The following is a 72,089-nucleotide window of genomic DNA, read 5'->3' as shown; positions in this document are numbered from 1 at the left end:
TACTTTTGTTTCTTTCTATTATTTATTTTATCTAATCACTTTATTTTGACTCATTGTCGTTGGCTAGAAGCGAGGTCAACATTTTGGTGCTTTCATTGAGAGCAGAAACACAAGTTTTTGTCTTAAAGTCTTGACAGGTTATAGGATGGTTGTGACTCATGGGAGAATTCAAACTGATCTAGTCGACTGACGGTGGGCCATGGAGTGATTTCCCCTCTAGCCAAGTTTACTCCAAGCACGTAGGAAACTGGGAATACCAGGTTAGCAGCCAAACAGACATATCCTAGCGCTGAAATCCCATCCACCACAAACACTTAAAGATCGATTGGAGATGATATTGAGCTTCAAAACCTGTAAGTTGTGCTAGGATTAATGCAAGGCCACAATAACATGTTGCACCATGATTAGCAAAATCTTCGAACAACTATCAGTTCATAGAGTTGAGGGATCGAGAGATGGAGGTCATGAGAGCTCAGAGCTCAATAGGCAGCCATTGACAACCGTTCCAGGTAGGAACGGAGGGACTTAAGCCATTGTGTAGGCTTAAGCCCTCACTCAATTTAATAATATATAAAAAAAAATTTATATTACATATATGTATCTAAATTTTTGTTTATTATAAATGTGTATTAATCCCTCACTCAATTTGTTCCTACCCAATTTTAAAGGTAATACCACTAAAATTTAACACCAAATTAATTCAAAAAAAAAAAAAACAATCAACACTTTTTTTTTTCTAAGCACATATGTAACACTCTATTTAACATGTTTTTTTTTTTTTATTTCATTTCAATTTTTATTCAAGCCCTTGAAAAAGAAAATATTCAAGCCCTCACTGAACCGAATTTCTGGCTCCGTCACTGGTTCCAGGCAGGCTACTATACTAATGAGAAGGGCCTACCAAGTTACCGGTCAGCAACCAGTGCCTTATTCTAGCATCCCCTTGGGATCTCAAAATGGGTTAGAAGAGTATGTAGCTTATCATACCACAAAGTTAAAATTGTGGGCCAAACGGTAAACAATCAGATCTTACGAAACCACCCCTTACGAGGAGGTACTCAGCTAAACAACCATACTCAGATAGAGGTATCAGGCCAACCTCTCAACCAAGTTGGTCAGACCCAAAGACCTCTTAATGCATCGATCTTTGATCAACTAGATACCGTACATGACTTTAGAAATGATCTGCATAACAAAAGGGGACTGGACGGGCTAAACATTCTACCAACCGTCCAGCCAAATAACTATGTCCCAAATCTAGTTCTAAGAGATCCTAATGTGACACAAGTTGGTAAACAGGCTGGCCAAGTTCATCCACTTCTGCAAGCACAAATAGATCAATTTAAAAGGCTCGTACAAAACCTGACGGACCCAAAACTCACAGACTTGACCAGGTAAGAGGATCACCCTTCTCACCAAAAATCAATGCTTTTGACCTACGTTCCAAATGCCAGTATGGAAGATGTATACAGGAAAAGAGGATCCTTTATCTCACTTAAAATACTTTGAGATGCAAATGAATTTGCAAGGAGTACGAGGTAATGTACGATGCAAAATGTTTCCAGCCACACTAGCAGAGGCCGCCCAACAATGGTATTTCAAGCTGCCTCCAAGAAAGCTCAATTCATGGAATTCTTTCTCATCTGAATTCCATGCACAATTTTTCTCCTCTTGTCAGCTTCCCTTGCATCTAGAAGACCTGGTAGAAGTGAAATAAATGCCAAGAGAACCTCTAAGGGCTTATATTATTAGATTTATGACTGAAGCAACGAAAATTAAGGGGTTGACTTAGAAAGGAAGGTTGGCCGAAATACTGGGATGTATTGAACCTCTAGGAGAACTATAGAATAATATTAAGAGATTAACCATGGGATCAATGGTAGAATTTATAGATTGAGCAGATGGGTTAATTAAACTTGAAGAGGTAGCATGACTTGTTAATACTGAGATGTATTGAACCTCTAGGAGAAATATGAAATGATATTAAGATATTAACCATGGGATCAACGGTAGAATTTCTAGATTGAGCAGGTGGGTTCATTAAACTTGAAGAGGTAGTATGACTTGTAAATACGGTTGGACAGAAGAAAAATCAGCAACACACCACTACAATCCACTCAAAATTCATAGCATCCCAACAGTTGGAATGAAAGTGGAAACAGATCAAACAATGGCAATAGACAAGGCAATGCGAAGAAAAGCAAGTTCAACGGCAACTCCGAACAATATCCTAGGTAGAATGCCTCGAAGTTCATTTCCTTTTCAGTCCTAACGGAAGACATAGAAACGATCTATGCGACTACCTAGTCTATGGTACCATATAAACAACCCTCTCCCATGAAAAAGGACATGAGCAAATGAGACCCAACCAAGTTCTATTGTTTTCATGCAGACTACAACCATGACACAAATGAATACAATAATATGAAGTAGAAAATCAAATTCCTAATCAGAAAAAACAACCTGCACTTACAAAAATATGTCAAGGCAACCAAGAACAAAGGGCCACCCAAGCAGACACTAACTGAAACTAGTTATTGCCTCCACCAGTGGACATGCCTTTTTAGGTTATCATTTGGGGCCCTCACCTTGCTGGAGACTCTGACAAAGCTAGAGAAAAGTATGTCGGAGACTTGCAATATGAACAAAAGGATGCAATCCTGGCCATGAAAGAAAGAAAACCTAAATTACCACGTGTTGGAGAACCAATCATCACATTCATCAAAGCCAACTCTAGCCATGTCATTTTTCCACCCAACGACCCTTTGGTTGTTGAAGTGCAGATTTCAAACAAACTGGTGGCACAGAGTATGGTAAACAATGGAGCTTCCTTAAATATTCTATTCAAAACAACATATGAAAAAATGGGGCTCCAGCTTAAAGATTTGGTTCCTTGCACTCAACTAGTCTAAAAATTCTCCGATCAAAGCGTAGCACCACTTGGACAGATTTGTCTACCGCTTACAGTAGGAAAAGCTCTAATGAGCACTACAGTAATGATACAATTCTTAGTGAGGAAGGCTTGAAGGCTTGATGAAGATGAAATCGTGAGATTTTTCTCTAAATTCTATAGCGTGTGGGATAAGAAGGAAAGTGTAAAGATTTGGTTCTCAGCTCACTTATTTATAGTTGATTTCAATTTCCTAATGAGAGTCTTTTAAATTTGACACATTCAAAGGAAGAGGTAAATAATAAGTAAAATATATAATTATATCTTTTTCCTTCTCCTTTTTAAAGAAATATTTTGATATTCCTATACAACTAGGAATAGGAATACAAAATAAAAAGGTAACAACAATTCCTAATGCTATTAAAATTAAGGAAAAATTAGAGAATATTAAAGGAAAGAGATAAATGATAAGTAAAAGGCCAAAAGTCTTTTCTCTTCTTCCTTTTTCTCTCTAATTTTGAATGGCATAATCAAAGAGGATTAGGATTCCAATCTAATTAATCCTTATGCCATAAGAAAAAATAAGAAATTTTCAAATTGTAAAAGAAATAGATAAAAGATAAGTGAAAAAAATAAGATATTTTCTCTTTTTCTTTGTTAATTAATTTTTGTAATTTCCAAGGACTAAGAAAAAGTTTTTAAAGTCCTAATTCAATTGGGAATGCTTGAAGAATAGATAGAAGTGCCTAAGAATGTAAAAATTAATGCCCATCTGGTAGTTTCAAACGAAACGGGCTCGGTTCACGTCATCAAGTCAACTCTACACAAGTGTAAAGTTGACTTGGAGGGAATATGTTAACCCGGAAACTTTCCCTGATGATGTGAACATCAATGTTTGACACCTGGCATGAAGGATTGCCTCACAGAGTTGACTAGACTCGAGTCATAGCAGTTGACCTAGGAGGGGACCCTAGCCGTGCACCTAGGTTGACTTCAGGATCTCTAGGACGAAAGTTCAGACTTTAATAACTTGAATCCAACCCACTATCTTTTAGTGTTTTGTATTTTGAAGACATAGAGCAACCTAATCCAACCATCAAAATCTAAAATGACATGAACTTGCAACCTAGAAGCGAACCTGAGCACTTAGGGTTTCACCCGGCGCCCATGTTGACATCCTCAACTAGGGATTTAGATTTTGGGACCTTCTAAGTGCAAAAGGGTCAAAAATTGAATTGGGACATCAACTAGACATACCATGGACATATTTGAGGCATCAGAATTAGAATCAAAGGAAGTTGATTTTTGAGCACCCGGGGCCTCGAGCACCCAATGCCAAGGTTTACATTCTATCAATCCGGGCACCTTCCAAGTATCATATCAAAGATTCAACTTTTGAATCATCTTTGTCTTCATCAAAAATGGAGAAATAGGTCCTTTTAGAAGAAAAATAAAAATTCCTAGGTACAAATAATAGGGCCTAGTGCCCATTTCACAACTGGAGCAAGCCATGTGCCCAAGTTGATATTTTGTCAATCTAGGCCATTGAAAATGGAGTTTTTTAGAAATTCTTTCGAGCATCTTTTATGTTTTTAGAATATATTGAGATTCAACTATTTTTGGGGGCAAAATAGAATTTTTGGAGGGGCAAAAGGGGGACCCAATGCAAAGGTTGACACCTGGGGTTTGGCCTAGCGTCCAAGGTGATATATTTTCAACCCTATCAAGTTCAGAAAAAAGCATTCTGGGCATTTTTTTCGTCATCATAAATAACAAAAATTCAAGAAAACTCAAGGAGAAAACCACAATCTTAAGTCCCTAGAAACAAGGCCCAGTGCTCAGGTTGACCTAGGGTTGGACCCAGCACCCATGTTGACAATCAACCTGGGGAGTTGCCTTTAATTACTCAAATGCCAAATCTAATGCAACCATTGAGTCCGGAATGGTCAAAAATGGGGTAGGAGACCTCATCCTCAAGTTCAAAAGCCTTGGATGTATCAAAACAAAATCATAGGAGCTCGGGAGTACCAACCGCTTAAGTTGACAAAAGGCCTGGTGCGCTGGGTTCTGCTTATCCGAATCTGATGTCGTTTTTTCTGTCCATCTAGTTTTTCACAGTTACAATGATATATGAAGTCAAAGAAATCAAATACATAACTTTGCATTTCACATTTCCAGCTCACCCAGAAATGAAGAGTTTTGAGTCTTCCATTTTCCCATAATAGCAACATCTCCAAGAACTGATGACTAGCTTCGCTAGAACACATAAATGGGCTAAGTGATGTCAAAATATTACTTATTAGGCATATTAAAGTACTTCCTTTGGATGTTTTTACACTTACCAGTGTCTTGGTTGACGTCATATGTCAACCTGGTCGCTGGGATGTCAATTTGGTCACTGGATATCAACCTGGGCACTAGGTCATGAACTTCCTTCAATAAAACAGTCATAATTCACTCAATTTTTGATCCAATTGATGCGATTCAACTTACATTTTGAAGATAATTCTTACACTACAGACGTAGTTCTAAAATTATCATCATCAAAATTCACCCGAAGGGAGCTACGACAATAAGCTCTAGGTTACTCACAATAGGACTCGCGGATCTCTAAAAGATGGCCATCATCACCAAGAGCTAATTTTTACCGTTAGATCATCTTCAACTGTCAAAAACATCTTATTTGTATTTATTTTCCTATTTTTGTGGGCATCCTTCACCTATAAAAGGAGAGCTTCATAAGCTCATTTTTCACATTTAGAAAACTACTAAACAGATTTGAGCTTCTCTCTCTAGATTTTCTCTCTCTAGAATTTGGAGGTTCTTACACTTAGTCTATTACTGTAATTACCATCTCATGAGAAATAAAAACTCGAAGTAGACGTAGCTCCATTACTATCGCGATATAGGGAGTGAACTAGCATAAATATGCTGTGTCTCTCTTAATTACTTAAGTTCTTTTTTATTCTCGCCAATCTAGCAAGCGGGTGTGGCTTAGAAATTTAGTCTAGATTTTTGAGTCAATATTTTATGCCGGTAATGGAAGATCTAAACTTGTCAAAAATAACCATTTTTATTTCAAAATATCAAGTATTATATGTCAAATTAATAGGAACACCTGTTAAAGATCCTACTAAAAAACAAAATTAAAGTATTGAACAAAGTTCATTTTTTGAACCAAAACAATACAAAAGTAATGACAATACAGATGACATTATTTCTACAAAAAGGCACTTCTACGATTTTCATGGCAGCTTGAACACTTAGAAACTCAAACACTAGGAGTGGTATCATAGAAGCTCTCACTTTTGGGCAACTTTGTAAGGTAAGGCTGCTCATTTACTTCTCATATTTCTAACCTAGAAATTATTAATATTTCTTGTTCCAATTGATGAATTTTTCTCAACATGTCAGGAATCATAACATTGGCACAATCACACATAGGAGGATCGATCCTTTCCTAAAACTCACACCCACCGCTGTCAGCCAAGAAACATTCGCAAAGTACAATGAAGAAAAAACCAGGAAAGAAAAAGGAAAAAAGAAAGAGAAGAAGAGGACTCACGTGACCTAAAGGGCACTTTGCAAATCTTTTTCCTGGGTTCAAACTTGTCCATGAGGTGAAATTTTTTAGAATTTTAGGCTCCTCACAATCGTAACTCCTCCTTCGAACCATCACCATTTTCTTCTTCTTCGCACAATAATGGCACCTGATTTCTTTTTCTCTCTTCGACCCTATTTTCTCTTTGTTTTTGTTTATTTATTTCAATTTTTTTATTTTTATTTATTTATTTTTCTTAATTTTCATCTTAATCATAATGAGTAATGAAAATTAATTAGTCCCAGATCGGACATGGAGGGTGGCATATGACATGACAATGTTAACTTGGTGTCATGGAGGAGCCATCTGGCAAATAACAGAGCCAGACCAATGAAAGGTGTACAGAGCAAAATAATTTTGTAAATTGCAGAGTTCAACCCTAATCATTTCAGTCTAGGGGGTTGATTGTCCCAAACTCCAAAGTTCAAGGAGGTTGAGCGTTAATAACTCTAAAATAAATAGATACTCGAATAATTGAGATTTAAATTTTATATAATTTATATTTGCTCTATAAGCCACATAATTAAAATAAAACTGTAATGAATATGTTAAAAAAAAGGATAGTAGCGGCTAAACCACATGAACTTTACGGTTTGTAACAGTTAACCACAAAAATCGAAATTTTGGCGGCAAAACTACCTAAACTCCCATTCTATTTTGCTCTGTACACCTCCGTCCAAAAATTACAGTTAAGTGCCATGGTGGATTGTCCACATGTACACCCTTGTACACATGGCAAATGTTTAGTGGTCCACGTAATATTAGTTTTAAAAATAATTATAAATATTTAAAAAAAATTAAAAAATCAGAAAAAAAAATTTAATTTTTTTTCTTTTTACTTTTTTTAATTTACAAAAATAAAAAAAAAAATTTAACATTTTTTTTTCTTTTTCTGCAGAAACAGCCCGAGCCCTCTTTCTCTCTCTCTCGTCTCATCCCTTTACCCCACTCTCGGCCTAGTAAGAATCAAGGAACCAAGCAAATTTTTCAAAGAAATCTGTAGTAATTTAGAAAGGGTTTCAGCTTGATTTTTAGGAAAGATTGGAAGGAAGACTAAGGTAAAGCCCTAGACTCTTTTACGTTTTAGTTTTAGGAAGAAAAGCTTTGTTTTGACTTGTGTTTTGGGAATTTGTTTCTGTATGAGTTTGGGATTGTAGAGATTAATTTTAAAGCTTGATTATGATTGTTTAAGGTTGATTTTGGAGGCTTGTATCAGCTATTTTAGTTGGAACCAAGTTTTGAATTTTGGAAACTCAAAGTTTGGTCTCCAATGGTGATTTTGTTTCAGGAGGTTTATTGGTGCATTTAAGCTTTGAATAATGTTTAGAGCTTGTTTATATGGAGTTCTAGATAGTTTGAGCAAGTTTAGAACTTGTTTATAGGGAGATGAGGGAGAGAAAGAGGGCTGTTTTTGCAGAAAAAGAAGAAGAAAGAAGAAAGAAAAAGAAAAAAAAATAAAAATAAAAAAAATAAAAAAGAAAAAAATAATTTTTTTTGATCTTTTAATTTTTTTTAAATATTTATAATTATTTTTTAAAACTAATATTACGCGAACCACTAAAAATTTGGCACATGTACAAGGGTGTACACGTGGACAGTCCACCGTGGCACTTAACTGTAATTTTTGGACGGAGACGTACAGAGCAAAACGGAATGGGAGTTTAGGTAGTTTTGCCGCCAAAATTTCGGTTTTTGTGGTTAACTGTTACAAACCGTAAAGTTCAAGTGGTTTAGCTGCCAATATCCCTTAAAAAAATTACAAGACATTGGTTATGAGTTTTTATTAGTCAGTAATTATTTTAAAAGTATATATTTTTTAAGGGCATTACTATTGGAAAAAAATCACCTGTCCCCAATATGCTGTCTCCACCCTGTCCCACCAATTAATTACAGCCACCTCATTAATTTAATTTAATTATTTAATAAAAAATTATGTTAACCTTAACAGCTAAATTAACAGAGTTGATATTCTCTCTCCACATTAATGGCTAACTTTTCTCTTTCCATGAATATAAAAAGTTTTTTTTTAAAAAAACAAAGTCTTTTATTAATTAACTTTTCCTAAATTAACATTATGTATAGTTATATGAGTATATATAATTATTTATATTTACACTATTAAATTTTTTTAAGGATATTAATTAATTTTAAATAGACTTATATACATACATACTAATATTACGAATTTAATATACTTATATGTTTATATAAATTTCATCTTTAGTTTTTTTTCAAAAAAATCATAAAATATATTCATTTTTACAAATTACTAAGACTTTTTATATGATGTATTCATTTATGAAAAAAAACAAAATAATTATAATTTATAAAAACTAATTAATTAAATCCACACCACAATGATATAAAAAATATAATATGTTCTAAATAAACATTTCACATAATTATAATTATGAATTACATTTCAAACATATTAACTAATTTTAGTATTCTTGAAAAATTGTTTGTTTTCAAATAAATCTAGTAGATGCCTTCTCAGCCTGTACACATGAACAATTAAAATTTTATAAGAAATAAAATAAAATATATCATACATAATTAATTAAAATCAATACTTTCAAAAAAAGAAATCAATATACCTGTAAAAGTAATTCAGTCATGCTTGCTCTTACGTTTGAAATTTCAGGTGTATCATTAATCTGTAAAAAAAGATCATTATATATATAATATCATCTATATAAACATCACTCTTGATGAAAATAATATTTTAAAAAAATATATAAAATCTGTTACATGATTATGATTAAATGATGGTGCGGAGAATGACAAGTCTGATTGAGAGAGTGGTATATAACTATTGACTTGATCATTGTTGTTAAAGTCTTGTGAAACCTACAAGATAAAATATGTAATTTTTAATATTGTTTACATGATCAAAAATATAAACTGGTAAAAAGAAACCAAGAATAAGTACCTGTTTTGTAGATGAATTTTTTTTGGAAACTTTGGTCTTCTTCCGCATTTTTTCAAGAGCACTCTTTGGACGTGAAGAACTACCACGAACTCTCTTGTTATTTGATTTTATACCTTTTATTGTTGCATTAATTTCATTGGCTGTATGATTCTCCTCTTTGCTTTGAACTGTTTCTTCTTTCAAACATGCATCAACATCTTCTGAAAGTCTTTTAAAAACATCTCTTGCAAGTTTATAGGTTTTTTCAGTTGTTGATGCCCTTGTTACAATATGATTGTAAGACCTGGATAAATCTTGATAACGTAATGCCAAAGATACTTTAGGATCATCTCCTTGTCTTATCTCAGGTGTACTACTTGTAACTCCCATCTTTGCATACTTTGTCCACCTCTTTAAAATGTATTGAGATGGTATTTTCACAACATTATGAAATGAGAAAACCTTAAGGATATGTGAGCACAATATTCCTGCAAACTCAAACTTCTTGCAACTACATATCACCGTATTAACAGATGAGTCATATTTAACTATGTGGTGAAAATACTTACCATTTGGAGTAAGCTTATATTATGTAACCGCTCCTTGCTCAGTACGAAGTTCCATCGCACAGTTATAAGCCTTTGAAAACTCAACTTCAAACATTCTCAACACTGCAGGGGTGTATTCAGTTGCTGCATGATTCAAAATTTCAATTGGAAGTGATGGTGCTAAATTACGTTGGCTAACTTTAAAGTCTGCTTTTAACTCTTCATAACGACGATCATCGATCAACCTCTCAAAATGTTGAAAAAACTGCAACATAGTGTGTTGATAGCTAACATACTTTTTAAGTACATTATTCATGCTTTCACTTCGTTGAGTAGTAGTCATATTTGCACAAAAAGCCTCTCTTCCATATACCAAAGCCCATTTCTCCTTCAGTTTGAACTGTTGTGCCAACCATTCATTATTTTCAAGATTATATTTCCCAAGCATGTTCCCCCAAGCCTCAATGAATTCACATTCTTCATCATATTCATAAATGCAATTTCCAAAATCAGTTGCAAACTCACGAAATCTTTCAAAAACACTACTCAAGTGTTTTGCTGCATTTTGATACATATGCCAAATACATAAGCGATGACAAGTTTCTGGCCATTGGGATCTTAATGCTTTTGCCATTGCTGCTTCTTGACCGGTAAGAATAGTTTTTGGTTTTTTTTCCAGACATTGCTTCTATTATCAAATAACCACATAAACGTCTCAGCAATTTCATCATATAACAATGCAGCCCCAAATACAGTCGTTTGTTTATGATTATTTACCCCAACAAACATAGCAAAAGGTCGACAATCATGATTTTTTCGGTAGGTTGTGTCAAAACTAACAACATCACCAAAATTATGATATGATTCCTTCATTCGTGCATCTACCCAAAATATATTTGTTAATAAATCATCTGTGTCTGCTTGCATTGCCTAAAAGAAATTAGAATCTTTTGACTTCATCTTTTGAAGATATTCAAGAACACCACCTGTATCTCCTACGCGCATTTGAATTGTTCTTTTGGTGCGTATGTAATTCCGACAATCTTCCAAAATAAATCCAAGATTTTCATGTCCACCGGCTCGCCTCATCATTAGTTCCATACTGGCTTTAGGAGCAATTCCTGAATTCTCTGCCAATTCAATTTCAGATGCTTGAGCAGGAGTTATTCTTCTTTGAGACCTATGTAAGTGGCTCTTACTAGGGCTTGAAGTCACATGTGTATGCTCTGCATTGAATTCAACAACGTGATATTTTCCGAATTGATGAAGTTTTATCTTCATCCTCGCCAAACAACCAAACCTTGTTGCAGCACGATGACATTTTACATTATCATATCGTCTATCTTTCTCGCGAAAGCCTTCACATGAGCAACAAAATGTTCTATTTTTTATTTTTCCATCTTCATTATCCTTATGACTTTTACTTCTTCGAATGCTAAAACCAACTTTATAAGCATAAACATTATAAAAATTGTAAGCTTGTTCTTCGGTTTCAAATTCCATACTAACCTTTGGTATCTCTTCATCAGGAATGTTAGAATGAATCTGTTTAATTTTTATGGCATGGTCGATTGTAGCTTCTTGATCTTTATTCTCTTGATTTTTAATATTTTCTTCCACTTCGTTTGCATCAATATTCATTATCTCTAAATTAGAAAGAAAAAAAAAATCATATGTTAAATATATATATATATATCATTAATAGAAGATAATGTATATAAACATAGAATATATTTTACTAACTCTATATCAAATAAAGAAAACATACGTATTTTGTTTGTAGAATATATATTTATATATATACTTATCTATATGCTTCAAAGATGCTATGGATGAAATATAAAAAAAAAAATCAGAGTTTGAACTCTTGCTAAAAGAAAAACAAAATTTAAACAACATTCCCACAATATATAGTGCAAATCAAGTAGTTCAAGAGCTTTAAAAATTCTAACAAAAACAAAAATGTCTTAAAAAGAAACTAAACTTCTAATACATATTAAATACAACCCCATTTCCAACTCCATTCCGTTCATCTATCCAATCTCATTTCATTTATTTTTATAAGTAAAAAGATAAAAGTGAAAGTTATATTGTGGGTTTACCGAGTATAGTTTAATTGTGACTAATGCTAGGAACCAAAAAAAATTAAAATAGTTTAGTGGCTTAGTTTTTTAATAAATGAGAAAATAAAATATAGAATTTTTATTACACTTTTTAATTCTTATATTACTTTTAAACATTTGTTTAGTTAAGTAATTTATCTTTTCATTAAAATAAGAATTGATTTGACACTTTCTTTTAATATAATATTATATTATATTTATAGAAGTTGCAATAGAAAAGTTAAATTAAAAAGTCAAAATAAATTTGATAATATATATATATATAAACGAGGGAGCTATAACATATTGTATATATGTATATATTTCATAGAAAGATGAGGGAGTCATGGCCCCTGTACAGCAGAACATCCCTCCTCCTTGCCCTTAATTATGTCTAATCCAACTATATTACTCAGTGCATAAAAAAACAAATGAAGAAGATAAATCTTATTGTTATTATACAGTAAAAACAATAAAAAAATATTTTGATAGAATATTTTATTTTATTAGTAGAAATTAATAAATATCAATACAATTTATAATATCTATAGCATATTATACTTACCTTTTTTATTCTCTCCAAAGATCGCAGAAGAAAATGAAAGAATGTTTTGAAGAAGAAATCAAAAAAAGATATTTGATTATGAAAGATATTTAATAAATTAATATTATAAAATGTAGGATTATATATATACTTAAATTTTTATAATGTTGGAGGTTAATTAATAAAAGACTTTTTATATTCTTGGAAAGAGAAAAGTTAGCAATTAATGTGGGAGAGAATGCTAATTCTGTTAATTTAGCTGTTAAGGTTAACATAATTTATATTGAATAATTAAATTAAATTAATGAGGTGGCTGTAATTAATTGGTGGGACAGGGTGGAGATAGCATATTGGGGACAGGTGATTTTTTTCCATTACTATTATATATTTTAAGGAGTCAAATAACATGATATGGTATATTATGATTGATTAGTGCTTTTTTATATATTATTTATTAAATTAAGATGTATAACACTCCATATTAAATTATCTCAATAGTAGTCAGGGCCGGCCCTAGGCATAGGCGGGCTAGGCCCGTGCCTAGGGCCCACACTTTCCGGGGGCCCAAAATAAAAAAATAAAAAAAAAATTATTAAGCTTTTATTTAAGTAAAATTTAAGTGTAATATAAACAACAAATATTTATAGTTTAGTTGGTTGAGGTGGAGGACATAATGTCCTAGGTCATGGGTTCAAATCCCATGACACTCTTTTTTTGATATATTTTTGAGGGCCCCAAAATTTAATTCGTCTTGGGCCCATAAATTTTCAGGGCCGACCCTGCTGAGAGTGAAACGCCTCCGCTCCGATGTCCGATCAGCGATCAAGTTGTTGATAATATTTCTAGGGTTTAGTGAGAAAGCGATCGAGTTAGACTGGGAGAGAGAACCAAGAAGAAACGGTATCATCATAATAGGCTTTGGGGTTGTATAAATATCCTTTCTGTTATCACATTTGGGATGGGCTTTACATAAATATCACTTTTGTTCTTGAAAAATTATAATAGAAATGTTAATATTAAAAATAATAATATAACCAAAATCATAAAATTTATTATTAGATATAAGGAATTTTTATTAAATAAAACATATACTTTAAAGAATAATTACTCAACATAAATACAGATTACATTCTATAACTTTGATTACAAAATTAATATTTCTAAATTAATACAAAAAAATATGTTGAAGAGTATATAATTAGGAATGTAGGGGACGGAAAATTTGCCGGGAGTTCCCATCTAGGAATCCCTAATGGGGCTAAGAATCTCCTAATGTAAAAATAAAATGTAAATTAATTTAAATATTTTGTATATAAATATATTTTTTAATATAGTGTAAAAAAATATTTTTTTAATTAAGTAGCTAATTCAAACATTTTCTTTTATTATACATCTTTAATCAAAATTTAATAATTTAATATTTTTAAAATTAATATTTATAATTAAATTTATTTAATAATCATCCATAGTTAATATTGTTCAAATTATATCATAATACATAAGTTTTTAAAAAATACTTAAAATTATTTTTGTAAGAACATTGTCAATTTGGTCATGGGCAAATTGCCAAACAAAAAATGAACAATTTAATCATATGAAATACACATATTTTACAATTCTCTCCGTTTAAGGATGTTAATATTCTTAAACTTCAGCAAGAATAATAAGGTCCCTTTTAGTCTGGAAATTTTCTTTACTAAAGGGACCTAATTATACTTATCAATCTCACCAGATTTACAACTTTTCTTTCCTCCCTAATCAAAATATGTAATCACTTATTTAGACAGATTCTCTTAATGGTTCAATTCCTATGAAAATAGGCCAAAATTGAAAGACCTTCAATATCTCAGGTTCAAAACCTCCTCACTTCTTAATGGTTCAATTCAGTATTTTTGAAACTGCTGTGTGTGTGTGTGAGAGAGAAATTGGTACAATTGCATGTAATCAATATTAGATTTAAAAGAAATGAAATACAAAGTCAATATTAATTTAAATCCATGTCTTATATTTTTCAAGTACTAAAATAAAGAACACTATACAGTTGAAGGAAAATTAGTACTAGAGAAACATTAACACTTTAAAAAAAGAAAAACAAAACCGATCCTCTAAATAAACTTCATCTTCATCTCAAACTCAATATTAAACAAATTCTTAGGATGATGATGAAATGATGTTTGATGAGTTAAGATCAAAATATAAATGACAAAACATATCCAATCAAAAATTTCCTGTGAAAGCGATAAACTAAGCCTTGCTAGCATCTCATGGGTGAATGTCTTTAACGACTGGTACACTGCGTGATGGTCTTGCGGTCTCTCAAGGGTGTGTAGTTCACACTATCTTTTAATTTGTTCATTTCAGACGTAACTATTTTCACTGCAATACGTGCCCTCTCATTGTGTGAATGAAACTGAAACAAGTTTGAAAAATGTGCACTCATTAACAGATCTATTAACAAATCTTCATGATTAAATTCTGACGAAATTTTCATGCTGCAAACACAATGAGCCTTGCAAGAATGGAGTGTAAGAAAATACCTTTGGCAAGTACTTTGATCAATCTTCCTCCATAGGAACCTCTGGAATATCAAACCTATCTTCTTCAATGGTCTTATTGATCACAGAAATAGGGGAAGGTAATTTCAAGTTAAGGAAACAATAAATTGTATCATCATTGAATCTATAGGGACACTTGAATTATTTAGTCATGCTCGACGAAAATAAAAAATTAAGAAAAAAAAAAGTAGTTGTAACAAGACAAAGGATATCAATTAGCATAAGATCATCCTCCTTCTCACCCCGATTGCGGCTATTATTTAGTCATATAAACCCTAAAACTTTAAATTTAAAATTCTCTTAATATACACAATGATTTCATGCATATAATATATCAATAGAACGAGAATTTAATAATAAACAAAACCCCTAAAGTTTTAAGATTTAAAAACAAAAAATTCAACATAAAATAATAACGAAATTAATATGAAATTATGGATAATTAACATATACAAATTAATTATACTAATTATAGGTTCTAAATCATATACAATAGGCAATCTGATACCACATGTTAGATAAATTAACAATTAACCCAAGATCTATTTGTATATAACATAGAACACAATAATAAGATATAATAATTCGGTATGTGTACCTGATTGATCCATAGCAATTATCTCTGATTGATCCACAGCAGTTACTCCAATTCGATAGTGCAATACTATCAACTAAGTCTTCCTCCCTAGATCTCTAAATCAGAAGCAGTTTATTTTCTCTGATTATCAAAAGGTATACAATTGTGATGAGACAATATGTATTTATAGAGTTAGGGAGGGGACTTAGCTACAAAACCCTAGTTGGGCTGGGCCTGCTCATCAAAGGCTTCGATCCAACTAGAAAAGCCCACACTTCTGCTTCACCTAGACTTTACACACAAATGCTAAGCCCATTAACAATTGATCACCAACAACATGGGCTAATACAGCAAAGAACTATCCAATCAACCCAAGTTTTAATAAAACCAATAAAATATAATGTAAGCCCAAATAAAAGTCTAACAGACAAAGGATATCAATTAGCATAAGATCATCCTCCTTCTCTCCCCGATTGCGGCTATTATTTAGCTCCCTGCTAATCTCAGGAGTAACCTACATTCAACCAGAGAATAAAGATTACATATTGATCTTAGTTATGTTAAGAAAAGAATTGAATATAGAAAAAATGAAACTCCTTTCTCACTAGTTTATGCTTTTGCTTTTCAAGAAGAGCTCTCAGGTTAACTTTATCTTCCTTCTGTAGTTCATTCTTGTACCTGTAAGTAACGCCAACAAATTGTAAGAGAAACAATAACTTTGCCAGTCTCAAACTCTTACTCGGAACACGTTAAACAGTAAGAGGAATTCCTAGAATGCTTGAATACCTTTGCACAAATGCAAGCAGCGATTGGTGCCATATTAGAGGCATAATTCTTGTGTCATCCGAAAACTCACGAAATGTGCAACAAGAGCATCAAGTGCCCGATATGGAAGAGCATACTTTTTCTCCAAAAGGAGCTTTATAAAGTAACTGCAAGTATTTTAGACCCAACAATGTCAAGACGTTTTTCAAACAACATATGAAATGTCAAATATGGAACACATTTCAGATCAACAAACAATCATTGATGGCTATCACATCTTATAGAATATACAACAATGCTTTAGTTCTAAAATGTAATATGTAAAATGTATTGGAATACCTTGTCGTACCACAATATTCCATATCAGCAAGCTTCAACAATGCAACACTGCAAAAGCATATAAAAGGCTTGTTTAAAATATCCAATGAAAAGTAATTTTCTATGTAAAGGGGAGGGGACAACTTTGAAAACACAACAAAATATATAAAAACCTTGAATGAAGAAGAGGAATTGAAACTTTTTGTATTATGCTCCCAATAATAACAGCTTCCCTTAGATTGCACGTTCTTGACTGCCAATGAAGAAAATAATTTTGTCAAAAACAAAAAAGGAACTAGGAAAAAATAATTGCTTAGGAGCCCAGCCACTTGGTAAGTTGAAGAATAGTCTGTTTACCTCACACAGAGGAAATAGTATTCCTTTAAAGAATGCACCAGGTTTGTAAACACATTTTTTCAGAGACTGATACAAAGCAAAATGCAAACGCTTATTCTTTTTAATATCTTCCCTGACTCGTGGCAACAAGACAAGCTTGTAAAAGCGCTCTGCCCTCTTCACACCCAAATTGGACGCGAAAATTCTTGTAGCTTGATACATTGCATTGGGGGACCACTTCTCGGGCTCGGTCAAATACAGAATATCCTCCCAGTTTATCGTTAAATGTATGTGTTTAAACGCCTTAGGTATCTTACCAGCTGTATAGTTGCTAAGAAACTTGCCAAGTCTGCATAAAACAGGTTCAGACTCACCTTCAATAACACTTATGGCATAACTATATATGACATTAGCCATGAGTACATGAAGCTGAACATAAATAATTTTATTTTAAAAATAAAATAATAATAAAAAAAGTAATTAGTAAGCATACCCCTTGTACAAATCAATTATAGAGGTATCCAACTGAGGCATAGGCCTTACTTCTGCAATTTGGAAAGAAAAAAAAATGCAAATGAGTTAACATAAATTTCTAGAAAATGTAGATTAAGGGGAAAAACCATATTAAATCCATTGAGTTTCTTCTTTAAAGTTGAGTAGTGATGATCCAACCTGAAGACACATTAGCATCTTTCTCTTTAATCTTTGCAATAATAATGTCAGCAAGAGTACGTTGTGGAACTGCATCTTTTGACATAAATAACTCGAGTAGTTTCTCATCCTCTTCATCAATTTCCTGCAACAATACATATAATTATAATAAACATACATATATATAATTTTGGAAACAAAGAAACCCTACTCAAACATGGGTCTGAAAGAGGAAAAAAAAACTCACCTCGTAATCGCCATAGCGGCTCTGAGTTTCATCGAACCCAGAAAAATTATCAATATCATCTTCCACTTCATCATCATCATCCTTGGCCGGCTCTTCGACGACAGTCAGTAGGGAATTGTTAGGGTTTTGGGCAAGGACCTCTTTGTCCTCAACCTCTCTCTGTTGAGCCAGAGCCGCTTTGAGTATCTTGGAGCTCATACCGGAAGAGATAAGCTTCTCTTCTATCTGATGCTGCTTCCGGCTCTCATTAGATTTGGAACGCTTCTTCGAAGGCAATGACTCTTTATTGTCATCGGCAAGGAAGGGCTGCGGATTCTGGATCCTCTCTTTCTTCTTTCCCCCCATTGAAGAAACTGAAAGAAAATTCACACACACTGGTGGAATGCCACTTCAAGATGTGTATGGAGTATATCATATCAGCTGCAACTGAGCCTTTGGTTCTGGTTAATTGAGCTGTACATTAGTATATTTAATGCAAAGTATAACATATGATGATCACCTTGAAATCATTTCCAAATATATGTTCAAAAAAAAAAAAAAAAAAAAGAAATCATTTCCAAATATTACTTAAATTAACTTTAGTTTACATCTCCAATTGAAAATAATTCTTTGATTTCCTTGATTATGTATGTTTGTATTAGGATGTTTTTGTAAAGTAATCCGATTATTGTTTAGAGGTATATTTTTTTATATAATTATATCTATTCTATACATGCATGTTAATTATTTCATAATACAAAAGTTTTTAAAAAAAATACCTAAAATTGTTTTTGTAGGAACATTGTCAATTTACTTAATAATTATTATTATGCTTTCATTTTATTTTCGTTATAAAATACTCATACTCAGGTTTTTAGTATCTTTTTATAATAATAATGTTGTTTATTAACAATTACAAAATTAAAACGAAAATTAAAAATGAAAAGAATTTTGAGAAGCTATATTTAAAATTAAAATTATTCTTAATTTATTCACAAACAAATATTTTCTTAATAATTCCTAATCTAAGAATAATATTCAATGTATAGAATTTGATAGATAATGGCTAAATCATATCCAACAACAAAACAGAGAGAGAGAGAGAGAGAGAGAGAGAGAGAGAGAGAGAGAGAGAGAGAGAGAGAGAGAGAGAGAGAGAGAGAGAGAGAGAGAGAGAGAGAGAGAGAGAGAGAGAGAGAGAGAGAGAGAGAGAGAGAGAGAGAATCGATTTCAAAACTCAAAAACGGTACCTGAGAGTAAAACGCCTCCGCTCCGATCTCCGATGTCCGATCAGCGATCAGGTTGTTGATAAAATTTCTAGGGTTTAGTGAGAAAGCGATCGAGTGAGACTGGGAGAGAGAACCAGGAAGAAACGGTATCATCATAATACGCTTTGGGGTTGTATAAATATCCTTTTGGTTATCACATTTGGGATGGGCTTTACATAAATATCACTTTTATTTTTGAAAAATTGTAATAGAAATGTTAATATTAAAAATAATAATATAACCAAAATCATAAAATTTATTATTAGATATAACAAGAATTTTTCTAGAGGTGTCCTAGAGCCCATGAAAGTTGATAATATAACCATCTCTCAACTTTATTTAAAAAAAAAAAAATTGTCAAAACCACTTGGAAGAATAAATTAGTTAGAGCAATTCCAATAAGTATTTTATGAGGATTTCTTAGACTAATGCAGGGTCAGGGTCACTCAATATAGTCTTTAGTTGATGTCGCAAGCAACAAAAGACCCTCCCATTGTTAGATTGATCATTATTATGAACACACCTTTCATTAACCCTCCCATTGTTTTCAGACTCTGATTTATCTACTCTTAATAAGTCTTTATATTTTCACTAGTTTGAGAATAGTAACCTTGTTCCAAATAAGAAATAAACCATCTAAAATCCAAACCTGATAAAACTCACTGTGTTTGAACTTTGAAATCTCTCTTTACCAACGTTCAAGGTTAAAAATAATATGTGCTTGGCATGTAAGTGAACAAAATTTCTGTAGTGTTAGACATTTAATGAAGAAATATTACATATTACGCCAGCAAAAAAAGCTTATTGTAAAGAAAGAGTATCGAGAAAAATCTTATTTCCGTTTTAGACAACAAACGGAGTACAATTAAACATGTTATTAAGCTTTAGATGGCAAATTTGGTTCAACCTCTTTCTTGTTCTTCTGATCCTCAAACTTATCTATGGCCACTTGCAGCTCATCTGTACCTCCCACAGCCCTCATTGTGTAGAAATATACCCCAAAGACGAATGATGTCAATCCACCGGCAACTACAAAGTTCTTGGTCTTAGGTCCAAGGCTCGCGAATCCTGAAATTCTAGCCATCAAGCTTCTTGTGATTAAGTAAACTATAGAGTAGCCTCAGCCCCTGCCTTCTTCGATAGTCTTGTGGCCAAAGTAACTGCAGCTCTCACGATTTGACAGACTGTAAGCCTAGAGCGAGCAATGAAATGAATTAATAAGTCGTTGTGTGTGAGTCTAAAATTTTCACTCGTTTGAATTAATAAGTCGTTTTTATTTTTACTAATTAGTCGTTGTGTTGTTTATTAACAATTACAAAATTAAAACTAAAATTAATTATAAAAAGAATTTTGAGAAGCTATATTTAAAATTAAAAGAATTCTTAGTTTATTCACAAACAAATATTTTCTTAATAATTCCTAATCTAAAAATAATAGTCAATAAATAGAATTTGATAGATAATGGCTAAATCATATCCAACAACAAAATAGAGAGAGAGAGAGAGAGAGAGAGAGAGAGAGAGAGAATCGATTTCAAAACTCAAAATCGGTACCTGAGAGTGAAACACCTCCGCTCCGATGTCCGATCAGCGATCAGGTTGTTGATAATATTTCTAGGGTTTAGTGAGAAAGCGATCGAGTTAGACTGGGAAAGAGAACCAAGAAGAAACGGTATCATCATAATAGGCTTTGGGGTTGTATAAATATCCTTTCTGTTATCACATTTGGGATGGGCTTTACATAAATATCACTTTTGTTTTTGAAAAAGACTAATTAGTAATTTTTCTCCTGAACTTTGAGATGTAGTAAATTGTGCGTATATATACTAAATCATGCTCCCCAGACTTTGATATCTACCAAATCATGTCCCTCAAACTTTGATATGTACTAAATCATGCCTCTTGAACATTCATCCATGTTAGAATTTTTTTACTAAAATTAGACAAAAGTCCTTAAATTTAACAATCTCAATAGTTCGGGAGAATTTTTAACGGCCAAAAAAGTTCAGGGGGCACGATTTAGTACATGTCAAAATTTAGGGAGAAAAATTACTAATTAGCCTTTGAAAAATTATAATAGAAATGTTAATATTAAAAATAATAATATAACCAAAATCATAAAATTTATTATTAGATATAACAGGAATTTTTATTAAATAAAACATATACTTTAAAGAATAATTTATTATTAGATGTTGGATTTCAAGGAATTGAACATTTTAGTAGAATTCATTCTTAAATTTGCAGGAGAAAATACACTCAACTTCTCATGAACTAACTAATATACTCAAATACTAATAGCAAGAACAGAATTACTTATGATTAATAATGTGTTGTGTTGTACAGTTTGTTAGTTATGAGTTGAGTGGTTCTCTGATGACCCAGGTTTAGTTGAGTGAGCCTAGTGATTAAGGGTGGTTGATTATTCCTCTATTTGGGAAGAGATGAACTCTCTTTTGGGAGATCTTCAAGTATCTCTAAAAGACTAAAAATTGGAACTTTGTAACTATAATGTCTTTAATATTAATGAAGATTTAGTCTCTAGATTTCATATCTATCAACTTATCCAACAAACTCAGTAGAAATGAACAAAGACATAATAAGGCTATCTAAAACAGATTTCTGTGCTTTCAACACACATTTTCCCACAGAAAAAAAGATAAAATACATACTGAGTGAACAATTGCATACTCATACATAAAGATGCTTACACAGTTTGCAACAATTTCATGTAAATGTCAATCTAAGAAGCTCTCGAATAGAATCTGAAATAAATTTCAGATAAACAACCCTTACATATTTAAAGAATCAAATCAGTGTATTATTAGCACATTTCAAAACCAAACTAATGCTTATTTTTCACTGATCAGAACAAAACACAGGCATTGATTCATAAACAAGATTACACCATAGGAAAAAAAATACAGAAAGGCGAGAAATCAAAAGATTATGAAAATGGAAAAATGAAATCTTTGAAGAAATAGATGAAAGCTACAAGAAACCATTGTTTCTCAAACTCATACCTGTGAGTGAAGCTGAGATGATAATGAAGCCGATTTGGACCACTGAACGGCCTATTAGCAAACGGAATCCCTCATCTCCGATCGGTGCCGATGGAGAGTAACGGAGAGCGAAGTATGGAGAGAGAAGCTCTGTACTGAACCCTAATAATATCACGTTATGGGTCTACTATTCTAATTGGGCCCAATTGGGCTAACTCAAATACCTAAAGAGAAAATTGCATTGTATACCCACTTTACTTTATTTGTTTTAATTTTTACCTTTATTTTCATATTCTTTTAAGATATACCCACTTTTATAGATGATGTGTCTATTATACCCTTTACATAAATATAAATTATGTATTACACTTAAGTGAAAGGTAAGGATATATTAGACAATTCACTCATAAAAGTGGGTAGATTTTAATTGTATAAAATATGAAGGTATTTTTGATTAATTGATACAAAAAAGAGGTATTCCTCAACTTATCCCAATACTAAAGGCGCACTGGGATAAGTTGAGAAATACTTTTTTTTTTAATCCAATACTCAAAACTATCCTAATTATATTTTATTAAAATATACTTAATTTTATGAGTGGATTGCCTAATATACTTTTATTTTTCACTTAAGTTTAACATATAAATTAGATTAACTTAAGGAATATAATGGGTATGCTTAAAAATATTAAATTGAATAAGATTTAACAATTAATATATAATTAGATTGATTCTTGATATGGATATGTTTAAAAATATTAAATATAATAAACTCTTAATTGGTTGCATGTTGATGTACGTTTACATTATTGTTTTTGCATTGTTTTTAGTAAAAATGTAAATAAATAAATGATTTGTGTTTTCAACTAAAGAAAAAAAAAAGTGTCGTTTTAAGTATTTTATGGCACGTAAACTATACAGTACGTAATCAGAATTGGAATAAATTAATAGAGAAATGTAACGGAATAAATAAAAAATAATCGGAATCAATATTTGTAATATGTTGTTTACTAAACTTATTTTGATGGCATGGTTGGTCAAGCTTTGTTTGGAGATGGAGCTTCTGCGACCATTGTGGGTGCTGATCCAGATAAGGAAATCGGGGAACGACCGATCTTTGAAATGGTTTCGGCTGCACAAGAATTTATACCAAACTCAGATGGAGCAGTGGATGGGCATTTAACAGAAGCGGGACTCGTGTATCACATACATAAGGACGTGCCTGGGTTGATATCTAAAAACATTGAGAAGAGCTTGGTTAAAGCCTTGAATCCAATTGGGATTAGTGATTGGAACTCCTTATTCTGGATTGTGCACCCGGGTTAATTGAGCTGTACATTGGTATATTTAATGCAAAGTATAACATATGATGATCACCTTGAAATCATTTCCAAATATATGTTCAAAAAAAAAAAAAAAAAAGAAATCATTTCCAAATATTACTTAAATTTACTTTAGTTTACATCTCCAATTGAAAATAATTCTTTGATTTCCTTGATTATGTATGTTTGTATTAGGATGTTTTTGTAAAGTAATCTGATTATTGTTTAGAGGTATATTTTTTTATATAATTATATCTATTCTATACATGCATGTTAATTATTTCATAATACAAAAGTTTTTTAAAAAAATACCTAAAATTGTTTTTGTAGGAACATTGTCAATTTACTTAATAATTATTATTATGCTTTCATTTTATTTTCTTTATAAAATACTCATACTCAGGTTTTTAGTATCTTTTTATAATAATAATGTTGTTTATTAACAATTACAAAATTAAAACGAAAATTAAAAATGAAAAGAATTTTGAGAAGCTATATTTAAAATTAAAATTATTCTTAATTTATTCACAAACAAATATTTTCTTAATAATTCCTAATCTAAGAATAATATTCAATGTATAGAATTTGATAGATAATGGCTAAATCATATCCAACAACAAAACAGAGAGAGAGAGAGAGAGAGAGAGAGAGAGAGAGAGAGAGAGAGAGAGAGAGAGAGAGAGAGAGAGAGAGAGAGAGAGAGAGAGAGAGAGAGAGAGAGAGAGAGAGAGAGAGAGAGAGAGAGAGAGAGAGAGAGAGAGAGAGAGAGAGAGAGAGAGAGAGAGAGAGAGAATCGATTTCAAAACTCAAAAACGGTACCTGAGAGTAAAACGCCTCCGCTCCGATCTCCGATGTCCGATCAGCGATCAGGTTGTTGATAAAATTTCTAGGGTTTAGTGAGAAAGCGATCGAGTGAGACTGGGAGAGAGAACCAGGAAGAAACGGTATCATCATAATACGCTTTGGGGTTGTATAAATATCCTTTTGGTTATCACATTTGGGATGGGCTTTACATAAATATCACTTTTATTTTTGAAAAATTGTAATAGAAATGTTAATATTAAAAATAATAATATAACCAAAATCATAAAATTTATTATTAGATATAACAGGAATTTTTCTAGAGGTGTCCTAGAGCCCATGAAAGTTGATAATATAACCATCTCTCAACTTTATTTAAAAAAAAAAAATTGTCAAAACCACTTGGAAGAATAAATTAGTTAGAGCAATTCCAATAAGTATTTTATGAGGATTTCTTAGACTAATGCAGGGTCAGGGTCACTCAATATAGTCTTTAGTTGATGTCGCAAGCAACAAAAGACCCTCCCATTGTTAGATTGATCATTATTATGAACACACCTCTCCCATTGTTTTCAGACTCTGATTTATCTACTCTTAATAAGTCTTTATATTTTCACTAGTTTGAGAATAGTAACCTTGTTCCAAATAAGAAATAAACCATCTAAAATCCAAACCTGATAAAACTCACTGTGTTTGAACTTTGAAATCTCTCTTTACCAACGTTCAAGGTTAAAAATAATATGTGCTTGGCATGTAAGTGAACAAAATTTCTGTAGTGTTAGACATTTAATGAAGAAATATTACATATTACGCCAGCAAAAAAAGCTTATTGTAAAGAAAGAGTATCGAGAAAAATCTTATTTCCGTTTTAGACAACAAACGGAGTACAATTAAACATGTTATTAAGCTTTAGATGGCAAATTTGGTTCAACCTCTTTCTTGTTCTTCTGATCCTCAAACTTATCTATGGCCACTTGCAGCTCATCTGTACCTCCCACAGCCCTCATTGTGTAGAAATATACCCCAAAGACGAATGATGTCAATCCACCGGCAACTACAAAGTTCTTGGTCTTAGGTCCAAGGCTCGCGAATCCTGAAATTCTAGCCATCAAGCTTCTTGTGATTAAGTAAACTATAGAGTAGCCTCAGCCCCTGCCTTCTTCGATAGTCCTGTGGCCAAAGTAACTGTAGCTCTCGCGATTTGACAGACTGTAAGCCTAGAGCGAGCAATGAAATGAATTAATAAGTCGTTGTGTGTGAGTCTAAAATTTTCACTCGTTTGAATGAGAAACCATATTAGCCTTCTGGTTTACAATAAGCTAGAGTTCTATGAGGACTATTATGTACAAAAAATAAAAATAAATAATAAAGCTATACTCAAAACATGAAGAAATTACTCCGGGTTGTCAAGTTCCAATGCAAAATTATGGTGATCTTATTTCAATATGAGGAGGATATTGAGGTCTATTCTTAGTTGCATTGTACTGTTTAAGAATTGGTTTTTTTGTATGACAAGTAAAATTTTAGTTTTATTTCGTAGAGATTTCTTTTCATTACCTAACTAAGTCAAATTGTTTTTTTATCCTATAATTTGAGATTTTTTTGGAGAGATATGGTGGAGATAACAGTGTGTTCTGTTGCAGACAGAGTGTTGTTATTTATGCCGAAACAATGTTAAAACTGAAAAAGTTGTGATTTGGGTGAGCTTGTTAGAAATACAATGCTAAGATTCTTTTTCCCAATATTCTCTCTTGTTGAGCTTGTTAAGGTCAACCATATTTTATATCCTATATAGTAGTGACCATTTTACAGGTGGAAAAAAGGGTGAGATGACAGCTTGCATGATGAATGAATCCACTAAGAGAATTTTTAGTATTAATTATCAACTAGTGAAGGATTTAGAATTGGTATTCTCAGTAGGTTTAAAAATATGAGAATTTTGAGTATTCCCATTTAAAGGATGAGTTCACTAACATCTCTTGAAGTGCAAATTTTGATATATATATATATATATATCAGAATATTTTTATTTTAAATTCATGTTTGTAGATGTTTGACCACTATATCTTTTTCTAAAAGGAAAATAACTGTTTGAAGATAATTCAAGATGTAGAAATGGAGTATGTCAGCTGCAACTGAGCCTTTGGTTCTGGTTAATTGAGCTGTACATTAGTATACTTAATGCAAGGTATAACATATGATGATCATCTTGAAATCATTTCCAAATATTACTTAAATTTACTTTAGTTTACAGTTTGAATAATTTTTACAGCAGAACTACTTTGTTCTCCAATTGGAAATAATTCTTTGATTTCCTTGATTATGTATGTTTGTATTAGGATGTTTTTGTAAAGTAATCCCATTATTGTTTAGAGGTATATATTTTTTTTATTTATAATTACAAAATTAATTATAAAACTAATACAGATAATTAATTATAAAAAGAATTTTGAGAAACTATATTTAAAATTAAAATAATTCTTAGTTTATTCACAAACAAATATTTTCTTAATAATTCCTAATCTAAAAATAATATTCAATAAATAGAATTTGGTAGATAATGGCTAAATCATATCCAACAACAAAATAGAGAGAGAGAGAGAGAGAATCGATTTCAAAACTCAAAATCGGTACCTGAGAGTCAGGGCCGGCCCTAGGCATAGGCGGGCTAGGCCCGTGCCTAGGGCCCACACTTTCCGGGGGCCCAAAATAAAAAAATAAAAAAAAATTATTAGGCTTTTATTTAAGTAAAATTTAAGTGTAATATAAACAACAAATATTTATAGTTTAGTTGGTTGAGGTGGAGGACATAATGTCCTAGGTCATGGGTTCAAATCCCATGACACTCTTTTTTTGATATATTTTTGAGGGCCCCAAAATTTAATTCGTCTTGGGCCCATAAATTTTCAGGGCCGGCCCTGCTGAGAGTGAAACGCCTCCGCTCCGATGTCCGATCAGCGATCAAGTTGTTGATAATATTTCTAGGGTTTAGTGAGAAAGCGATCGAGTTAGACTGGGAGAGAGAACCAAGAAGAAACGGTATCATCATAATAGGCTTTGGGGTTGTATAAATATCCTTTCTATTATCACATTTGGGATGGGCTTTACATAAATATCACTTTTGTTCTTGAAAAATTATAATAGAAATGTTAATATTAAAAATAATAATATAACCAAAATCATAAAATTTATTATTAGATATAAGGAATTTTTATTAAATAAAACATATACTTTAAAGAATAATTACTCAACATAAATACAGATTACATTCTATAACTTTGATTAAAAAATTAATATTTCTAAATTAATACAAAAAAATATGTTGAAGAGTATATAATTAGGAATGTAGGGGACGGAAAATTTGCCGGGAGTTCCCATCTAGGAATCCCTAATGGGGCTAAGAATTTCCTAATGTAAAAATAAAATGTAAATTAATTTAAATATTTTGTATATAAATATATTTTTTAATATAGTGTAAAAAAATATTTTTTTAATTAAGTAGCTAATTCAAACATTTTCTTTTATTATACATCTTTAATCAAAATTTAATAATTTAATATTTTTAAAATTAATATTTATAATTAAATTTATTTAATAATCATCCATAGTTAATATTGTTCAAATTATATCATAATACATAAGTTTTTAAAAAATACTTAAAATTATTTTTGTAAGAACATTGTCAATTTGGTCATGGGCAAATTGCCAAACAAAAAATGAACAATTTAATCATATGAAATACACATATTTTACAATTCTCTCCGTTTAAGGATGTTAATATTCTTAAACTTCAGCAAGAATAATAAGGTCCCTTTTAGTCTGGAAATTTTCTTTACTAAAGGGACCTAATTATACTTATCAATCTCACCAGATTTACAACTTTTCTTTCCTCCCTAATCAAAATATGTAATCACTTATTTAGACAGATTCTCTTAATGGTTCAATTCCTATGAAAATAGGCCAAAATTGAAAGACCTTCAATATCTCAGGTTCAAAACCTCCTCACTTCTTAATGGTTCAATTCAGTATTTTTGAAACTGCTGTGTGTGTGTGAGAGAGAAATTGGTACAATTGCATGTAATCAATATTAGATTTAAAAGAAATGAAATACAAAGTCAATATTAATTTAAATCCATGTCTTATATTTTTCAAGTACTAAAATAAAGAACACTATACAGTTGAAGGAAAATTAGTACTAGAGAAACATTAACACTTTAAAAAAAGAAAAACAAAACCGATCCTCTAAATAAACTTCATCTTCATCTCAAACTCAATATTAAACAAATTCTTAGGATGATGATGAAATGATGTTTGATGAGTTAAGATCAAAATATAAATGACAAAACATATCCAATCAAAAATTTCCTGTGAAAGCGATAAACTAAGCCTTGCTAGCATCTCATGGGTGAATGTCTTTAACGACTGGTACACTGCGTGATGGTCTTGCGGTCTCTCAAGGGTGTGTAGTTCACACTATCTTTTAATTTGTTCATTTCAGACGTAACTATTTTCACTGCAATACGTGCCCTCTCATTGTGTGAATGAAACTGAAACAAGTTTGAGAAATGTGCACTCATTAACAGATCTATTAACAAATCTTCATGATTAAATTCTGACAAAATTTTCATGCTGCAAACACAATGAGCCTTGCAAGAATGGAGTGTAAGAAAATACCTTTGGCAAGTACTTTGATCAATCTTCCTCCATAGGAACCTCTGGAATATCAAACCTATCTTCTTCAATGGTCTTATTGATCACAGAAATAGGGGAAGGTAATTTCAAGTTAAGGAAACAATAAATTGTATCATCATTGAATCTATAGGGACACTTGAATTATTTAGTCATGCTCGACGAAAATAAAAAATTAAGAAAAAAAAAAGTAGTTGTAACAAGACAAAGGATATCAATTAGCATAAGATCATCCTCCTTCTCACCCCGATTGCGGCTATTATTTAGCTCCCTGCTAATCTCAGGAGTAACCTACATTCAACCAGAGAATAAAGATTACATATTGATCTTAGTTATGTTAAGAAAAGAATTGAATATAGAAAAAATGAAACTCCTTTCTCAACATACCGGTCCAATTTAACCTTTGATAATGAACTATGACAGTCATATTGTTTTTAGCTCAACAAAAGACATTCATAATCACAAATACCAAAGTATTAAATCGACATGGTCAATAAGTCTAGTAGTGTGGTAAGGAATTATGTTCAACATGTGATCAATTTAAAATAACATAATATCCTTATCAGTCCTCAATTTCACTGATACCGTGATGCTTAATAAATAAGCCAGTGAAATTAAACATACACCACTTAAAATAAGTAAGTGTCACTAAACTTGCTTAAAGAATTAAGCCAACAACATATCATTGTCAATAAGCAAATAAATTTAAAAGACAATGATCACAACAATATGAACCACATGCTTTCAATTCAATCATTCTCGAGAATATAACAAAACATAATTGAAAACATATCCATTCAATAATAAAAAATATTGAAACATAAAATGTAGTTCATAACTTTATTCAGAAAATTATAAATAATAATTTCTAAAAACAAACAGAAAACAAAACTCCCACTAACCCAAAAGATCAAAAGATTCTAAAATGCCCATATTAACAACATGTTTATTAAACAGCACGGCACTTAACCCTTTGGTTAGAGGATCAGCTAACATCGACTCGGTCTTGCAATTTTCAATAACAATGTCTCCTTTCTTGACCAAGTCTCTGACAGTGAGATACTTTATTTCCATGTGTTTAGAAGCACTACTAATCTTGTTATTCTTTGAAAAGAAAACAGCAGCATTATTATCACAATAGATTAGCATAGGTGTGGAAATAGAATCAACCACTCGTATCTCCGAAATAAAATTCTTCAGCCACAAAGCTTGCAAAGATGCCCCATAACATGCAACAAACTCAGCATACATAGTAGATGACGTGATCAAAGTCTGTTTGACACTCTTCCAAGAAATAGCAAAGACTCGCCAAGGTGAAAATATAGCCAGAAGTTGACTTTAAATCATCTACACAACCACCAAAATCTGAATCTGAATAACCAACAACTCGAAGATTGTCAACCTGCTTATACACAAGCATAAAACTCTTCGTTCTTTGCAAATATCTCAAAACTTTCTTGGCTGCAACCCAATGATCAAGGCCATGATCAGATAAATATCTCCTAAGAACATCGACCATGAAAGCAATATCAGGTCTAGTGCAAACCTAAGCATACATCAAACTCCCTACTGCACTTGCATATGGGATATTCTTCATTGCTTCTCTTTCCAAGTCGTTCTTAGGACATTGCTGCTTAGTGAACTTGTCCCCTTTCAGAATAGGAACAGAACCAGCTTTACATAAATCCATGTTGAACCTTTTGAGCACACGATTAATATAAGCTTCTTGAGATAAGCCAAGAACTTTTTGATTCCTGTCACGATGGATCTCAATCCCCAAAACATAGGATGCCTCTCCAAGATCTTTCATATCAAAATTGGAAGACAGAAAATTTTTGGTCTCATTTAGTAGTGACAAATCACTGCTGGCAAGTAAAATGTCATCTACGTAAAGAACAAGAAAAATATAACGACTCCCACTGATCTTCATATAAATACACTGATCAAACTTGTTCTCTACGAAACCAAACGATGTCACAACCTTGTCAAACTTCAAGTACCACTGGTGAGATGCTTGCTTGAGACAATAAATAGATCATTTCAATTTGCAAACTAAATTGTCATTTCTATTTTCCTCGAAGCCTTTAAGTTGAGACATATAAACTTGCTCACTCAATTCTCCATTCAGAACAATAGTTTTAACAATCATTTGATGCACAACTAAATCCATAATAATTCTGAATGAATCTTTAGTGGAAACAGGTGAGAAAATTTTGAGTGTAATCAATACCTTCTCTTTGAGTAAAGCCTTTAGCCACTAAACGCGCTTTAAACCTTTCAATCTGTCCCCTTTTTATCCCTTTTAGTTTTTAAAATCCACTTACAACCTATTGGTTTGAAACCATCAGGTAATAGAACTAACTTCCACATATACATTATGTTTGTCCATGAACTTAATCTCATCATCCATAGCTTCTATCCATTTTGAAGAATGTGGACAATTGGGTGCTTCACTATAAGTAAGAGGTTCCACAAAATGACCAAGATCACATTCACCTTCTCCAAGGTAAATAAATTTATCATCACACCTTATTGACATCTTTTGTCTTTGAGATCTCCATATAGGAGGTACTTCTGGAATAACCTCTATTTATTGACCATCATTTTGAATGACATATTCCACAATTAGATTTCTCTGATAACAAGACCCTCATCAACAACAAAACCTTCTTCAATAATAGGTTCATCATCAATAGTAGGACCCTCGTCATCTTAGATAGTAGGAGCAATATATTCATCAGCAATAGGAGTGTTATCAACTAGAGTAAGAATAAGACTGCTATTATTATCATCTCTTGAAAAAGACATAGGAATAAAAATTCCTTTAGATGACTCCCCCATTTCAAGAGATGGTGAATGAATATTTTCAGCAACATCAAATTCCAGAAATTTAGCAGTCTGAGATTCAACAATTCGCGTACCACGAGTAGGACAATAAAAGCGATATCCTTTTGAGCGCATTGGATAACCAATGAAATAACAACGATTTGTTCTCGGATCTAACTTTTTCAAATTAGGATCATAAATCTGTACTTCAGCTGGACAACCACATACACAAAGATGATTAAGACTAGGCTTCCTCTCAATCCACAACTCAAAAGGATTTTGGGAACAGATTTACTGGGAACACGATTTAAAATATAAGTTGCAGTCATAAGTGCTTCACCCCATAAAAATTTTGGAAGCTTTGTTCTACTCATCATGCTTCTAACCATATCCATGAGAGTGCGATTTCTCCTTTCAACAACGCCATTTCGCTCAGTGAACCTAACATATTGTATTGAGAAACTACACAATTTTCTGGAAATTTTTCAGCAAAAGGCCTCATGTGTTGTTTAGATTCTGAATAACAACCAGAATATTCTCCTCCGCGATAAAAATGAACAAATTTTATGACTCTGCCCAATTATATCTCAAGAACATTTCGAAAGATTTTGACTTTATCAAAAGCGTTGGATTGTCTTTGATCAGGTAGGTGAGACCATAAGAAGAAAGAAGAAAAAAAATTCGATAAAAGTTATAAAGTACTTGTTTCTACACAATGTGGTGGAATAAGGTTCACTGATGTCATTGTGGATAATCTCTTATAAAGAGTGACTATAGTTAGCAGTCTGCTTTCTTATCTTAGTCAATTTTTCACCAGTACAATCAGCACAAGTATCACAACCAGAAACATCAACAGGAGAAAGAATTTTAGCTAGAAGTAATCGATCAATTCTTTCTTTAGAAATATGACCCGATTTATCGTGCCAGAATAATAAGGATGTTATCTTAATATAAGATTTCTTATCCACAATATTCACAATATTGAAAAATGAAGCTAAGGAAGTCAATGATAATTTGAAAAGAATATCAGAGTAAAAACAGTTTCCAATTATTCGGAGTCAAACATAATGTCAACACTATAATTGGCAAAACGAAAAGAAAATCATTGTTTAACTATAAGCGGAAGCGAAACTGAATTACTTTAAAAGTAGGAATCAAGAAATTACTGTTCAAAACAATCTGAACACTAAACTGTAATTCAAGAATAAGTGTGCCAATATAGATAACATCAACTCTAACATAAGTGCCACTTTAAGCTTTGACTCCCTCTCACTTATCTTCTGAGATCCCTTAGCCCCTGGTTGTGGTTGCTTCTTTTCATATTTTCTTTATCCTTTGTTGGGCTTGAGTTGAGAAACAAAGTGAGAAGATTCATTCTTCTCATTCTATTAGCTTGCTTGTTTCAGCTATATACTGAGAAATAAGGTTACTAACACTCCATATTTTATTATAAGTGTTTAGGTTGTCTTGGTAAAGCTAAAAGAAGTAAGAAGTTCATGAAGAACTTGAAGAATGGTGTAAAAGTCAGGAAGAGGAATATTATGATCTTTCAACTTGGACTGAACATTAAAAATTGCAAAATAAAATCTCGCACTCCTTTTAATTCCTCATACTTAATGGTTGTCATTTCATCCATAAGATGTCCAGCTTCAGCGTTTTCACCAGTGTCATATAGTTTTTCTACAACATTGAAAAACTCTTTGGCATTTGTAGTGTCTGGCAAACCACTCAATAGATGTTCAGGAATGGATCTTTTCATAGTAAGAAGACTAAGACGACTTGACTTTTCCCATTGTGCATGATGAGTTCTCTGGGCAGTTGTATTGGAGTCAGTAAGATCAGCAGGTTTTTCTTCTCGAAGGCATAAGTCCAAATCTATTATGCCTAAAGTAATTTTCACATCTCGTTTCCATGTCTTAAAGTTGGAAGCATTCAGAATTCAGATAAAAACGTTATTGTTGTTCGCAGAAAGGAGACCGAAAAATCCAAAAAATTAAAACTTGAATAAGCAATATGAGCAATGCATTAGAAAATATTGTAGAGTCAACTGGTCATTATAAACTCCCCTTTGGGGTGAGAATATAACACGCACATGATCTACCTTCATGAAGTTAACAACAAAGAAAAAATACATATCATTTAAGAATTTTATTTCCTTTGGGCAAATAAATTTCTTAAAAATATGTATTAATTCAAGCAAAAAATAGTAATAAATTTATACATTTAAATTATTACCTTTGGGCAAATAATTAAAATATATACATTTAATATTAACTCACTTCATGGAATGTGAACTAATATATGTAAATACTACCTTTGGGCAAGTAATTACACATATAGTCAACCAAAAGATATAATATTTTCTTCAACATGTGAAATTTGGTGATAAAACAATCATTGAAAATGAATAATTTTCAACCAAATTTCCAAAAGAGATATATGATTGCTTTTATTATATTGATAATCAAAAAATAAAGTGTCCACCATAACACATTATTTTTGTATCAAACAATCAAGTTTTTAAAATTTAGAACAACAAATAATCATAAGATGTGAATATAAGAAAATTGGTGGAGACTACATAGTCAAGATAAATTAAACAAGAGAGTGACTATGTTTTATGGAACGAGAAGAAACTCAAAAAATTTTCTATGATTGACAAATTTCGAAAAATTATCAAAAAATATTTTTAATAATTTTTTAACTACATAATTATCATTAAAATAATAATAATTATTAAACGGAGTCAAAAAATTAATTAAAAATCATAGAAAAATCAGAAATTAAATTCTAATAACGCTGAAAAAAAAAATCGTCGAAAACGGACATCCCAGCCGGCCCCACGCGCCCCCACGCGCCACCTGCGCGAGTGGGCTTCGCGGCTGGGAGTCACCTTCAACCTCCAGCAGGTCCAGCAGTTCGGGTCACGTGACCCGGTTCGGCCAGTCGGGTCTGCAACTGTTTTCCGGCCAAAAATTCGTCGAAAAGTGGGGATTTTGGATGGGTTTCGATCGGGATTGAATTTCTAATTGATCTACGCTACTAATTTTGGGTATTAAAGGTTAAATCTCTAGATTTCAAGACAATACCAATCCGAAAATTGAAGAACACAACAAAAAAAAATTGTAATGCTAATCTTAGTTTAAATCCGAAATTAATTATGTAAGAACATTCTTAAACAATTGATAATGAGTTATCTATAATCAATTTTAGATCAAAAACAATAAAATCAAAATACACAAAATATAATTTCATATTATAATCATATAAACCCTAAAACTTTAAATTTAAAATTCTCTTAATATACACAATGATTTCATGCATATAATATATCAATAGAACGAGAATTTAATAATAAACAAAACCCCTAAAGTTTTAAGATTTAAAAACAAAAAATTCAACATAAAATAATAACGAAATTAATATGAAATTATGGATAATTAACATATACAAATTAATTATACTAATTATAGGTTCTAAATCATATACAATAGGCAATCTGATACCACATGTTAGATAAATTAACAATTAACCCAAGATCTATTTGTATATAACATAGAACACAATAATAAGATATAATAATTCGGTATGTGTACCTGATTGATCCATAGCAATTATCTCTGATTGATCCACAGCAGTTACTCCAATTCGATAGTGCAATACTATCAACTAAGTCTTCCTCCCTAGATCTCTAAATCAGAAGCAGTTTATTTTCTCTGATTATCAAAAGGTATACAATTGTGATGAGACAATATGTATTTATAGAGTTAGGGAGGGGACTTAGCTACAAAACCCTAGTTGGGCTGGGCCTGCTCATCAAAGGCTTCAGTCAACTAGAAAAGCCCACACTTCTGCTTCACCTAGACTTTACACACAAATGCTAAGCCCATTAACAATTGATCACCAACAACATGGGCTAATACAGCAAAGAACTATCCAATCAACCCAAGTTTTAATAAAACCAATAAAATATAATGTAAGCCCAAATAAAAGTCTAACAGACAAAGGATATCAATTAGCATAAGATCATCCTCCTTCTCTCCCCGATTGCGGCTATTATTTAGCTCCCTGCTAATCTCAGGAGTAACCTACATTCAACCAGAGAATAAAGATTACATATTGATCTTAGTTATGTTAAGAAAAGAATTGAATATAGAAAAAATGAAACTCCTTTCTCACTAGTTTATGCTTTTGCTTTTCAAGAAGAGCTCTCAGGTTAACTTTATCTTCCTTCTGTAGTTCATTCTTGTACCTGTAAGTAACGCCAACAAATTGTAAGAGAAACAATAACTTTGCCAGTCTCAAACTCTTACTCGGAACACGTTAAACAGTAAGAGGAATTCCTAGAATGCTTGAATACCTTTGCACAAATGCAAGCAGCGATTGGTGCCATATTAGAGGCATAATTCTTGTGTCATCCGAAAACTCACGAAATGTGCAACAAGAGCATCAAGTGCCCGATATGGAAGAGCATACTTTTTCTCCAAAAGGAGCTTTATAAAGTAACTGCAAGTATTTTAGACCCAACAATGTCAAGACGTTTTTCAAACAACATATGAAATGTCAAATATGGAACACATTTCAGATCAACAAACAATCATTGATGGCTATCACATCTTATAGAATATACAACAATGCTTTAGTTCTAAAATGTAATATGTAAAATGTATTGGAATACCTTGTCGTACCACAATATTCCATATCAGCAAGCTTCAACAATGCAACACTGCAAAAGCATATAAAAGGCTTGTTTAAAATATCCAATGAAAAGTAATTTTCTATGTAAAGGGGAGGGGACAACTTTGAAAACACAACAAAATATATAAAAACCTTGAATGAAGAAGAGGAATTGAAACTTTTTGTATTATGCTCCCAATAATAACAGCTTCCCTTAGATTGCACGTTCTTGACTGCCAATGAAGAAAATAATTTTGTCAAAAACAAAAAAGGAACTAGGAAAAAATAATTGCTTAGGAGCCCAACCACTTGATAAGTTGAAGAATAGTCTGTTTACCTCACACAGAGGAAATAGTATTCCTTTAAAGAATGCACCAGGTTTGTAAACACATTTTTTCAGAGACTGATACAAAGCAAAATGCAAACGCTTATTCTTTTTAATATCTTCCCTGACTCGTGGCAACAAGACAAGCTTGTAAAAGCGCTCTGCCCTCTTCACACCCAAATTGGACGCGAAAATTCTTGTAGCTTGATACATTGCATTGGGGGACCACTTCTCGGGCTCGGTCAAATACAGAATATCCTCCCAGTTTATCGTTGAAGGTATGTGTTTAAACGCCTTAGGTATCTTACCAGCTGTATAGTTGCTAAGAAACTTGCCAAGTCTGCATAAAACAGGTTCAGACTCACCTTCAATAACACTATGGCATAACTATATATGACATTAGCCATGAGTACATGAAGCTGAACATAAATAACTTTATTTTAAAAATAAAATAATAATAAAAAAAGTAATTAGTAAGCATACCCCTTGTACAAATCAATTATAGAGGTATCCAACTGAGGCATAGGCCTTACTTCTGCAATTTGGAAAGAAAAAAAAATGCAAATGAGTTAACATAAATTTCTAGAAAATGTAGATTAAGGGGAAAAACCATATTAAATCCATTGAGTTTCTTCTTTAAAGTTGAGTAGTGATGGTCCAACCTGAAGACACATTAGCATCTTTCTCTTTAATCTTTGCAATAATAATGTCAGCAAGAGTACGTTGTGGAACTGCATCTTTTGACATAAATAACTCGAGTAGTTTCTCATCCTCTTCATCAATTTCCTGCAACAATACATATAATTATAATAAACATACATATATATAATTTTGGAAACTAAGAAACCCTACTCAAACATGGGTCTGAAAGAGGAAAAAAAAACTCACCTCGTAATCGCCATAGCGGCTCTGAGTTTCATCGAACCCAGAAAAATTATCAATATCATCTTCCACTTCATCATCATCATCCTTGGCCGGCTCTTCGACGACAGTCAGTAGGGAATTGTTAGGGTTTTGGGCAAGGACCTCTTCGTCCTCAACCTCTCTCTGTTGAGCCAGAGCCGCTTTGAGTATCTTGGAGCTCATACCGGAAGAGATAAGCTTCTCTTCCATCTGATGCTGCTTCCGGCTCTCATTAGATTTGGAACGCTTCTTCGAAGGCAATGACTCTTTATTGTCATCGGCAAGGAAGGGCTGCGGATTCTGGATCCTCTCTTTCTTCTTTCCCCCCATTGAAGAAACTGAAAGAAAATTCACACACACTGGTGGAATGCCACTTCAAGATGTGTATGGAGTATATCATATCAGCTGCAACTGAGCCTTTGGTTCTGGTTAATTGAGCTGTACATTAGTATATTTAATGCAAAGTATAACATATGATGATCACCTTGAAATCATTTCCAAATATATGTTCAAAAAAAAAAAAAGAAAGAAATCATTTCCAAATATTACTTAAATTTACTTTAGTTTACATCTCCAATTGAAAATAATTCTTTGATTTCCTTGATTATGTATGTTTGTATTAGGATGTTTTTGTAAAGTAATCCGATTATTGCTTAGAGGTATATTTTTTTATATAATTATATCTATTCTATACATGCATGTTAATTATTTCATAATACAAAAGTTTTAAAAAAATACCTAAAATTGTTTTTGTAGGAACATTGTCAATTTACTTAATAATTATTATTATGCTTTCATTTTATTTTCTTTATAAAATACTCATACTCAGGTTTTTAGTATCTTTTTATAATAATAATGTTGTTTATTAACAATTACAAAATTAAAACGAAAATTAAAAATGAAAAGAATTTTGAGAAGCTATATTTAAAATTAAAATTATTCTTAATTTATTCACAAACAAATATTTTCTTAATAATTCCTAATCTAAGAATAATATTCAATGTATAGAATTTGATAGATAATGGCTAAATCATATCCAACAACAAAACAGAGAGAGAGAGAGAGAGAGAGAGAGAGAGAGAGAGAGAGAGAGAGAGAGAGAGAGAGAGAGAGAGAGAGAGAGAGAGAGAGAGAGAGAGAGAGAGAGAGAGAGAGAGAGAGAGAGAGAGAGAGAGAGAGAGAGAGAGAATCGATTTCAAAACTCAAAAACGGTACCTGAGAGTAAAACGCCTCCGCTCCGCTCTCCGATGTCCGATCAGCGATCAGGTTGTTGATAAAATTTCTAGGGTTTAGTGAGAAAGCGATCGAGTGAGACTGGGAGAGAGAACCAGAAAGAAACGGTATCATCATAATACGCTTTGGGGTTGTATAAATATCCTTTTGGTTATCACATTTGGGATGGGCTTTACATAAATATCACTTTTATTTTTGAAAAATTGTAATAGAAATGTTAATATTAAAAATAATAATATAACCAAAATCATAAAATTTATTATTAGATATAACAGGAATTTTTCTAGAGCTGTCCTAGAGCCCATGAAAGTTGATAATATAACCATCTCTCAACTTTATTTAAAAAAAAAAAATTGTCAAAACCACTTGGAAGAATAAATTAGTTAGAGCAATTCCAATAAGTATTTTATGAGGATTTCTTAGACTAATGCAGGGTCAGGGTCACTCAATATAGTCTTTAGTTGATGTCGCAAGCAACAAAAGACCCTCCCATTGTTAGATTGATCATTATTATGAACACACCTCTCCCATTGTTTTCAGACTCTGATTTATCTACTCTTAATAAGTCTTTATATTTTCACTAGTTTGAGAATAGTAACCTTGTTCCAAATAAGAAATAAACCATCTAAAATCCAAACCTGATAAAACTCACTGTGTTTGAACTTTGAAATCTCTCTTTACCAACGTTCAAGGTTAAAAATAATATGTGCTTGGCATGAAAGTGAACAAAATTTCTGTAGTGTTAGACATTTAATGAAGAAATATTACATATTACGCCAGCAAAAAAAGCTTATTGTAAAGAAAGAGTATCGAGAAAAATCTTATTTCCGTTTTAGACAACAAACGAAGTACAATTAAACATGTTATTAAGCTTTTGATGGCAAATTTGGTTCAACCTCTTTCTTGTTCTTCTGATCCTCAAACTTATCTATGGCCACTTGCAGCTCATCTGTACCTCCCACAGCCCTCATTGTGTAGAAATATACCCCAAAGACGAATGATGTCAATCCACCGGCAACTACAAAGTTCTTGGTCTTAGGTCCAAGGCTCGCGAATCCTGAAATTCTAGCCATCAAGCTTCTTGTGATTAAGTAAACTATAGAGTAGCCTCAGCCCCTGCCTTCTTCGATAGTCCTGTGGCCAAAGTAACTGCAGCTCTCGCGATTTGACAGACTGTAAGCCTAGAGCGAGCAATGAAATGAATTAATAAGTCGTTGTGTGTGAGTCTAAAATTTTCACTCGTTTGAATGAGAAACCATATTAGCCTTCTGGTTTACAATATGCTAGAGTTCTATGAGGACTATTATGTACAAAAAATAAAAATAAATAATAAAGCTATACTCAAAACATGAAGAAATTACTCCGGGTTGTCAAGTTCCAATGCAAAATTATGGTGATCTTATTTCAATATGAGGAGGATATTGAGGTCTATTCTTAGTTGCATTGTACTGTTTAAGAATTGGTTTTTTTGTATGACAAGTAAAATTTTAGTTTTATTTCGTAGAGATTTCTTTTCATTACCTAACTAAGTCAAATTGTTTTTTTATCCTATAATTTGAGATTTTTTTGGAGAGATATGGTGGAGATAACAGTGTGTTCTGTTGCAGACAGAGTGTTGTTATTTATGCCGAAACAATGTTAAAACTGAAAAAGTTGTGATTTGGGTGAGCTTGTTAGAAATACAATGCTAAGATTCTTTTTCCCAATATTCTCTCTTGTTGAGCTTGTTAAGGTCAACCATATTTTATATCCTATATAGTAGTGACCATTTTACAGGTGGAAAAAAGGGTGAGATGACAGCTTGCATGATGAATGAATCCACTAAGAGAATTTTTAGTATTAATTATCAACTAGTGAAGGATTTAGAATTGGTATTCTCAGTAGGTTTAAAAATATGAGAATTTTGAGTATTCCCATTTAAAGGATGAGTTCACTAACATCTCTTGAAGTGCAAATTTTGATATATATATATATATATCAGAATATTTTTATTTTAAATTCATGTTTGTAGATGTTTGACCACTATATCTTTTTCTAAAAGGAAAATAACTGTTTGAAGATAATTCAAGATGTAGAAATGGAGTATGTCAGCTGCAACTGAGCCTTTGGTTCTGGTTAATTGAGCTGTACATTAGTATACTTAATGCAAGGTATAACATATGATGATCATCTTGAAATCATTTCCAAATATTACTTAAATTTACTTTAGTTTACAGTTTGAATAATTTTTACAGCAGAACTACTTTGTTCTCCAATTGGAAATAATTCTTTGATTTCCTTGATTATGTATGTTTGTATTAGGATGTTTTTGTAAAGTAATCCCATTATTGTTTAGAGGTATATATTTTTTTTATTTATAATTACAAAATTAATTATAAAACTAATACAGATATTTAATTATAAAAAGAATTTTGAGAAACTATATTTAAAATTAAAATAATTCTTAGTTTATTCACAAACAAATATTTTCTTAATAATTCCTAATCTAAAAATAATATTCAATAAATAGAATTTGATAGATAATGGCTAAATCATATCCAACAACAAAATAGAGAGAGAGAGAGAGAGTGAGAGAGAGAGAGAGAATCGATTTCAAAACTCAAAATCGGTACCTGAGAGTCAGGGCCGGCCCTAGGCATAGGCGGGCTAGGCCCGTGCCTAGGGCCCACACTTTCCGGGGGCCAAAATAAAAAAATAAAAAAAAAATTATTAGGCTTTTATTTAAGTAAAATTTAAGTGTAATATAAACAACAAATATTTATAGTTTAGTTGGTTGAGGTGGAGGACATAATGTCCTAGGTCATGGGTTCAAATCCCATGACACTCTTTTTTTGATATATTTTTGAGGGCCCCAAAATTTAATTCGTCTTGGGCCTATAAATTTTCAGGGCCGGCCCTGCTGAGAGTGAAACGCCTCCGCTCCGATGTCCGATCAGCGATCAAGTTGTTGATAATATTTCTAGGGTTTAGTGAGAAAGCGATCGAGTTAGACTGGGAGAGAGAACCAAGAAGAAACGGTATCATCATAATAGGCTTTGGGGTTGTATAAATATCCTTTCTGTTATCACATTTGGGATGGGCTTTACATAAATATCACTTTTGTTCTTGAAAAATTATAATAGAAATGTTAATATTAAAAATAATAATATAACCAAAATCATAAAATTTATTATTAGATATAAGGAATTTTTATTAAATAAAACATATACTTTAAAGAATAATTACTCAACATAAATACAGATTACATTCTATAACTTTGATTACAAAATTAATATTTCTAAATTAATACAAAAAAATATGTTGAAGAGTATATAATTAGGAATGTAGGGGACGGAAAATTTGCCGGGAGTTCCCATCTAGGAATCCCTAATGGGGCTAAGAATCTCCTAATGTAAAAATAAAATGTAAATTAATTTAAATATTTTGTATATAAATATATTTTTTAATATAGTGTAAAAAAATATTTTTTTAATTAAGTAGCTAATTCAAACATTTTCTTTTATTATACATCTTTAATCAAAATTTAATAATTTAATATTTTTAAAATTAATATTTATAATTAAATTTATTTAATAATCATCCATAGTTAATATTGTTCAAATTATATCATAATACATAAGTTTTTAAAAAATACTTAAAATTATTTTTGTAAGAACATTGTCAATTTGGTCATGGGCAAATTGCCAAACAAAAAATGAACAATTTAATCATATGAAATACACATATTTTACAATTCTCTCCGTTTAAGGATGTTAATATTCTTAAACTTCAAAGAAGAATAATAAGGTCCCTTTTAGTCTGGAAATTTTCTTTACTAAAGGGACCTAATTATACTTATCAATCTCACCAGATTTACAACTTTTCTTTCCTCCCTAATCAAAATATGTAATCACTTATTTAGACAGATTCTCTTAATGGTTCAATTCCTATGAAAATAGGCCAAAATTGAAAGACCTTCAATATCTCAGGTTCAAAACCTCCTCACTTCTTAATGGTTCAATTCAGTATTTTTGAAACTGCTGTGTGTGTGTGAGAGAGAAATTGGTACAATTGCATGTAATCAATATTAGATTTAAAAGAAATGAAATACAAAGTCAATATTAATTTAAATCCATGTCTTATATTTTTCAAGTACTAAAATAAAGAACACTATACAGTTGAAGGAAAATTAGTACTAGAAAAACATTAACACTTTAAAAAAAGAAAAACAAAACCGATCCTCTAAATAAACTTCATCTTCATCTCAAACTCAATATTAAACAAATTCTTAGGATGATGATGAAATGATGTTTGATGAGTTAAGATCAAAATATAAATGACAAAACATATCCAATCAAAAATTTCCTGTGAAAGCGATAAACTAAGCCTTGCTAGCATCTCATGGGTGAATGTCTTTAACGACTGGTACACTGCGTGATGGTCTTGCGGTCTCTCAAGGGTGTGTAGTTCACACTATCTTTTAATTTGTTCATTTCAGACGTAACTATTTTCACTGCAATACGTGCCCTCTCATTGTGTGAATGAAACTGAAACAAGTTTGAGAAATGTGCACTCATTAACAGATCTATTAACAAATCTTCATGATTAAATTCTGACGAAATTTTCATGCTGCAAACACAATGAGCCTTGCAAGAATGGAGTGTAAGAAAATACCTTTGGCAAGTACTTTGATCAATCTTCCTCCATAGGAACCTCTGGAATATCAAACCTATCTTCTTCAATGGTCTTATTGATCACAGAAATAGGGGAAGGTAATTTCAAGTTAAGGAAACAATAAATTGTATCATCATTGAATCTATAGGGACACTTGAATTATTTAGTCATGCTCGACGAAAATAAAAAATTAAGAAAAAAAAAGTAGTTGTAACAAGACAATGTTAGATAAATTAACAATTAACCCAAGATCTATTTGTATATAACATAGAACACAATAATAAGATATAATAATTAGGTATGTGTACCTGATTGATCCATAGCAATTATCTCTGATTGATCCACAGCAGTTACTCCAATTCGATAGTGCAATACTATCAACTAAGTCTTCCTCCCTAGATCTCTAAATCAGAAGCAGTTTATTTTCTCTGATTATCAAAAGGTATACAATTGTGATGAGACAATATGTATTTATAGAGTTAGGGAGGGGACTTAGCTACAAAACCCTAGTTGGGCTGGGCCTGCTCTTCAAAGGCTTCAGTCAACTAGAAAAGCCCACACTTCTGCTTCACCTAGACTTTACACACAGATGCTAAGCCCATTAACAATTGATCACCAACATCATGGGCTAATACAGCAAAGAACTATCCAATCAACCCAAGTTTTAATAAAACCAATAAAATATAATGTAAGCCCAAATAAAAGTCTAACATTCTCCCACTTGGGCTACATTGATTTTAATACATATATATTATATATCAAAATAATTTTGTTTGAAAACGACTCATGGGTTGAACAACAAGAAAACATTTGTGGCCACTTAAAAAAAATGATAGTTCTCTGATAGCATCTCAACATACCGGTCCAATTTAACCTTTGATAATGAACTATGACAGTCATATTGTTTTTAGCTCAACAAAAGACATTCATAATCACAAATACCAAAGTATTAAATCGACATGGTCAATAAGTCTAGTAGTGTGGTAAGGAATTATGTTCAACATGTGATCAATTTAAAATAACATAATATCCTTATCAGTCCTCAATTTCACTGATACCGTGATGCTTAATAAATAAGCCAGTGAAATTAAACATACACCACTTAAAATAAGTAAGTGTCACTAAACTTGCTTAAAGAATTAAGCCAACAACATATCATTGTCAATAAGCAAATAAATTTAAAAGACAATGATCACAACAATATGAACCACATGCTTTCAATTCAATCATTCTCGAGAATATAACAAAACATAATTGAAAACATATCCATTCAATAATAAAAAATATTGAAACATAAAATGTAGTTCATAACTTTATTCAGAAAATTATAAATAATAATTTCTAAAAACAAACAGAAAACAAAACTCCCACTAACCCAAAAGATCAAAAGATTTTAAAATGCCCATATTAACAACATGTTTATTAAACAAGACGACACTTAACCGTTTGGTTAGAGGATCTCCTAACATCGACTCGGTCTTGCAATTTTCAATAACAATCTCTCCTTTCTTGACCAAGTCTCCGACAAAGGAGATACTTTATTTCCATGTGTTTAGAAGCACTACTAATCTTGTTATTCTTTGAAAAGAAAACAAAGATTATTATCACAATAGATTAGCATAGGTGTGGAAATAGAATCAACCACTCGTATCTCCGAAATAAAATTCTTCAGCCACAAAGCTTGCAAAGATGCCCCAACATGCAACAAACTCAGCATACATAGTAGATGACGTGATCAAAGTCTGTTTGACACTCTTCCAAGAAATAGCAGCACCTGCCAAGGTGAAAATATAGCCAGAAGTTGACTTTAAATCATCTACACAACCACCAAAATCTGAATCTGAATAACCAACAACTCGAAGATTGTCAACCTGCTTATACACAAGCATAAAACTCTTCGTTCTTTGCAAATATCTCAAAACTTTCTTGGCTGCAACCCAATGATCAAGGCCAGGATCAGATAAATATCTCCTAAGAACATCGACCATGAAAGCAATATCAGGTCTAGTGCAAACCTAAGCATACATCAAACTCCCTACTGCACTTGCATATGGGATATTCTTCATTGCTTCTCTTTCCAAGTCGTTCTTAGGACATTGCTGCTTAGTGAACTTGTCCCCTTTCAGAATAGGAACAGAACCAGCTTTACATAAATCCATGTTGAACCTTTTGAGCACACGATTAATATAAGCTTCTTGAGATAAGCCAAGAACTTTTCGATTCCTGTCACGATGGATCTCAATCCCCAAAACATAGGATGCCTCTCCAAGATCTTTCATATCAAAATTGGAAGACAGAAAATTTTTGGTCTCATTTAGTAGTGACAAATCACTGCTGGCAAGTAAAATGTCATCTACGTAAAGAACAAGAAAAATATAACGACTCCCACTGATCTTCATATAAATACACTGATCAAACTTGTTCTCTACGAAACCAAACGATGTCACAACCTTGTCAAACTTCAAGTACCACTGGTGAGATGCTTGCTTGAGACAATAAATAGATCATTTCAATTTGCAAACTAAATTGTCATTTCTATTTTCCTCGAAGCCTTTAAGTTGAGACATATAAACTTGCTCACTCAATTCTCCATTCAGAACAATAGTTTTAACAATCATTTGATGCACAACTAAATCCATAATAATTCTGAATGAATCTTTAGTGGAAACAGGTGAGAAAATTTTGAGTGTAATCAATACCTTCTCTTTGAGTAAAGCCTTTAGCCACTAAACGCGCTTTAAACCTTTCAATCTGTCCCCTTTTTATCCCTTTTAGTTTTTAAAATCCACTTACAACCTATTGGTTTGAAACCATCAGGTAATAGAACTAACTTCCACATATACATTATGTTTGTCCATGAACTTAATCTCATCATCCATAGCTTCTATCCATTTTGAAGAATGTGGACAATTGGGTGCTTCACTATAAGTAAGAGGTTCCACAAAATGACCAAGATCACATTCACCTTCTCCAAGGTAAATAAATTTATCATCACACCTTATTGACATCTTTTGTCTTTGAGATCTCCATATAGGAGGTACTTCTGGAATAACCTCTATTTATTGACCATCATTTTGAATGACATATTCCACAATTAGATTTCTCTGATAACAAGACCCTCATCAACAACAAAACCTTCTTCAATAATAGGTTCATCATCAATAATAGGACCCTCGTCATCTTAGATAGTAGGAGCAATATATTCATCAGCAATAGGAGCGTTATCAACTAGAGTAAGAATAAGACTGCTATTATTATCATCTCTTGAAAAAGACATAGGAATAAAAATTCCTTTAGATGACTCCCCCATTTCAAGAGATGGTGAATGAATATTTTCAAAGAACATCAAATTCCAGAAATTTAGCAGTCTGAGATTCAACAATTCGCGTACCACGAGTAGGACAGTAAAAGCGATATCCTTTTGAGCGCATTGGATAACCAATGAAATAACAACGATTTGTTCTCGGATCTAACTTTTTCAAATTAGGATCATAAATCTGTACTTCAGCTGGACAACCACATACACAAAGATGATTAAGACTAGGCTTCCTCTCAATCCACAACTCAAAAGGATTTTGGGAACAGATTTACTGGGAACACGATTTAAAATATAAGTTGCAGTCATAAGTGCTTCACCCCATAAAAATTTTGGAAGCTTTGTTCTACTCATCATGCTTCTAACCATATCCATGAGAGTGCGATTTCTCCTTTCAACAACGCCATTTCGCTCAGTGAACCTAACATATTGTATTGAGAAACTACACAATTTTCTGGAAATTTTTCAGCAAAAGGCCTCATGTGTTGTTTAGATTCTGAATAACAACCAGAATATTCTCCTCCGCGATGAAAATGAACAAATTTTATGACTCTGCCCAATTATATCTCAAGAACATTTCGAAAGATTTTGACTTTATCAAAAGCGTTGGATTGTCTTTGATCAGGTAGGTGAGACCATAAGAAGAAAGAAGAAAAAAATATCGATAAAAGTTATAAAGTACTTGTTTCTACACAATGTGGTGGAATAAGGTTCACTGATGTCATTGTGGATAATCTCTTATAAAGAGTGACTATAGTTAGCAGTCTGCTTTCTTACCTTAGTCAATTTTTCACCAGTACAATCAGCACAAGTATCACAACCAGAAACATCAACAGGAGAAAGAATTTTAGCTAGAAGTAATCGATCAATTCTTTCTTTAGAAATATGACCCGATTTATCGTGCCAGAATAATAAGGATGTTATCTTAATATAAGATTTCTTATCCACAATATTGACAATATTGAAAAATGAAGCTAAGGAAGTCAATGATAATTTGAAAAGAATATCAGAGTAAAAACAGTTTCCAATTATTCGGAGTCAAACATAATGTCAACACTATAATTGGCAAAACGAAAAGAAAATCATTGTTTAACTATAAGCGGAAGCGAAACTGAATTACTTTAAAAGTAGGAATCAAGAAATTACTGTTCAAAACAATCTGAACACTAAACTGTAATTCAAGAATAAGTGTGCCAATATAGATAACATCAACTCTAACATAAGTGCCACTTTAAGCTTTGACTCCCTCTCACTTATCTTCTGAGATCCCTTAGCCCCTGGTTGTGGTTGCTTCTTTTCATATTTTCTTTATCCTTTGTTGGGCTTGAGTTGAGAAACAAAGTGAGAAGATTCATTCTTCTCATTCTATTAGCTTGCTTGTTTCAGCTATATACTGAGAAATAAGGTTACTAACACTCCATATTTTATTATAAGTGTTTAGGTTGTCTTGGTAAAGCTAAAAGAAGTAAGAAGTTCATGAAGAACTTGAAGAATGGTGTAAAAGTCAGGAAGAGGAATATTATGATCTTTCAACTTGGACTGAACATTAAAAATTGCAAAATAAAATCTCGCACTCCTTTTAATTCCTCATACTTAATGGTTGTCATTTCATCCATAAGATGTCCAAATTTTCGGCGTTTTCACCAGTGTCATATAGTTTTTCTACAACATTGAAAAACTCTTTGGCATTTGTAGTGTCTGGCAAACCACTCAATAGATGTTCAGGAATGGATCTTTTCATAGTAAGAAGACTAAGACGACTTGACTTTTCCCATTGTGCATGATGAGTTCTCTGGGCAGTTGTATTGGAGTCAGTAAGATCAGCAGGTTTTTCTTCTCGAAGGCATAAGTCCAAATCTATTATGCCTAAAGTAATTTTCACATCTCGTTTCCATGTCTTAAAGTTGGAAGCATTCAGAATTCAGATAAAAACGTTATTGTTGTTCGCAAAAAAGGAGACCGAAAAATCCAAAAAATTAAAACTTGAATAAGCAATATGAGCAATGCATTAGAAAATATTGTAGAGTCAACTGGTCATTATAAACTCCCCTTTGGGGTGAGAATATAACACGCACATGATCTACCTTCATGAAGTTAACAACAAAGAAAAAATACATATCATTTAAGAATTTTATTTCCTTTGGGCAAATAAATTTCTTAAAAATATGTATTAATTCAAGCAAAACATAGTAATAAATTTATACATTTAAATTATTACCTTTGGGCAAATAATTAAAATATATACATTTAATATTAACTCACTTCATAGAATGTGAACTAATATATGTAAATACTACCTTTGGGCAAGTAATTACACATATAGTCAACCAAAAGATATAATATTTTCTTCAACATGTGAAATTTGGTGATAAAACAATCATTGAAAATGAATAATTTTCAACCAAATTTCCAAAAGAGATATATGATTACTTTTATTATATTGATAATCAAAAAATAAAGTGTCCACCATAACACATTATTTTTGTATCAAACAATCAAGTTTTTAAAATTTAGAACAACAAATAATCATAAGATGTGAATATAAGAAAATTGGTGGAGACTACATAGTCAAGATAAATTAAACAAGAGAGTGACTATGTTTTATGGAACGAGAAGAAACTCAAAAAATTTTCTATGATTGACAAATTTCAAAAAATTATCAAAAAATATTTTTAATAATTTTTTAACTACATAATTATCATTAAAATAATAATAATTATTAAACGGAGTCAAAAAATTAATTAAAAATCATAGAAAATCAGAAATTAAATTCTAGTAACGCTGAAAAAAAAATCGTCGAAAACGGACATCCCAGCCGGCCCCACGCGCCCCCACGCGCCACCTGCGCGAGTGGGCTTCGCGGCTGGGAGTCACCTTCAACCTCCGACAGTCCAAATAGCCGGTCACGTGACCGGTTGCCGCCACGGTTCGCAGAATCGTTTTCCGGCCAAAAATTCGTCGAAAAGTGGGGATTTTGGATGGGTTTCGATCGGGATTGAATTTCTAATTGATCTACGCTACTAATTTTGGGTATTAAAGGTTAAATCTCTAGATTTCAAGACAATACCAATCCGAAAATTGAAGAACACAACAAAAAAAAATTGTAATGCTAATCTTAGTTTAAATCCGAAATTAATTATGTAGGAACATTCTTAAACAATTGATAATGAGTTATCTATAATCAATTTTAGATCAAAAACAATAAAATCAAAATACACAAAATATAATTTCATATTATAATCATATAAACCCTAAAACTTTAAATTTAAAATTCTCTTAATATACACAATGATTTCATGCATATAATATATCAATAGAACGAGAATTTAATAATAAACAAAACCCCTAAAGTTTTAAGATTTAAAAACAAAAAATTCAACATAAAATAATAACGAAATTAATATGAAATTATGGATAATTAACATATACAAATTAATTATACTAATTATAGGTTCTAAATCATATACAATAGGCAATCTGATACCACATGTTAGATAAATTAACAATTAACCCAAGATCTATTTGTATATAACATAGAACACAATAATAAGATATAATAATTAGGTATGTGTACCTGATTGATCCATAGCAATTATCTCTGATTGATCCACAAGAAGCTTACTCCAATTCGATAGTGCAATACTATCAACTAAGTCTTCCTCCCTAGATCTCTAAATCAGAAGCAGTTTATTTTCTCTGATTATCAAAAGGTATACAATTGTGATGAGACAATATGTATTTATAGAGTTAGGGAGGGGACTTAGCTACAAAACCCTAGTTGGCCGGGCTGCTCATCAAAGGCTTCACCAACTAGAAAAGCCCACACTTCGCTTCACCTAGACTTTACACACGTATGCTAAGCCCATTAACAATTGATGACCAACAACATGGGCTAATACAAAGAAAGAACTATCCAATCAACCCAAGTTTTAATAAAACCAATAAAATATAATGTAAGCCCAAATAAAAGTCTAACAGACAAAGGATATCAATTAGCATAAGATCATCCTCCTTCTCACCCCGATTGCGGCTATTATTTAGCTCCCTGCTAATCTCAGGAGTAACCTACATTCAACCAGAGAATAAAGATTACATATTGATCTTAGTTATGTTAAGAAAAGAATTGAATATAGAAAAAATGAAACTCCTTTCTCACTAGTTTATGCTTTTGCTTTTCAAGAAGAGCTCTCAGGTTAACTTTATCTTCCTTCTGTAGTTCATTCTTGTACCTGTAAGTAACGCCAACAAATTGTAAGAGAAACAATAACTTTGCCAGTCTCAAACTCTTACTCGGAACACGTTAAACAGTAAGAGGAATTCCTAGAATGCTTGAATACCTTTGCACAAATGCAAGCAGCGATTGGTGCCATATTAGAGGCATAATTCTTGTGTCATCCGAAAACTCACGAAATGTGCAACAAGAGCATCAAGTGCCCGATATGGAAGAGCATACTTTTTCTCCAAAAGGAGCTTTATAAAGTAACTGCAAGTATTTTAGACCCAACAATGTCAAGACGTTTTTCAAACAACATATGAAATGTCAAATATGGAACACATTTCAGATCAACAAACAATCATTGATGGCTATCACATCTTATAGAATATACAACAATGCTTTAGTTCTAAAATGTAATATGTAAAATGTATTGGAATACCTTGTCGTACCACAATATTCCATATCAGCAAGCTTCAACAATGCAACACTGCAAAAGCATATAAAAGGCTTGTTTAAAATATCCAATGAAAAGTAATTTTCTATGTAAAGGGGAGGGGACAACTTTGAAAACACAACAAAATATATAAAAACCTTGAATGAAGAAGAGGAATTGAAACTTTTTGTATTATGCTCCCAATAATAACAGCTTCCCTTAGATTGCACGTTCTTGACTGCCAATGAAGAAAATAATTTTGTCAAAAACAAAAAAGGAACTAGGAAAAAATAATTGCTTAGGAGCCCAGCCACTTGATAAGTTGAAGAATAGTCTGTTTACCTCACACAGAGGAAATAGTATTCCTTTAAAGAATGCACCAGGTTTGTAAACACATTTTTTGAGACTGATACAAAGCAAAATGCAAACGCTTATTCTTTTTAATATCTTCCCTGACTCGTGGCAACAAGACAAGCTTGTAAAAGCGCTCTGCCCTCTTCACACCCAAATTGGACGCGAAAATTCTTGTAGCTTGATACATTGCATTGGGGGACCACTTCTCGGGCTCTGGCCAAATACGTAATATCCTCCCGCTTATCGTTGAAGGTATGTGTTTAAACGCCTTAGGTATCTTACCACCGTATAGTTGCTAAGAAACTTGCCAAGTCTCGCATAAACAAAGTTCGTACTCACCTTCAATAACACTATGGCATAACTATATATGACATTAGCCATGAGTACATGAAGCTGAACATAAATAACTTTATTTCAAAAATAAAATAATAATAAAAAAAGTAATTAGTAAGCATACCCCTTGTACAAATCAATTATAGAGGTATCCAACTGAGGCATAGGCCTTACTTCTGCAATTTGGAAAGAAAAAAAAATGCAAATGAGTTAACATAAATTTCTAGAAAATGTAGATTAAGGGGGAAAACCATATTAAATCCATTGAGTTTCTTCTTTAAAGTTGAGTAGTGATGGTCCAACCTGAAGACACATTAGCATCTTTCTCTTTAATCTTTGCAATAATAATGTCAGCAAGAGTACGTTGTGGAACTGCATCTTTTGACATAAATAACTCGAGTAGTTTCTCATCCTCTTCATCAATTTCCTGCAACAATACATATAATTATAATAAACATACATATATATAATTTTGGAAACAAAGAAACCCTACTCAAACATGGGTCTGAAAGAGGAAAAAAAAACTCACCTCGTAATCGCCATAGCGGCTCTGAGTTTCATCGAACCCAGAAAAATTATCAATATCATCTTCCACTTCATCATCATCATCCTTGGCCGGCTCTTCGACGACCCGCAGGGAATTGTTAGGGTTTTGGGCAAGGACCTCTTCGTCCTCAACCTCTCTCCGTCGAGCCGCAGCCGCTGAGTATCTTGGAGCTCATACCGAAGAGATAAGCTTCTCTTCCATCCGATGCCGCTTCCGCTCTCATTAGATTTGGAACGCTTCTTCGAAGGCAATGACTCTTTATTGTCATCGGCAAGGAAGTGGTCGCGGATTACGGATCCTCTCTTTCTTCTTTCCCCCCATTGAAGAAACTGAAAGAAAATTCACACACACTGGTGGAATGCCACTTCAAGATGTGTATCCAGTATATCATATCACTCGCAGAATCGAGCCTTTGGTTCTCGTTAATCGAGCCGTACATTAGTATATTTAATGCAAAGTATAACATATGATGATCACCTTGAAATCATTTCCAAATATATGTTCAAAAAAAAAAAAAAAAAAGAAATCATTTCCAAATATTACTTAAATTTACTTTAGTTTACATCTCCAATTGAAAATAATTCTTTGATTTCCTTGATTATGTATGTTTGTATTAGGATGTTTTTGTAAAGTAATCCGATTATTGTTTAGAGGTATATTTTTTTATATAATTATATTTATTCTATACATGCATGTTAATTATTTCATAATACAAAAGTTTTTTAAAAAAATACCTAAAATTGTTTTTGTAGGAACATTGTCAATTTACTTAATAATTATTATTATGCTTTCATTTTATTTTCTTTATAAAATACTCATACTCAGGTTTTTAGTATCTTTTTATAATAATAATGTTGTTTATTAACAATTACAAAATTAAAACGAAAATTAAAAATGAAAAGAATTTTGAGAAGCTATATTTAAAATTAAAATTATTCTTAATTTATTCACAAACAAATATTTTCTTAATAATTCCTAATCTAAGAATAATATTCAATGTATAGAATTTGATAGATAATGGCTAAATCATATCCAACAACAAAACAGAGAGAGAGAGAGAGAGAGAGAGAGAGAGAGAGAGAGAGAGAGAGAGAGAGAGAGAGAGAGAGAGAGAGAGAGAGAGAGAGAGAGAGAGAGAGAGAGAGAGAGAGAGAGAGAGAGAGAGAGAGAGAGAGAGAGAGAGAGAGAGAGAGAGAGAGAGAGAGAGAGAGAGAGAGAGAGAGAGAGAGAGAGAGAGAGAGAGAGAGAGAGAGAGAGAGAGAGAGAGAGAGAGAGAGAGAGAGAGAGAGAGAGAGAGAGAGAGAGAGAGAGAGAGAGAGAGAGAGAGAGAGAGAGAGAGAGAGAGAGAGAGAGAGAGAGAGAGAGAGAGAGAGAGAGAGAGAGAGAGAGAGAGAGAGAGAGAGAGAGAGAGAGAGAGAGAGAGAGAGAGAGAGAGAGAGAGAGAGAGAGAGAGAGAGAGAGAGAGAGAGAGAGAGAGAGAGAGAGAGAGAGAGAGAGAGAGAGAGAGAGAGAGAGAGAGAGAGAGAGAGAGAGAGAGAGAGAGAGAGAGAGAGAGAGAGAGAGAGAGAGAGAGAGAGAGAGAGAGAGAGAGAGAGAGAGAGAGAGAGAGAGAGAGAGAGAGAGAGAGAGAGAGAGAGAGAGAGAGAGAGAGAGAGAGAGAGAGAGAGAGAGAGAGAGAGAGAGAGAGAGAGAGAGAGAGAGAGAGAGAGAGAGAGAGAGAGAGAGAGAGAGAGAGAGAGAGAGAGAGAGAGAGAGAGAGAGAGAGAGAGAGAGAGAGAGAGAGAGAGAGAGAGAGAGAGAGAGAGAGAGAGAGAGAGAGAGAGAGAGAGAGAGAGAGAGAGAGAGAGAGAGAGAGAGAGAGAGAGAGAGAGAGAGAGAGAGAGAGAGAGAGAGAGAATCGATTTCAAAACTCAAAATCCAGACTCGAGAGTAAAACGCCTCCGCTCCGCTCTCCGATGTCCGATCAGCGATCAGGTTGTTGATAAAATTTCTAGGGTTTAGTGAGAAAGCGATCGAGTGAGACTGGGAGAGAGAACCAGAAAGAAACGGTATCATCATAATACGCTTTGGGGTTGTATAAATATCCTTTTGGTTATCACATTTGGGATGGGCTTTACATAAATATCACTTTTATTTTTGAAAAATTGTAATAGAAATGTTAATATTAAAAATAATAATATAACCAAAATCATAAAATTTATTATTAGATATAACAGGAATTTTTCTAGAGCTGTCCTAGAGCCCATGAAAGTTGATAATATAACCATCTCTCAACTTTATTTAAAAAAAAAAAATTGTCAAAACCACTTGGAAGAATAAATTAGTTAGAGCAATTCCAATAAGTATTTTATGAGGATTTCTTAGACTAATGCAGGGTCAGGGTCACTCAATATAGTCTTTAGTTGATGTCGCAAGCAACAAAAGACCCTCCCATTGTTAGATTTATTATGAACACACCTTTCATTAACCCTCCCATTGTTTTCAGACTCTGATTTATCTACTTTTAATAAGTCTTTATATTTTCACTAGTTTGAGAATAGTAACCTTGTTCCAAATAAGAAATAAACCATCTAAAATCCAAACCTGATAAAACTCACTGTGTTTGAACTTTGAAATCTCTCTTTACCAACGTTCAAGGTTAAAAATAATATGTGCTTGGCATGTAAGTGAACAAAATTTCTGTAGTGTTAGACATTTAATGAAGAAATATTACATATTACGCCAGCAAAAAAAGCTTATTGTAAAGAAAGAGTATCGAGAAAATCTTATTTCCGTTTTAGACAACAAACGAAGTACAATTAAACATGTTATTAAGCTTTAGATGGCAAATTTGGTTCAACCTCTTTCTTGTTCTTCTGATCCTCAAACTTATCTATGGCCACTTGCAGCTCATCTGTACCTCCCACAGCCCTCATTGTGTAGAAATATACCCCAAAGACGAATGATGTCAATCCACCTAAGAACTACAAAGTTCTTGGTCTTAGGTCCAAGGCTCGCGAATCCCGAAATTCTAGCCATCAAGCTTACGTGATTAAGTAAACTATAGAGTAGCCTCAGCCCCTGCCTTCTTCGATAGTCCTGTGGCCAAAGTAACTGCAGCTCTCGCAATTTGACAGACTGTAAGCCTAGAGCGAGCAATGAAATGAATTAATAAGTCGTTGTGTGTGAGTCTAAAATTTTCACTCGTTTGAATGAGAAACCATATTAGCCTTCTGGTTTACAATATGCTAGAGTTCTATGAGGACTATTATGTACAAAAAAATAAAAATAAATAATAAAGCTATACTCAAAACATGAAGAAATTACTCCGGGTTGTCAAGTTCCAATGCAAAATTATGGTGATCTTATTTCAATATGAGGAGGATATTGAGGTCTATTCTTAGTTGCATCAGACCGTTTAAGAATTGGTTTTTTTGTATGACAAGTAAAATTTTAGTTTTATTTCGTAGAGATTTCTTTTCATTACCTAACTAAGTCAAATTGTTTTTTTATCCTATAATTTGAGATTTTTTTGGAGAGATATGGTGGAGATAACAGTGTGTTCTGTTGCAGACAGAGTGTTGTTATTTATGCCGAAACAATGTTAAAACTGAAAAAGTTGTGATTTGGGTGAGCTTGTTAGAAATACAATGCTAAGATTCTTTTTCCCAATATTCTCTCTTGTTGAGCTTGTTAAGGTCAACCATATTTTATATCCTATATAGTAGTTGACCATTTTACTGTGTGGAAAAAAGGGTGAGATGACAGCTTGCATGATGAATGAATCCACTAAGAGAATTTTTAGTATTAATTATCAACTAGTGAAGGATTTAGAATTGGTATTCTCAGTAGGTTTAAAAATATGAGAATTTTGAGTATTCCCATTTAAAGGATGAGTTCACTAACATCTCTTGAAGTGCAAATTTTGATATATATATATATATATATATCAGAATATTTTTATTTTAAATTCATGTTTGTAGATGTTTGACCACTATATCTTTTTCTAAAAGGAAAATAACTGTTTGAAGATAATTCAAGATGTAGAAATGGAGTATGTCAGCTGCAACTGAGCCTTTGGTTCTGGTTAATTGAGCTGTACATTAGTATACTTAATGCAAGGTATAACATATGATGATCATCTTGAAATCATTTCCAAATATTACTTAAATTTACTTTAGTTTACAGTTTGAATAATTTTTACAGCAGAACTACTTTGTTCTCCAATTGGAAATAATTCTTTGATTTCCTTGATTATGTATGTTTGTATTAGGATGTTTTTGTAAAGTAATCCCATTATTGTTTAGAGGTATATATTTTTTTTATTTATAATTACAAAATTAATTATAAAACTAATACAGATAATTAATTATAAAAAAAATTTTGAGAAACTATATTTAAAATTAAAATAATTCTTAGTTTATTCACAAACAAATATTTTCTTAATAATTCCTAATCTAAAAATAATATTCAATAAATAGAATTTGATAGATAATGGCTAAATCATATCCAACAACAAAATAGAGAGAGAGAAAGAGAGAATCGATTTCAAAACTCAAAATCGGTACCTGAGAGTCAGGGCCGGCCCTAGGCATAGGCGGGCTAGGCCCGTGCCTAGGGCCCACACTTTCCGGGGGCCCAAAATAAAAAAATAAAAAAAATTATTAGGCTTTTATTTAAGTAAAATTTAAGTGTAATATAAACAACAAATATTTATAGTTTAGTTGGTTGAGGTGGAGGACATAATGTCCTAGGTCATGGGTTCAAATCTAGGAATGTCAATGGAGCGGGTCGGATCTGATCCGACCTGATCCAGTTATGTACGGATCTGCCCCGCCCCGCCCCGCTGGATCAGATACTCGGATCGGATCTGATCCGACCCGTCTTATACGGATCGGATCTGATCCGACCCATTTTTTTTTTTTTAAAAAAAAAATATATTTTATATCTAAATTTATAATTTTTTTTTAATAATTATAGTGTATTCCTTTAATAATTCTAAGAAAACTTACAAATTGTTGCTTATCTCTAAGTCCAAGATTATCAAGCAGATCTTGTACCTCAACTTCACTATCAGTCTGCACAAAGTGGAAAAACCTTTAAAATTCAACACCATAAATAGCAAAGCAATAGTAGATGGTCAAATTTTATTCAGCAATCATGCATAGTGATAGATAAAGCCTAAAGGGTATCGATTAGTTTCTAAGGATATGCAAAGTTTTAGCTAGTATTACAAGATCAAAAGTGGTCACACCAATTATAGAGCTTATATTTCTACTAAACACAGTATATTAACATTTACCGAATAACATTTTTTTTTCTTTCATTTACCAAAAAAAAAAGCTAGCTTTATTAATGGTTAAGCGAAAAGTTAAATGATTGATGTAAGTTAAAATCTCCCTAATCACAAATATAAGACTACCGGATGATGAATAAACAGAGGGTCAGTCAGTCATAAGAAGATCAAGTTCAAAACTATACTGAGATCCATATTACTAGTAAGGACAAAAATCCCCACCAAAAATTATTGTTAGTTACAAAATTAATGAGAAAGATATGTGTATAAGGAATTCCTTAGTACAAGTTAAGAAACCAATACCTAGTCATCACAAATAAATCAACTCTCACAATGAGAAGAAAACAACTAGGTTCCCCTTAAAATCACAATGCGAAAGTGATTAGTGTTAGCTCAGTCAACTACAAACTGCAAAGCTAATTAGTGAGTTCGTAGTCAACTGAATTGGCATGGAGTAGATGAGTCATGACTCATCACATAAAGGCAGAGTAAAACTGTTGTGCCATGCATTTTCATATGCAGAGACAATTTTTTGGTTCTCTCTCTCTACTACAAATCCATACCCTATAAAGAACCTTACCCTTCTCGTAAATTTCACCCACTTTCCACTTTCCACTTTCCAATTTCTTTATTTAGTTTTGAGATTGGAAATTTTCATCAGAGACAAATGAAATATAAAAACATCAGTCGAGTGCTCTCTTTGGCCAGCTCAAGAAAGGATTTGACACCATCAACATATTCTTTACTCTGCCTATCTTGTAGATACATCCAATTTTTATCCATCTTTTGCTTCCTATAACCCATTACTCAATATAAAAATAGACATAACACAAACTAAATTCACAATGAAATACTGTAGATCGACAACATTCTTGAAAAAATAAATAAAACTAAAATGATAATGCTGTTTGGTCATAAAATAAGCCTACAATTAATAAACAATTTATCTTAAAACAACTTTTCTGTTTCCCGAATCATTATGATAAAAGAATCAACTCGTGTATATAACTAAAAGATCAACAAGAAAACAAGTTAATTATACAAAAATATCCAAACACTATCATTTTTATGGAAACACAAATCAAAACCCATACGTAACACAATGAAATTATTAATTTTTGTATAGCCACACAAAACAAAGTTGCAAACAATACAAAGAAAAAGAAAACTCCTACCTTGAAAAGCGAAAAAAAAAAAATCAATTTGATCAAGCAGGTAGAATCCAATGATGCAAACACCTAGACAAAATAGAAACCCAAATAATAAGAACAAGAATGAAAACAGAGAAACCTTCCTAAAATAGAATAGAGAATAATAAGGAAAATAAGGTGTGTCCAAGAAGATGATTCCAATAGGAGAAGATAATATACTGATCGAATATGGTAAAATGAGTTGTTAAACAATGACTGAAAAATTAAACTGGAAATAGATAAATAAATCGACTAATTCAAAGACAAAGTTAATTGTATTTCAAAGTTCAAAGACAGCACATGACATGAGCTAAAGGAGAAACAACGAACACATTTTGAAGAAAACCAAGAAGAATAACCTTGATAAAAAAAAATGGGCAGAAAAGCTTACCCTTTGATTCCAGAAACTACCCGACATTAGATATGCGAAAAAAAGAATACGTACCTGAAAAGAAGAAAAATCTGAACTGAAATGGCGATGCAGTGAGACTGGCGGCCGGTCGCCCGGTGGGAGAGGTGGAGTGCAGTGGTTCCGGGTTCGTGAGAGGAAGACAATAAACTGATGATGAGAGAAACATAATACGTTTTGATTTTACGGAAAGAAACCCTAAAATCAGACGAGAGACACCTGGGTGTTTGAGGAATTTGGATTTTCTCGGGAAAATGAGGAGAAGAAAATGAGATTTGGTGAAATTGGGATTTAATTTAGGGTAGATTCAAATTTCTTTTTTTTTTAAAAAAAAAATATATATATATTAAAAAGTAAATTTTTTTTTAAAAAAAAAAAAAATTTAAAATGGATCGGGTCAGATCCGATTCGTAAAAAATTTAAGCGGGGCGGGTCGGATCTGATCCAAGATCCAATAACTATCCGAATGTTTCGGATCAGTAATGATCCGTCGGATCGAATCACTGATCCGATCCGAATGAATGGATCTTTTTGCCATGCCTATTCAAATCCCATGACACTCTTTTTTTGATATATTTTTGAGGGCCCCAAAATTTAATTCGTCTTGGGCCCATAAATTTTCAGGACCGGCCCTGATAGTAGTATGTCTCATCTTGTAATATTTTATACCTTAAGGTATCCCTTAGCGTATAATTTAATGTGTAGCATTCATTTACTTCATTTTGTACCACACTGACTACTTAAATTTATTTTTTATTTAGAATGACCGAACAAGATCAAATTGAATGAATATGATGCGTGAATTTACAAAGCATATAGAATATTTGATGATAATTTTGAATTATTTTCTCAACCAACCAATCAACATGTGTACACAAATAATAAATAAATAAAAACGAAAAAAGAAAACTCAAGATGAAAATGGTCCGGACCATTATTTGGTCAAAGTTAAAGTCAACATTTTGGAAGATCAGAAGGCGGCGGTGGTAACTTTTGATTAGGGTTGGGTCCGTCCAACACAATCCATGCCATTCTTAGCCCCCAGCTCGTGTGTATATCTAAATGACAATGCATAAACCACACTCCTGCACACCCATACAGCAATAATCCAAAATTCAAAACTATATATACAAGTGCTACACATATGTACATACATAAATATAAAAAAAAAAAAATTATATCATCATTGATTTCATATTGATGGACGTTATATAGGTTTTCACTCTTTATCTTTTAATTCAATAAATTCTGGTTAATATTAGTTTGATTTTTTAAAAGGAAAATAATTAATTAAAGGGATAAACCCTCATCTACTAAGTATTATTTATTTTTTATTTTTTTGAAAATTAAACATTTCTATACAAACAAGAATAAGGTACTTTATTATTTTTACATTTTATAACAGTTTATTTTTATTTTTGAATTTCACATAAAACATTTATTGCAACTAGCGGACCAACCTCTAAATCGCAATCAAAAATCGTATAGCAACCCACATAAAAATTACTAAAGAAATGACTTTAAAAACTCAAACCGTAACCTTAAAAAAAATTAAAACAAAATAATATATAAGGTAATTCCCTAAAAATAAACCAATATAATTATTTTTAAAACAGTAAACTTGTTTAGAAAACAAGCAAGCTTAGTGGTGAGGGAGGAATGGGAAAAAGGGAGAGGTGATGGGTTCGAACTCAGACCTTTAAGCAGGCCCGGCCCTGGGCATAGGCGGCCTAGGCCTGTGCCTAGGGCCCACCCAGCCCAGGGCCCAAATTTTTTTTTTTCTCTTTTAAAATTATACATTTTTTTTTACCAATTTTGAAAAATACCATATTTTTTCTAATATAAGGGCCCAAAATTTTTTGAGAAATTTTCATGGGCCACCTGATTTTGGCAATGATTTTCAAAAATGACGTTACTTTTGTTATGTTAAGTTTCCGTATATGTAGTTGACGTTTTTATAGTAATTTTCTATTTTTAACGATTTGTATATTGGGCTTGTAATCCTAGTTTTTTCGGCCCAATTTTTTAAAACACACCCTCTTTGTACGTGTCACACGTTATTTTGTTTTCATTTTAAGAAAAACGTCATTTTTGTAAAAAGTTACTTAATTTAGTATATTCTTAAAAAAATCCCAAATTTTTTTTTGCTCCCTATGGCCCACTTTGTTTCATGGCCGGCCCTGCCTTTAAGCTATTAAGATAATATATGATTGTAAAAATCATTACGCTATACTAAAAGAAAAAACTTGTTTAGAAAACCAAGCAGCATTTATTTTGATTAAAAATTTATGGTATATATACCTGGATTGTCTGCAAAGAACCGTATAGCGAGCCAACCACCGGAAGGAACACCAGCAGTGTTCCTCTCAACCGGGTCAACTAGATTAAACTTAGCTGGATCCTTGTTCGGGTCAAAGTTCCCAAACCCTTGACCCACCACAAAAAAGTTAAACCCATGAAGATGAAGAGGGTGGCTCTCTGCGCTCACAATGCTCGTGTCTTGCATCACCACCTCAACGCTCGCATTGAACCCCAACACCACCAACCGGGTCCCATTACTCACCATCGTGTTGTTCGGCGGCGTCCCAGTGTAATTAAATGGCTGAACAGGGTTTGCTGGAAAATCACTCGTGTAAACTCCGACTGACTTTTTGTTAAAGTAGGATTGCAGAAGTGCCATCGAGGGTAGCGCGAAAGACACATTGTTGATTGACGCGGCAAACTTCTGTCCATTGGGACCTTGACACGTGGTGTTCTTAGGACAAGGGCTGGTCCCGAGTCCAACGGTGAACAAAAACTTCTTCTCCACAGTTTTAGGGACATTTGCCGGGAACTTAGCAGAGTTCAAGCTACGTAGGCTGCTGGTGAAGTTGGCGACGAATTGGGTTACGTTGACGAATTTGGTGGCATTGAAAGGAGGGAGAGATGGTTTGTAAGTGGTGAGGTTTTGAGTACTTGTTGTGCTGTTGGGTGGGCGGTGATATTGGAGTATGGCGGCTGTGGTGGTGTTGTCGAGGGTTCCGGAGCCAGTGAAGTAGGGGCTAGCAGCGATGAGGAAGGTAGCGTTGGGATAGTAGGGTTTGGTGGTGAGTAGGATGTTGGTGGTTTGGCCTGGGGTGATGAGGAGTGTGGTGGTTTGGTAGGGTTTGGTGTAGGAAGCGTCAACTTCAACAATGGTGAAACTGTGATTTGCTATGCTGAAAAATAGTTCATCATTAAGTGCAGCGTTAATCAACCGGAGTAGGTATGTCTTTCCTGGCTTCACTCTCAGCTTGAATGTGTCTGTATATATATAGTAAAACATCATTTTGGGACTGATGTATACATTATAATTTAAAATAGAAGGCAATGCACAATTAATAATTTTGTTGACTATTTGCAATAGTGTAATGCTATATAATTTGCCAATATATATATCTCTACGTATTGTACCATTAGATGATGAACAATTGTACAATGGCCCAGGGAAGCCATTAATAGTGTAAGCATCCGAAACATTGGGTCCCCCTCCAGTTTGAAGTGCTTGGTTAATCACAGCTTCTGGGTCTACATTAAACCACTCTCCTATACACACCATAATTAAATGTTAATATAAATCTCTTTCTTTTTTCATTAAAATAAATTTAGTTTATGTAGAGGATAATATTATACCTAATATAATCGGTACTTCCTTGTAAGGCTTGGCAAAGGGGTAAGATTCATTGCGCTTAGGAAGAATAATAATGGGCCCATAAACAGTGGATCTGAGCCAAGAGATGTGAGCGTGCCAAAGAAGAGTACCTCTCTGGCCCGTGATGGTGAAATTATACGAATAACTCTGACCCGTTTGTATTGGGCATTGGGTCACGTATGCCGGTCCATCAGCCCATCCACTCGTCAGTTGCCGAATTCCGTGCCTGTTTTCTAAAATTTAGTTAAAAATGAAATAAAAACCAGATTGTGGTTGTTGAGATTCGAACCCAGGCCTCCACGGTGGAATTCTCACCACTAAACTACAGCCACTGCTATATGTTTAGCTGTCTAATATAAAATATTATCTTGGTGGCTGTGGAAGTAAATTTTACATCATATTTCTCAAACCTTTTATAATAATCTACAAAATATATATTTATATAATAGTCAGGCTTTTTAAAAATAAAAAAATATCTTAAGTACAAACTAAATGCTCAATTGAGTGGAACTTGTTACTATTCGTCTTAGGAAAACTTTCAAAGAAGATAGTATTAGCATCATCGCATATAGTATATATTATTATCGATCTAATTAAATATTTTGAATTTTACATATTTCAACTACTCATATTCATTTTAGATGGGCCTATCATTTTTTGAAATGAAATTACCGCAACTGTATTTTAAATTTGTGTGTAATTTATTTATATGAACATATCATTATTAGTATAAAAGTTTTACTATAAAAAAATTATCATATTAATATTTTAGTACTTTGTCTTTGTGAGAATAGATGTAGTGATGTCTATTGTACACATTTTATATATAAGTATAAATATATTTTGAAAAACCCACATTATATATGTAAGTATTTTCCTTTATTATATATATACTTACCAGTGTATGGTAATATTGTTGGAAACATGATTGACGACCTTGACAATAACTCTATCTCCTTCTCTTGCTATTAATGGAGGGCCTGGAAATTTATTGTTCACACAAATAATGGTCTTCGTATGGCACAATCTTGTCACGGTTTGGTTCCTTATCTATCATAATACAAACATAACAATACCATTAACAAACATATATTACCATAATAAGGTTTAAAATAAACCAAAAGAAATAATTAATAATGTTTAGTACGTTGAACGTGTAATGCCTTGTTCTGCATGTGACAAGCTCTGGCATCATCATAATTGTATACAAACCAAAGAACAAAGCTGTCATTGAAGGAAGATAATGAAGAACATCATAAGAAGAAGTACCCATCTCTCTCTCTTTCTCTCTTTCTCTCCTTAGTGTAATGGGATAAAGTTAGTCAAGACACAATGCCTTAATATAGGGAGCATTAGGTAATAAATACTTTTTCTTAAGAGGGATTTTAGTTGCATTACATGCATTTTGCATTTTAATTATAACTTGGGAATTAAGGCGTGGAGTAGTGATATTTTGGTACTATTGAGATAGAATGGTGACCTATTGCTGCCTCTGCATTAGGTGTTGCATGGTCAAGTTGAATTTTAGAGTGTTCACAAAGTAAAAGAATATTTTCCCAGAAATATTATCAAAATTAATTAAATTAATTTTATTATGATTCTACAATTCCCTCTTTATTTTTAATTTATTAATAGTAGTTGGGGGCAAGTTTAATCACCTAGCGAAAAGACAAAATTATGAATATATATGTCAAGTGTCAACAATTAATTGCTCTTCTATAATAGATTGCGCTAATAATATTGCAATATATATGTAGTTAAAAAGTCAATTAGTCATTGCTTGGAGTACTCTTTACTAACCCTATTAATTAAACTGATCATGATAATCATCATCATTATATCACAAGTTCATTTAGTACGTAATATTTAGTACTTCTGGACGTTGTTTTGATACTTTTAATTCTACTCCAAAATCTCATGGCCACACAAGCAATATATTTGTTATATATATATAAAAACATATTTGTATTATTTTCTTAAAATATAGGATATCAACAACAAAATTGTCACATCTATTGATGCATATTTTCTTCCTGCTACTATTTTATTTATTTATTTATTTTTGTGGCGGAACCAATTAATCGAAGACAAAGTGCATATATACAGAAGACTAGACCAGAGTATGACACACAATTAGCTAACACTATCATTATTTTAAACCCTAATTAAAGAATTAACTGTTAATTAATATTTCATGATATGATAATGGCAACTTCAAGAATTCTTGTTTTGGTTGATTAGTTGCGTACGTACTATATACAGATAAATGCAAAATTTGTTTGTTGGAATTTCATAGTAAGATTGATATCCATGAAACGTATTGAAATTAACTAATCTCTTATATGACTACTTTATTACAAAGGAGCAAATAAGGAACTAACTATATAGCCAGCCGATTTTGTGCCCAAATGTGCAAAACACGGAATGGAATCCGTGTACGGCAGGTAGGTCCCACGTTAGAATAGTTATAATTTTTAATTATTTAATTAAGTTGGCAACCGGTTATTCTAGGTTTGGTAACCGGTTGTAAATTTGTATTTTTAATTAAAAAATAAAAAGGTACAATTTAATTACTGTTCACGTCAGTTAAAGTAAAAAAAAGTACAATAGCTTTACTGTTCGTGGCAGTTAATTGTACAAATATACTGTAGGCAGTGGGTCCATGTTGTCGGAGTGGGGTTATTTTTTTATTTTACATCATGTATGTAATTTTGGAATTGTAGTTGAGTACAAAATATCACGTACCGAGTACATTAATTGTTTATGCATGCTGTTTAGTAAAATTAGTGTACAAAATATCACGTACCGAGTACAAAATATCATGTACAGAGTACATTCATTTTTGTTTCGTAGTACATTGTTAAGAATAATTTGTTATAAATTATGAAATTATGTGTTGGTATATATTGAGTTTTACGTTGGTGTATTATTTTTATTTTTATTATTGTGTATAAAAAAAATTAATTACTATGGAAATTTTGACCTTATAAGATTGAATTTTCTTGGGTAAAATAATTTATTTGTTCATTAATTATAAATTTGAGATTTGTTGAGATAAATACCTTAAACACGGCAAACATAACATGAAGTATATAAATGTAGAGTTTTTGAAGCAATAACTAGAGTCATAAACCTTAAAACATCAACGGTTAAAAATAGCTAGTTATATATGTGAATGACCATAGTATGATTCTTGTGTGGAGGAAGGCGGTTCAGGGAAATACGCATTGGAGTGTTCATTGAATGAGTCAGTTGTTGGTTGATTGTGTGCTGACTGTTGCCCCTGAGATCCAGTATTCTGTTGACGGTTTGGGCACCGCCGATAATCATGGCCTGATGAGCGACAAATGCGACAATGTCTTGAGTTTCTTGGGATCTGCTCCCCGTTCGGTCCTTCCCTTGGATTTCCCGTACCCTTTGTTCTCACAACTTCAGGGTCTTTAATAATGTTGGGGTTGTTACGATATCTTCCAGGTTGTGGCGTCTGTCCTTCTGGATTGGAACTCATCTCAAATTCTTCCTTGAACATTAGAGTTAGCCGTTCAATCTCTTCCTTTGCACGCGTGTACGAATCCTCTGTTTTTGCTGCATAGAAAGTCAAGTTATAAGTTAATGAGCTGAGAGATCCAAACCTAGCCATCTCATAAATGTGTTGTTGTTCTTGGGCCGGGGGGTTAAAATGTAGGTGGAGATTTGTCTTCGCGGATTTGCTCCATCGCTTCATGAGAAGAGTATTAGGTATTCTTCTGATGTTTAATCTTTTCATTGTAGCCCATAAATGTCTACAAGGGTACCCCTGACTTTCATATAGCATGCAGCTACAGTGTAGTGCTCGTTGGCCTTCACAGTAATGAACTCGGTATCGGACTTCCGGATGCTGAAACTTTCCAATGGTGTATATCTGCCACTCTCCTTCTTGCTCCTGACTTATGACAAAATAATTATTCTCTAAATCAAGCTGCTCAGCAACCTTGTGGTACATAGTTCTTGTGTAGAATTCAGCACATTGGTTGTAGTACGTGGTCAAGCATGTAGGATTAGGTGGGTGAGGTCGAGTGCATCTGCTTTTGAAGTCATTTGCAGTCTCGTTGTGTCTGAGCTTTGAGACTGTCATATCTATGGTTGTTACGAATTCACGCAAGCAATAATTCTTCTCTAAAAATTTTTTTAGGGCTGAGTTGATCGATTCGCAACGTTGTGTGGTTCTCATTCCTGCAACGAATGAACCCCTTAAATAAGTTTCTGCCCACTGTTTTCTTGTGTCGAATGTTGTTTGGCACCATTCATTATCTGTTAGTTGTTGGGTTTCGACGACGTCTAACCATCTTGCTTCAAAATCCTCCTCCTCGTAGTAGTTGTACATTAGATCTTTAAATATCTTCAAGAAGATCGGATCTTTAACCTTTTTGGAAGCATTTGTATTGAGATGCCAAGCACATAGACGGTGTGTAACATCAGGCATGTGTTCCATGATGGCCTGTTTCATGGCCACATCTTGGTCAGTAACTACAACATTTGGCTTCTTATCTCCATGGCATTCGAGAAATTTTTGAAGTAGCCAACGATAGGATGGAAGCTTCTCGTGGAGGAGTAGAGCGAACCCGAAGATGCATGTGTTGAAATGGTGGTTTACGCCAATGAGAACAGTGAGAGGCTTATTGTACTCATTTGTCATGTAGGTGGTATCAAACCCTAGTACATCCCCAAAAGCCACATAGTCGACTCGTGAGTTTCCATCTGCCCAAAATAAGTTAGCCAATCGATTCTCCTCGTCCACCTGATATACAACGAAGAAATTTGGATCCCTCTCTGCGAGACAATCAAGAAATCCCAACGCTCCTTCCGAGTCCGTCTCTATCTTTTCTTCTCGCTTGGCACCAGCAACCCTGTTGTAGACATCTCGAAGTTGACATGGCATTCTCTCGTAACCTCCACTTTGCAAAGCAACATGAGACATTATGTTGGCAGTTTTAATTCCAACTGAGTTCATCGACCTAACTTGGGCAAGCAAGCCATCGGACACTACTCGGTATGATCTCAAAAATTGTACCTCACTTGATGAAGCGAGGTCGTGATTGTGTATTGTGCTGAACTCTTTGCATTTCCAAGTGTTAGACGGTTGTGTGAGTAAAATACGTAATGCTGCCTGACATCCGGTTCTAGTGACATCATGAGGTCTCTTTTTTCTTTGTCTTTCCGTTATTGTGATTCTTTTGTAACCCTCGGAACAACAAACCCACCTGCGCATTACGATGACTCCGTGAGAACGTCGTACATCATCTTTTCTTGTGCCGAAACCCATCCGTTTCGCATACATTTCGTAGAATGCTTCCCATTTTCCCAGTTTGTCGAGACTCTTGCCTAGGACGTCACATATTTGAATCTCATTCACTGGTTTTGTGATGTTTAGCTCTGCTGTTATGCTTTCCCATTCGTAGGTTTGTTCCTCATTCATGTTCTCTGCTTGAGACTCGGCCTCCATATTGTATCTGTTTGAATTAACAAATTAAATGATAAAGTTAATAGGTAAGGAATGGTTTTCGAGAAAGATAAAAAAAAAGGACTTACTGATAAGTAACCAATTGTTCCTTCGACGTTAATGTACTGGAGTGGAGTTACAGTGTTCGATTGTTATTGATATCCAAGAATTAGAGATGAAGAGTAAGGGAAAGATAGTGGTGAGTCGATTTAAATTAGATTTTATGAGATTGAATGCCTCAGATTGTAGAGTAATATGGGTTGGTGATCACATTTAAGTGTGTTGGGCTGATATTAATGGGCCTTTGAAATATTGGAAACTCTATTCCACTCTCTTCGTACTTTTCAACAGTAAAATAGTACAATTACATTTACTTTTGAATAAACTAATTGGAAAATAATGTTATTGTATGATTTTTGGGTTTAGATATTTTGTTGAGTTGTATGGGTTGGTGGTAACATTTAAAATTGTTGGGCTTATATGAATGGGCCTTTACCAACCTTTTTTAATGAATTAAACCACTTCGTACGTCAGGAAAAAAGTAATAGTACATTTTTTTATTTGTGGAAAATAAAGATTGAAAAGTAAGGATGTTTTTTTTTTTGTATGAATTGATGACATTTTTTAGTAGAATGGGTAGTTTCTCCCATTTATATATGTTGGGCATTTATATATGTTGGGCTGATATTAATGGGCCCTTCACCTACATCTTCTTATGAATTAAACCGTCGTTGTACGTTAGAACAGTACCGTAGTACATTAGGTTTTCTGGGAAAACGGGATTGATGAATAATGTTGACATTTGACCATACTACGTACGCCTACACGTGTATTTAACTGTGTAATTCAGAAATTTAACCACCCCTCTTTTGACACATCAGATGTGCCCAATGGAGTACATCCCAATAGAGTACAGCTAACTAAAAAACGTACTATAGGGTTATTCTCCACGACTTATATAACACACTTGAGACGTTTTCCAATCCAGCATCAAGTTTATAGAGAAATTAACTTGTAATTTAGTTATTAGCATTACATATATCAAGTATGAGTTCAGGTCCACACTGGGTTATTTTCAATGGACCAAATGAAGGTATCTATAGTAGGTACGAAGACGCTGTAAGCAAAAACACTACTTCTGATGCGTCCATAAAAATAATTCGTTATGAATCTTTCATAGAAGCTTTCTCTGCTTTATGTCTACATGGAGAGACGGGACAATGCTTCAATGGGCAGCAAGCTAGAGAACTTTGCTGTGTTAATGAGTTTCCCTGCATGTGGGATTCTGATGATGATAATGATGAAGAGGTTATCCTTAATTCTGTTTGCTCACTGTTTGATGAGGGTGAATGCTCTGGTGCAAATAAATCACCCGAACAGGACAATGTGAAAGATTCGAATGACAAAGGTGAGGACCGAAATGGAGATGATATAGAAGTTGGGGACAAAGGAGGAGTGGATACTTCTCCAAAAAACAGTAAATGATGCACTGTGTTAGTGTCCAAGTTATGTTATTTTATATTTTGATGCTATAATGTACTATCAGTATTTGTTATGAAATCTGTACTTCGGTTTATTTTGGAGTATTAATGTCACTTTCCTCATTAATTAATTTTGGAATTAAAAGTGAAGTGAATCATTGTGAAATCACAACTGCAAACAGAAAGAAAATAGACTTAAAATAATATAGTAGAGTTACATACAACTATATATATAATGGAGGTAAGTTCTTCAATCTCATTAAATGGCCTAACAAAAAGTTGATAGAACGGCCATATGAGATGAGTTGTAACAAAAGTACACTATATATATATAAAATACCACGATTGAAACCGAACGGATGTTCAATCAAGTTCTATAACTTGAGGGAACTTCCGTTGAGACGGAGGGCTATTGTCTCTGAATGTGGACTTTGGTCGTGAAGGACTTTCTCTTGGAGTAGTGATTGGTGATTCTTGTTTTACATGAAGTGGGTAGTGGGGTATGGACACCTCGGTGTAGTCGAGAATGTCATCCATGATACCCTCTAATTTTTGTCTTAAAGTGTTGGCTTCTTGCATGGCGTGGGCTGTATGGTACAGGTGTTCCGCCAGTTTGTACGACTCCTGCTTGGCCTCCGTGGCTCGTGAATGAGCCTTCCTTATAAGCTTTCCGTGTTCGTGGAGAACAGACTCGAGCCTTGCACAGTTAGGACACCCTGACATGGAGGCTGAACGGAGTCTTGGACTCCGTGACGGTGTACCTACGGGTCTTGTGGAAGAAAAAGGATGCGGTGGGGATTTTGGAGGACTTGTTTCAAAGGGGTTGAAGTTTTGGTAAGGGTCCATTTGATTTAGGAAATAGTAAAACGGGGTTTCAAAAAAAATGCTTAGTTTGTATAACCTAACCTTTACTTATATAGTGGTTTGGTTGGTTGATGTACACGTGATTGGGTTCATGTAATAATAATGGATTTTTTTTTCCCAATTAAACCATTTAATAGTTAATAAATTTTGACAATGGTAATATCCACTTACGACAATCTCAAAAATCCCAATTTACCCATTTAGTTAACCAATTTTAATAGAAGGAGAAGGTCAATCAAATCCAAACAAAATCTAAGTAATATAAAAAAAGTACTATGTGATGTGACATTTTTCTATTAAAAAAAATAGTACGTACGGTTTTATGATTTAAATAATAATTTCCAGAATTAAAGTAAAAAAAAAATGTCACATCACCATCTTGAAATAATAAGTACATGGTTTAAATGGTGAAATAAAAAATGTGATATGACATCCACTCATTTCAGTAGTCAATAATTTATTAAAATTTCACATCATAATCGTTGTTGGGACCACTACCATAGTTAATTAACTTAGTTTTGTTAATTTTGTTGGGTAATACTATCATAGGGACTACTATCGTATTAAAGCTGACCTAATTCATTTGTCCAAATTTTAATAACAAAAATGTGATATTAGTATATTAGAGCCCAACAAATATTAAATCTCCTTAAGTAATATACGTAGGTTTCGTGTTTGCATATAGTATCTTAATTAACTCAAATCAGGGAATCCCATGAGATCTGCATGTACTGAGTTTGATTTGACGTTACACTGTGACATCTCTGACGTACGTTATTTAAAGTATAGGAAATATTCCAT

General features: G+C 32.8%; 3 protein-coding genes, 1 long non-coding RNA gene and 3 pseudogenes across 7 annotated transcripts; all 7 read right to left on the bottom strand.

Moving 5' to 3' along the window:
- Nucleotides 1-8,959: 8,959 nt before the first annotated feature.
- LOC133039640 (protein FAR-RED IMPAIRED RESPONSE 1-like) lies at nt 8,960-10,584 on the bottom strand. The gene is made up of 5 exons (XM_061118545.1): nt 10,064-10,584; nt 9,424-9,913; nt 9,243-9,341; nt 9,089-9,148; nt 8,960-8,989 (listed from the first exon to the last, which is right to left on the bottom strand). The coding sequence occupies exons 1-5, from the start codon at nt 10,582-10,584 to the stop codon at nt 8,960-8,962; spliced, it is 1,200 nt and encodes a 399-aa protein (XP_060974528.1).
- Nucleotides 10,585-14,580: 3,996 nt separating this feature from the next.
- Nucleotides 14,581-15,230, bottom strand: LOC133028977 (uncharacterized). The gene is made up of 2 exons (XR_009683473.1): nt 15,134-15,230; nt 14,581-15,006 (listed from the first exon to the last, which is right to left on the bottom strand). It is a non-coding gene; the product is annotated as an uncharacterized LOC133028977 (long non-coding RNA).
- Nucleotides 15,231-16,071: 841 nt separating this feature from the next.
- On the bottom strand, nt 16,072-18,473 carry LOC115694785 (bystin-like; annotated as a pseudogene).
- A 10,063-nt stretch (nt 18,474-28,536) lies between these two features.
- On the bottom strand, nt 28,537-38,241 carry LOC115694992 (bystin-like; annotated as a pseudogene).
- A 1,549-nt stretch (nt 38,242-39,790) lies between these two features.
- On the bottom strand, nt 39,791-64,845 carry LOC115694734 (laccase-17). 4 transcript variants are annotated; one of them, XM_061101851.1, is made up of 9 exons: nt 64,612-64,845; nt 64,363-64,514; nt 63,446-63,690; nt 63,227-63,358; nt 62,096-63,076; nt 59,831-60,879; nt 59,371-59,433; nt 57,912-57,977; nt 39,791-40,249 (listed from the first exon to the last, which is right to left on the bottom strand). In XM_061101851.1, the coding sequence occupies exons 1-6, from the start codon at nt 64,735-64,737 to the stop codon at nt 60,749-60,751; spliced, it is 1,767 nt and encodes a 588-aa protein (XP_060957834.1). In that variant the 5' UTR covers nt 64,738-64,845; the 3' UTR covers nt 39,791-40,249; nt 57,912-57,977; nt 59,371-59,433; nt 59,831-60,748. The 4 variants fall into 4 exon arrangements, with proteins under 4 accessions (XP_060957834.1, XP_060957835.1, XP_060957833.1 ...); XM_061101850.1 differs by lacking the exon at nt 39,791-40,249 and adding an exon at nt 55,556-56,045; XM_061101852.1 differs by lacking the exon at nt 59,371-59,433.
- On the bottom strand, nt 43,291-53,256 carry LOC115694786 (bystin-like; annotated as a pseudogene).
- A 1,782-nt stretch (nt 64,846-66,627) lies between the features above and the next one.
- On the bottom strand, nt 66,628-68,946 carry LOC133039639 (protein FAR1-RELATED SEQUENCE 5-like). Its single transcript, XM_061118544.1, has one exon. The coding sequence runs from the start codon at nt 68,944-68,946 to the stop codon at nt 66,628-66,630; it is 2,319 nt and encodes a 772-aa protein (XP_060974527.1).
- Between the last annotated feature and the right edge of the window lie 3,143 nt (nt 68,947-72,089).

Source organism: Cannabis sativa, chromosome 7, assembly GCF_029168945.1.
Source record: "Cannabis sativa cultivar Pink pepper isolate KNU-18-1 chromosome 7, ASM2916894v1, whole genome shotgun sequence".
Taxonomy (NCBI): Eukaryota; Viridiplantae; Streptophyta; class Magnoliopsida; order Rosales; family Cannabaceae; genus Cannabis; species Cannabis sativa.
Note: the sequence above shows the minus strand (reverse complement) of the source record. Positions and strands in the feature narration are given on the sequence as shown.

Bases quoted from the DNA above. Each gene is read 5' to 3' on its own strand.
- LOC133039639 (XM_061118544.1), bottom strand. From the start codon at position 68,946: ATGGAGGCCGAGTCTCAAGCAGAGAACATGAATGAGGAACAAACCTAC.
- LOC133039640 (XM_061118545.1), bottom strand. From the start codon at position 10,584: ATGGCAAAAGCATTAAGATCCCAATGGCCAGAAACTTGTCATCGCTTA. The intron at 9,342-9,423 runs GTACTTATTCTT...TTTATCTTGTAG, and splicing joins AAAATTCATCTACAAAACAG to GTTTCACAAGACTTTAACAA. The intron at 8,990-9,088 runs GTATATTGATTT...TCATGTGTACAG, and splicing joins TGACTGAATTACTTTTACAG to GCTGAGAAGGCATCTACTAG.
- LOC115694734 (XM_061101851.1), bottom strand. From the start codon at position 64,737: ATGGGTACTTCTTCTTATGATGTTCTTCATTATCTTCCTTCAATGACA. The intron at 63,691-64,362 runs GTAAGTATATAT...TTTAGAAAACAG, and splicing joins AACAATATTACCATACACTG to GCACGGAATTCGGCAACTGA. The intron at 63,077-63,226 runs GTACAATACGTA...ATATATATACAG, and splicing joins CAATTGTTCATCATCTAATG to ACACATTCAAGCTGAGAGTG.